Raw genomic sequence first — 72089 nt, 5'->3', positions numbered from 1 at the left:
TGTGTCCCAGTGAGAGTCAGCACATTCAGGAACTGTGTCCCAGTGAGAGTCAGCACCTTCAGGAACTGTGTCCCAGTGAGAGTCAGCACCTTCAGGAACTGTCTCCCAGTGAGAGTCCGCACCTTCAGGAACCGTGTCCCAGTGAGAGTCAGCGCCTTCAGGAACTGTGTCCCAGTGAGAGTCAGCACCTTCAGGAACTGTGACCCAGTGAGAGTCAGCACCTTCAGGAACTGTGTCCCAGTGAGAGTCAGCACATTCAGGAACTGTGTCCCAGTGAGAGTCAGCACATTCAGGAACTGTGTCCCAGTGAGAGTCAGCACCTTCAGGAACTGTGTCCCAGTGAGAGTCAGCACCTTCAGGAACTGTCTCCCAGTGAGAGTCCGCACCTTCAGGAACCGTGTCCCAGTGAGAGTCAGCGCCTTCAGGAACTGTGTCCCAGTGAGAGTCAGCACCTTCAGGAACTGTCCCCCAGTGAGAGTCAGCACCTTCAGGAACTATGTCCCAGTGAGAGTCAGCACCTTCAGGAGCTGTCCCCAAGTGAGAGTCAGCATCTTCAGGAACTGTCCCCAGTGAGAGTCAGCACCTTCAGGAACTGTCCCCCAGTGAGAGTCAGCACCTTCAGGAACTGTCCCCCAGTGAGAGTCAGCACCTTCACGAACTGTCCCCCAGTGGGAGTCAGCACCTTCAGGAACTGTCCCCCAGTGAGAGTCAGCACCTTCAGGAACTATCTCCAGTGAGAGTCAGCACCTTCAGGAACTGTCTCCCAGTGAGAGTCCGCACCTTCAGGAACTGTGTCCCAGTGAGAGTCAGCACCTTCAGGAACTGTGTCCCAGTGAGAGTCAGCACCTTCAGGAACTGTCCCCCAGTGAGAGTCAGCACCTTCAGGAACTGTCTCCAGGGAGAGTCAGCATCTTCAGGAACTGTGACCCAATGAGAGTCAGCACCTTCAGGAACTGTCCCCCAGTGAGAGTCAGCACCTTCAGGAACTGTCCCCCAGTGAGAGTCAGCACCTTCAGGAATTGTGTCCCAGTGGGAGTCAGCATCTTCAGGAACTGTGACCCAGTGAGAGTCAGCACCTTCAGGAACTGTGTCCCAGTGAGAGTCAGCACCTTCAGGAACTGTGTCCCAGTGAGAGTCAGCACTTTCAGGAACTGTGTCCCAGTGAGAGTCAGCACCTTCAGGAACTGTCCCCCCAGTGAGAGTCAGTACCTTCAGGAACTGTGTCCCAGTGAGACTCAGCACCTTCAGGAACTGTCCCCCAGGGAGAGTCAGCACCTTCAGGAACTGTGTCCCAGTGAGACTCAGCACCTTCAGGAACTGTCCCCCAGTGAGAGTCAGCACCTTCAGAAACTGACCCACAGTGAGAGTCAGCACCTTAAGGAACTGTATCCCAGTGAGAGTCAGCGCCTTCAGGAACTGTCCCCCAGTGAGATTCAGCACCTTCAGAAACTGACCCACAGTGAGAGTCAGCACCTTCAGGAACTGTGTCCCAGTGAGAGTCAGCACCTTCAGGAACTGCCCCCAGTGAGAGTCAGCACCTTCAGGAACTGTGTCCCAGTGAGAGCCAGCACCTTCAGGAACTGCCCCCAGTGAGAGTCAGCACATTCAGGAACGGTGTCCCAGTGAGAGTCAGCACCTTCAGGACCTGTCCCCCAGAGAGAGTCAGCACCTTCAGGAACTGTCCCACAGAGAGACTCAGCACCTTCAGGAACTGTCCCACAGAGAGACTCAGCACCTTCGGGAACTGTCTCCCAGTGAGAGTCAGCACCATCAGAAACTGTCCCCCGGTGACAGTCAGCACTTTCAGGAACTGTACCCCAGTGAGAGTCAGCACCTTCAGGAACTGTCCCCCAGTGAGAGTCAGCACATTCAGGAACTGTCCTCAGTGAGAGTCAGCACCTTCAGGAACTGTGTCCCAGTGAGAGTCAGCACATTCAGGAACTGTGTCCCAGTGAGAGTCAGCACCTTCAGGAACTGTCCCCAGTGAGAGTCAGCACCTTCAGGAACTGTCCTCAGTGAGAGTCAGCACCTTCAGGAACTGTGTCCCAGTGAGAGTCTGCACCTTCAGGAACTGTCTCCAGGGAGTGTCAACACCTTCAGGAACTGTCCCCCAGTGAGAGTCAGCACCTTCAGGAACTGTGTCCCAGTGAGAGTCAGCACCTTCAGGAACTGTGTCCCAGTGAGAGTCAGCACCTTCAGGAACTGTCTCCAGGGAGAGTCAGCACCTTCAGGAACTGTGTCCCAGTGAGATTCAGCCCCTTCAGGAACTGTCCCCAAGTGAGAGTCAGCACCTTCAGGAACTGTCCCCAGTGAGAGTCAGCACCTTCAGGAACCGTGTCCCAGTGAGAGTCAGCACCTTCAGGAAATATGTCCCAGTGAGAGTCAGCACCTTCAGGAACTGACCCACAGTGAGAGTCAGCACCTTCAGGAACTGTCCCCAGTGAGAGTCAGCACCTTCAGGAACTGTGTCCCAGTGAGAGTCAGCACCTTCAGGAACTGACCCCCAGTGAGAGTCAGCACCTTCAGGAATTGTGTCCCAGTGAGAGCCAGCACCTTCAGGAAGTGTCCCCCAGTGAGAATCAGCACCTTCAGGAACTGTGTCCCAGTGAGAGTCAGCACCTTCAGGAACTGTGTCCCAGTGAGAGTCAGCACCTTCAGGAGCTGTCCCCCATTGAGAGTCAGCACCTTCAGGAGCTGTCCCCCAGTGAGAGTCAGCACCTTCAGGAACTGTCCCCCAGTGAGAGTCAGCACCTTCAGGAGCTGTCCCCCAGTGAGAGTCAGCACCTTCAGGAGCTGCCCCCCAGTGAGAGTCAGCACCTTCAGGAGCTGTCCCCCAGTGAGAGTCAGCACCTTCAGGAACTGTCCCCCAGTGAGAGTCAGCACCTTCAGGAACTGTGTCCCAGTGAGAGTCAGCACCTTCAGGAACTGTGTCCCAGTGAGAGTCAGCACCTACAGGAACTGTGTCCCAGTGAGAGTCAGCACCTTCAGGAACTGTGTCCCAGTGAGTGTCAGCACCTTCAGGAACTGTCCCCCAGTGAGAGTCAGCGCCTTCAGGAACTGTCCCCCAGTGAGAGTCAGCACCTTCAGGAACTGTCCCCCAGTGTGAGTCAGCACCTTCAGGAACTGTGTCCCAGTGAGAGTCAGCACCTTCAGGAACTGTGTCCCAGTGAGAGTCAGCACCTTCAGGAACTGTCCCCCAGTGAGAGTCAGCACCTTCAGGAACTGTACCCCAGTGAGAGTCAGCGCCTTCAGGAACTGTGTCCCAGTGAGAGTCAGCACCTTCAGGAACTGTCCCCCAGTGAGAGTCAGCACCTTCAGTAACTGTCCCCCAGTGTGAGTCAGCACCTTCAGGAACTGTCCCCCAGTGAGAGTCAGCACCTTCAGGAACTGTGTCCCAGTGAGAGTCAGCACCTTCAGGAACTGTCCCCCAGTGAGAGTCAGCACCTTCAGGAACTGTCCCCCAGTGAGAGTCAGCACCTTCAGGAACTGTGTCCCAGTGAGAGTCAGCACCTTCAGGAACTGTCCCCCAGTGAGAGTCAGCACCTTCAGGAACTGTGTCCCATTGAGGGTCAGCACCAATAACTTGTGTTGAACAATTCCAAAGTTTGGAAGGGAGGAAAAGAATTAAGACAGTGACTGGAGCTTTTCTGAGTTGTTTCTTGCAGTCTTGTTGCAAAGAACTGCTCTCTTGCTGTTCAGTTCAGGTAGAAAGACCTCCATGAGATGCCTGCTCTGATGAAAAATATACCTGATAGTATGGCGTCAGTTAATCCGGACAAGGACACTCAGGACTGTGAAGCGACAGCACGTGTGCAGCTGGCTAACCCACATCCATTTAAAAGTCCACAGTGCCTCTCCTAGATAAAAGATGCCCATCGCAAAGAAGGTGAATTAATCAGCAAACAATTCCTTTTGAAATTAAAGAGGAGGGTGGTTGAAGCACGTTGTGATTCTGCCGCCAAAAAATAGTAACAACAATCAGAAGGTGCATGGGGCCAATGGGGTGCTGTCCTCCCATCTAAAATTAAACAACTGTTCAAATGCAGAAAGCACCGATTGGTTCAGTCAATATTACTAAACAATAATAATCGCTTATTGTCACGAGTAGGCTTCAATGAAGTTACTGTGAAAAGCCCCTAGTCGCCACAGTCCGGCACCTGTTCGGGGAGGCTGGTACGGGAATTGAACTCACGCCGCTGGCCTTGTGCTGCATTGCAAGCCAGCTGTTTAGCCCACTGTGCTAAACCAGCCCCATGAGAGCTGTGATTACAAAGACTGTGATGAGGAGGTAAAAGTTGTCACACAAAGAATGGGGCGCACAAAATCAACCAATCCTGAGAGGATTGAACCCTCACCCCCACTTGTTGCTGAAGGTAGCCATGTGAAGGACAAGAGAGAATGTAAAACTGGAGCGGTTGAAGAGTGTTTATTGGCTAAAAATGGGCCCAATATTTCTCTCCACGTTGACAATACTGCTTCTAGTTTAACTGTAGAAGAAGATCCTCAAAATTTGAATGAACAATCATTGGACAATCAGACAAGACTGGCAGCCGTACACGAGAAACAGGAAGAATATAGACGGAGTTGTAGGGAAACACCAGACAACACTCTGTTAGCTAATCAAGCTGAGGACATAAGAAACTCTGAGCCAATAAAGCCACATCCATCTTGACTAAAGCCACAAAGACTTGCTCAGTTAGAGATTGAAATACAATGCACGTCGGACATGTTGCAGAGCCGTGGGGAAGCGCAGCGGTCCACAGAACACCAAGTAGGATTTGGTCATACTGGAGAAGGGTGGAACAGCCCAGTCCTTCCCACACCATAATTCACTTGTATTTATAGAGAAGTTTTAAACCTGAAATGCAAGATTATTTTGTTATTAATACAACAGTTGAATGTTAAAACACACTCCTGGAATGAATAATGTGATTGTGGGTGCTTTGTCATGGCTCTAAGGACTGACTAGTTACCAATGCAGAGAATGGGAAGGGAACTTGTATACTGAGACTGGATATATGTTTGTGTTTTGTATCTTGCATACCTCATAGTGATACGTTTGTGCCTGAAGTTTCATTCGTTTCCGGGGGAGGTGTGTAAGGGTCCTTTCTGTCTGTTCCTGTTTATTCCTTATTTTCACAGAATTTACAATGCAGAAGGAGGCCATTTGGCCCATCGAATCTGCACCGGCTCTACTTAAGCCCGCACCTCCACCCTATCCCCGTAACCCAGTAACCCCACCTAACCTTTTTGGACACTAAGGGCAATTTAGCATGGCCAAGCCACCTAACCTGCACATCTTTGGACTGCGGGAGGAAACCGGAGCACCCGGAGGAAACCCACGCAGACACGGGGAGAAAGTGCAGACTCCGCACACTCAGTGACCCAAGCCGGGAGTCGAACCTGGGACCCTGGCGCTGTGAAGCAACAGTGCTAACCACTGTGCTACCGTGCTGCCCCATTTCCACTTTCTTTTATTTTTGCTCTTACATTTGTGATCCATGGATGATTAGGGGGGAAATAGGTATTAAGGGAGCGGGTTTAATCACATGTTGTGGTTTACCTGTTACCTGACAGGTTCTACAGAATTTGCACTACATCCGTGTGTAGTTGTGGCGAGGGAAAATGCCTGGTGACTGATGCCTGAGTTTTCCAAATTCCCACATGTTCTGCCGTTGGTATCTGATTCCTATCCACAGTCCTTCCCGACGATATTTGGCCGGTACCACAATCAGATGAACCACCGTCCATTCCTCGTCCCCAGGTCTATGAGGATGTCTCCACATCCTCATCAGAACTCTGCTCTCAACATAACAGCTCTCTGAAACCCCCTCAGCTTCAACCTCTGTGAGAGCTGACTGTGCTAAACTATGTAACCCTGGATCTCTTCCCTGGGCTTTAATTAATGTCGTTATATCAAACACTTCATTGGGATTATCCCCATTCTCAGGGATAGTTTTGGCTACTCTAATATCTGATTGTGGGGTGACTTTAATCTCTGGTAGTGAACTGTGTTTAGCCATTGCCGCACATGATGGAAAAATATTGAGAGATTGTTCCTGTAACTGTGTTGCCTCCTCATGTTGCCTCGGACTCTCGGTAATCATGGGTGAAACTACAACCTTCACTCCTGCCAAATCATTCCCCAAAAGTAAGTCTACTCCGTCCACTGGGAATTTCTTAACCACTCTGACAACTATTGGACCTGACAATAAATCACACTCCAATTATACTTGATACAATGGAACTGGGATATAATCTCCACTTATCCCATTCATTAACACCTTTCTTTCGACTCTCTGGATGAGAACTAAATCCCTCTCCAGTAAGAGAGTTGTGTAGCCCCTGTGTCCCTAAAAATATTTATGGGTGATTGTTGCTAACTTTGGTTGGCTCTTAATTCGTTGCCCGTTGGGTCTTCACTGAATTTGCTCTGATTCTCTGACCTTTGCTCTCGAGTCGCCAGGTATCTTTATGATACCATCACGAGGTTCAAGTTCAAGTGCTGATCAATAACTCAACACACCAATTAGTAAGATTCAAATCAAAACACATTTATTATACACAGTAAATCGCTACTCATGCATAAACTCTACTTTCTGGACTATTCTCTATCACTAAAAGGCCGATACTTAGCTTCAGAATTGGCCCACAAGGTCAGGGGAACAAATGGCCTTTCGTTCGATTCTGAGTCTACAGGGTTCAAAAGCTGGTATGGACTGGTAGCGAGGAGCGCCTATCTCGTAGCGAGCGTTGACTGGAGACTTACTTGGTTGATGCGACAGCTTAGACAGTTCACTCTCAAGGGTTGGTTCGAGCTGCTGAGTGACCCTGCCAAGAAGACCGATTTGAACTTGGGGGCTCTACTTTATAGTCCCCAGGGGCTTCGCGCCGTTCGGGGCGGACCCCGTGCCTGGTTCCAAGTGATTGGACTACGTTCCGATCACTTGGATCGATTTCTCCAATACTGGAGCCGTTCCCTGATCGCTGGGCGGTCCCTGGGTGTCTGTTGTCCTTCCTTTGTCTCGGCTCCTGCTGGCGCCGAGGAGTCTGGCTTGGCTTTATTCACCTGAAATTTTTTGATTGTACCCGGGGATCGCTCATTACTATGCAGGTGGCTGCTGGTTTCAGTGCTGTCTGGGCTTTTGCAAGTTCTAATACACAGGATTTCTGTACTTGCTAGTTTTTGCCTGTGTTGACTGAATTTCCCTGTAGTCTTTGCGGTTCTCCATTTTAAGTCGGGAAGTGGCAAACCCAGGTGGCTACAGTGATCTGGTGACCTGGTGTGAGGAGGGGATCTGGGAGCATTCCCAGCTAATCATTCCCTACCTTGGCTACCTGCCTCCCTTTCAGTCTCCAGTCCCAAATGCTGCTCCCACTGCCCCCACACCCTCAAGGACGACACCACTACTGGGCACACAGAGTGCCAGGCCAGTGAAAATGGCAGAGGCGTTGTCAACAATGCCCTTGACCTTGTTCCCCTACAAGAAGCCACTCCAATCCCTCCACGCCGACACTGCCGCACTACCCTTTTCCTGACCATGGTGATGTTCGCCACCCAGTAATAGTTCATCATGTTCGGCAACGCCAGCCCCCCCACCTCCTTGCCCCTGCTCCAGAATAGCCCTCCTGACCCACGGGGTCTTCCCCGCCCAAACAAACCCAGAGATCAGCGCATTGACCTTTTAGAAGAACGCCTTCAGGACAAAGATCAGGAGGTTCTGAAATACGAACAGGAACCATCATCTTCACTGCCTGCACGCATCCCGCCAACGACAGCGGGAGCAATGCATTCCATCTCTTAAAGTCCCCCTTCATCTGCTCCACCAGCCAAGCCAGGTTCAGCTGCGTCCAGCCCCGTGTCACCTCGATGCCCAGGTATCTAAAACCCGCCCCACCACCTTGAACGGCAGCTCCCCTAACCTCCTCTCCTGCCCTCTTGTCTCAATCGGGAACATCTCGCTCTTTCCCATGTTCAACTTGTACCCGGAGAACTGGCCAAATTTCTCAAAAACCCCCATAATTCTCAACTACCCAATGGGTCCTAAATATATAGCAGCAGATCATCCGCAACAAGTGAGACCCTGTGCTCGTACCACCCCCCCCCCCCACCAACCCCCCACCGCACAATCCCTCTCCAATCCCTTGATGCCCTAAGTGCCATTGCCAGCGGCTCCACCACCAAAATGAAGAGCAACAGGGAGAGTGGGCACCCCTTCCTCGGCCTCTGATGCCGTCTGAAATATCCCAAACTCCCACGGTTTCTCCACAGACTTGCGACCCGTGCGTTGTACCGCAACCCTTCCAGAAACTGCACCATTCCACATCCGTCCCCCCGGACCAGGGGCTCCGACTCGCATGAGCTCCTGTAAAACGCCCCCGAACCACCGCCTTGTCACCTCCCACAACGTGGCGGCCGTGACCTCCCCCGTGTCTGTCAGCTCCATGTATCCCTGAAAGGCGGCCCTCACCCGCTCACACACGTCCTCCTCCGCCAACAGCCCCCACCTCCAGCCTCTGCTGTGGGCACTGCCCCCCCCCCCCCCCATACCCCAGTCCATTCGCAAATCCACCCAGTGCGGCGCGTGTTCAGACACCAGGATCACCAAATACTCTGACCACCGCTGCCAGCAACGCCGTATCCAACACGGAAAAGCCCAACTGGGAGTATACCGGGAGTATACCGGGAGTATACCGGGGAGAAATATGAAAATTCCCCCCCCCCGCCCCCCCCATGTGCTCCATGAACTCGTTCAGTTCCTTTGCCAATGCCAACACCCTCCCCGACCTCGGGCTCGACCAACCCCTCCAGCTTCCCACTCACCATCACAAACCTCCCCCACCCCTGAGTCTGCCACACTATTCCTCACTTCAAGCGCCACCCGCGTATTGACCAGTGCGGCCATCCCCCCTCGTCTCCGTGTCCAGTCCCGAGTGGGACACCTGTCCTACCCACCCTTTCCTCAGCCTCGTCTGGTCTCCGATCTTCAAACACGTCTCCTGGAGGAAGGCCACGACCGCCTTCAGACTCCTCAGGTGCGCGCACACACGTGACCGTTTGACCGGTCCATTTAGCCCCCTCACATTCCATGTGACCAGCCTGGTTAGGGGGCTCCCCTCCCTCCTCCCCTGCCAATCAGCCGTGCCCCCTATTGGGCCACCCCCAGACCGCGTCACGAGACCCTCCCGGCCCACCCCCCCGATGTCCACGGTCATCACTCCTTCCCCAACTGTGCCGCATCAACTACACACTTGTCAGCAACCCTCCCCCCCCCCCCCACTCTTAAACAAAATATCAACCCAATTCCCCCTCACACCTGCCGCTTAACAACCCCCCCCCCCACTTCACTCCTGTTAATTAGCCCACCCAGCTGGCATGGTGGCCCCCACTCAAGGCCTCCAATCTCCCAACCCCCCCCCCCCCCCACAATTCTCCTCACCCCATCCATACCCCTTAAAGCAGCAAAAGCTGTACTCACCCATGAACAGACTGCCCCCCATCAAAACAAAAAGCTCTTCAAAGGGAATTTTAAAAAAACACACACAGACAAACACGTCTGAAGTTCAATGTCCTCACTCTCCTCACAGTCCATTGTCCCTCATGAACTCCACTGCCTCTTCTGGAGTGCCGAAATAGTACTCCCGTTTCTGGAAAGTCACCCAGAGGCGGGCCGGGTACAACACTCCGAACTTCACCCCCTTGCCCCGGTTAAACCCGGCCCTCCTCTTCGCCAGTTCTGCTCCCAGTCCTGGTACGGCCGCAGCTCGTTCCCTGCCCAGGTGCATCTCCGCGCCTTCCTCGCCCACTAGAGAATCTTCTCTTTATTCAGGAAGCTGTGCAAGCGCACCCCCATTGCCCTTGGCGGCTCGCCCGCTTGCGGCCTCCTTATCAGCACCCTGTACGCTCGGTCGACCTCCAGGGGCCGGTTAAATGACCCCCCACCCCCACCCACATCAGCTTCTCCAACATTTTGGCCACGTACGTGCCAGCCGCTGCTTCTTCAATGTCTTCGGGCATCCCCACAATCCTCAGGATTTGCGTTCTGGAGCGATTCTCCAGATCCTCCACCTTCAGCCTCTTCTGGCTCTCCCGCATCACCCCCACCTCGGCCACCAGCAAGGCCAACTGCTCATCGTGCTCCCCCACCGCCTCCTCCACTTTCTGAATCGCCCTGCCCTGGGAGCTCCATTCTCTCAATCCCCGACTTAACCGGCTCCACCATTTTGACCAGGTCCTCCAGGGCCTGCTTCCTCTGCTGGCTGAACTTAGTGTTCAGAAACGCCACCAACTGCTCCGTTGACCACTGGCCGGACAGAACAGGCCCTTTGCCCTCCGCCATCTTAACCAGAGGCGCACCAAGAAGATTGTCCTCTTCCAGCAGCTCCTTTCACTCTCCCCACTCCGTCCCCAGTCACTCTCCCCCACTCCGTCCCCAGTCACTCTCCCCCCACTCCGTCCCCAGTCACTCTCCCCCACTCCGTCCCAGTCACTCTCCCCCACCCAGTCCCCAGTCACTCTCCCCCACTCCGTCCCCAGTCACTCTCCCCCACTCCGTCCCCAGTCACTCTCCCCCACTCCGTCCCCAGTCACTCTCCCCCACCCAGTCCCCAGTCACTCTCCCCCCACTCCGTCCCCAGTCACTCTCCCCCACTCCGTCCCCAGTCACTCTCCCCCACTCCGTCCCCAGTCACTCTCCCCCACTCCGTCCCCAGTCACTCTCCCCCACTCCGTCCCCCAGTCACTCTCCCCCACTCCGTCCCCAGTCACTCTCCCCCCACTCCGTCCCCAGTCACTCTCCCCCACTCCGTCCCCAGTCACTCTCCCCCACTCCGTCCCCAGTCACTCTCCCCCACTCCGTCCCCAGTCACTCTCCCCCACTCCGTCCCCAGTCACTCTCCCCCACTCCGTCCCCAGTCACTCTCCCCCACCCAGTCACCTTTTACCGTCAAATACTTTACCCTTCGGGAGGGGAAAAGACCAAAAAATATTGCCTTGAGCGGGAGCCACCAAATGTGTGGCCGCTCACAGCATGGTCGCCACCGGAAGTGCTGTAAGATTATGTAGTTAATGGGAGGAGCCTGGCAGTCAGGTCTCAAAGATTTTAGGTGGGAGCTGGAAGCAAACTATGAAGACAGTTTCTGAAGACTTTGGCTAGAGATCTGACAGGATCAGCTCTCTTTCTTTAAAGCAGTCTCAGAAGATTTCTCTTTTTCAAAGTGGAGTTTCAAGATGTCTCTGTACAAAGAACAAATAAAAGTACAGCACAGGAACAGGCCCTTCGGCCCTCCAAGCCCGTGCCAACTATGCTGCTCGTCTAAACTAAAATCTTTTTCACTTCCGGGGTCCGTATCCCTCTATTCCCATCCTATTCATGTATTTGTCAAGATGCCCCTTAAATGTCCCTATCGTCCCTGCTTCCACCACCTCCTCCGGCAGCGAGTTCCAGGCACCCACTACCCTCTGTGTAAAAAACTTGCCTCGTACATCTACTCTAAACCTTGCCCCTCTCACCTTAAACCTATGCCCCCTAGTAATTGACCCCTCAACCCTGGGAAAAAGCATAATTTTGTAGACCTCTATCAGGTCGCCCTTCAACCTCCGTCGTTCCAGTGAGAACAAAACTGAGTTTATTCAACCTCTCCTCATAGCTTATGCCCTCCATACCAGGCAACATCCTGGTAAAATCTCTTCTGCACCCTCTCTAAAGCCTCCACATCCTTCTGGTAATGTGGCGACCAGAATTGAACACTATACTCCAAGTGTTGCCTAACTAAGGTTCTATACAGCTGCAACATGACTTGCCAATGATTATACTCAATGCCCCGGCCAATGAAGGTAAGCATGCCGTATGCTTTCTTGACTACCTTCTCCACCTGTGTTGCCCCTTTCAGTGACCTGTGGACCTGTACACCTAGATCTCTCTGACTTTCAATACTCTTGAGGGTTCTACCATTCACTGTATATTTCCTACCTGCATTAGACCTTCCAAAATGCATTACCTCACATTTGTCCGGATTTAAACTCCATCTGCCATCTCTCCGCCAAGTCTCCAGACAATCTAAATCCTGCTGTATCCTCAGACAGTCCTCATCGCTATCCGCAATTCCACCAACCTTTGTGTCGGCTGCAAACTTACTAATCAGACCAGTTACATTTTCCTCCAAATCATTTATACATATTACTAACAACAAAGGTCCCAGCACTGATCCCTGCGGAACACCACTGGTCACAGCCCTCCAATTAGAAAAAGCACCTTTCAATTGCTACCCTCTGTCTTCTATGACCTAGACTGTCCTGTATCCATCTTGCCAACTCACCCCTGATCCTGTGTGACACGGACCGGGGTCAGAGACACGGACCGGGGGTCAGGGAAACGGACCGGGGGTCAGGACAAGGGACTGGGGTCAGAGAGACAGGTACACGGGTCAGAGACACGAGACCGGGGTCAGGGACACGGACCGTGGTCAGGGACACGGACCGAGGTCAGAGACACGGACCGGGGTCAGGGACACGGACCGGGGTCAGGCACACGGGACCAGGGTCAGGGACACGAGACCGGGGTCAGAGACACGAGAGCGGGGTCAGGGACACGAGACCGGGGTCAGGGGCACGAACTGGTGTCAGGGACATGGACCGGGGTCAGGGACACGGATCGGGGTCAGGGACAAGGGACTGGGGTCAGAGAGACAGGAACACGGGTCAGAGACACGAGACCGGGGTCAGGGACACGGACCGTGGTCAGGGACACGGCACCGGGGTCAGGGACACGGACCGAGGTCAGGGACAAGAGACCGGGGTCAGGGACACGGACCGGGGTCAGGGACACGGACCGGGGTCAGGGACACGGGACCGGGGTCAGGGACACGGACCGGAGTCAGGGACACGAGACCGGGGTCAGAGACACGGGACCGGGGTCAGGGACACGGACCGGGGTCAGGGACACGGACCGGGGTCAGGGACACGAGACCGGGGTCAGGGACACGGACCGGGGTCAGGGACACGGACCGGGGTCAGAGAGACAAGACCGGGGGTCAGGACACGGACCGGGGTCAGAGGACACAAGACCGGGGTCAGGAGACACGAGACCGGGGTCAGAGACACGAGACCGGGGTCAGGGACACGGACCGGGGTCAGAGACACCGAGACCCGGGGAGGTCCAGGGACACGGACCGGAGTCAGGGACACGAGACCGGGGTCAGGGACACGAGAGCGGGGTCAGGGACACGAGAGCGGGGTCAGGGACACGAGACCGGGGTCAGGGACACGAGAGCGGGGTCAGGGACACGGACCGGAGTCAGGGACACGAGACCGGGGGTCAGGGAAATGGAACCGGGGGTCAGAGACACGGACCGGGGTCAGGGGACACGGGACCGGGGTCAGAGACACGGACCGGGGGTCAGAGACACGAGACCGGGGTCAGGGACACGGACCGGAGTCAGGGACACGAGACCGGGGTCAGGGACACGAGGAGCGGGCTCAGGGACACGAGAGCGGGGGTCAGGGACACGAGACCGGGTTCAGGGACACGAGAGCGGGGTCAGGGACACGGACCGGAGTCAGGGACACGAGACCGGGGTCAGGGAAATGGGACCGGGGTCAGAGACACGGACCGGGGTCAGGGGACACGGGACCGGGGTCAGAGACACGGACCGGGGTCAGGGACACGGACCGGGGGTCAGGGACACGAGACCGGGGTCAGGGACACGGACCGGGGTCAGGGACACGGACCGGGGTCAGAGAGACAAGACCGGGGGTCAGGGACACGGACTGGGGTCAGGGACACGGACCGGGGACAGGGAGACGGACCGGGGTCAGAGTCACGGTTGAAGCTGAATGGACTCATAAGAACAAAGAACAAAGAAATGTACAGCACAGGAACAGGCCCTTCGGCCTCCAAGCCCGTGCCGACCATGCTGCCCGTCTAAACTACAATCTTGTACACTTCCGGGGGTCCGTATCCCTCTATTCCCATCCTATTCATGTATTTGTCAAGATGCCCCCTTAAATGTCACTATCGTCCCTGCTTCCACCACCTCCTCCGGCAGCGAGTTCCAGGCACCCACTACCCTCTGCGGTAAAAACTTGCCTCGTACATCTACTCTAAACCTTGCCCCCTCTCACCTTAAACCTATGCCCCACAGTAATTGACCCCTCTACCCTGGGGAAAAGCCTCTGGACTATCCACTCTGTCTATGCCCCTCATAATTTTGTATACCTCTATCAGGTCGCCCCTCAACCTCCTTCGTTCCAGTGAGAACAAACCGAGTTTATTCAATCGCTCCTCATAGCTAATGCCCTCCATACCAGGCAACATCCTGCGTAAATCTCTTCTGCACCCTCTCTAAAGCCTCCACATCCTTCTGGTAGTGTGGCGACCAGAATTGAAACACTATACTCCAAGTGTGGCCTAACTAAGGTTCTATACAGCTGCAACATAACTTGCCAATTTTTATACTGAATGCCCCGGCCAATGAAGGCAAGCATGCCGTATGCCTCCTTGACTACTTTCTCCACCTGTGTTGCCCCTTTCAGTGACCTGTGGACCTGTACTCCTAGATCTCTCTGTCAATACTCTTGAGGGTTCTACCATTCACTGTATATTTCCTACCTGCATTAGACCTTCCAAAATGCATTTACCTCACATTTGTCCGGATTAAACTCCATCTGCCATCTCTCCGCCCAAGTCTCCAAACAATCTAAATCCTGCTGTATCCTCTGACAGTCCTCATCGCTATCCGCAATTCCACCAACCTTTGTGTCATCCGCAAATTTACTAATCAGACCAGTTACATTTTCCTCCAAATCATTTATATATACTACAAACAGCAAAGGTCCCAGCATTGATCCCTGCGGAACTCCATTAGTCACAGCCCTCCAATCAGAAAAGCACCCCTTCCATTGCTACTCTCTGACTTCTATGACCTAGCCAGTTCTGTATCCACCTTGCCAGCTCACCCTGATCCCGTGTGACTTCACCTTTTGTACTAGTCTACCATGAGGGACCTTGTCAAAGGCCTTACTGAAGTCATTATAGACAACATCCACTGCCCTACCCTCCATCAATCATCTTTGTGACCTCCTCGAAAAACTCTATCAAGTTAGTGAGACACGACCTCCCCTTCACAAAACCATGCTGCCTCTCGCTAATACGACCACTTGCTTCCAAATGGGTGTCGATCCTGTCTCAAAGAATTTTCTCCAGTAATTTCCCTACCACTGACATAAAGCTCACCGGCCTGTAGTTCCCTGGATTATCCTTGCTACCCTTCTTAAACAGAGGAACAACATTGGCTATTCTCCAGTTCCTCCGGGACATCCCCTGAAGACAGTGAGGATCCAAAGATTTCTGTCAAGGGCCTCAGCAATTTCCTCTCCAGCCTCCTTCAGTATTCTGGGGTAGATCCCATCAGGCCCTGGGGACTTATCTACCTTAATATTTTTCAACATGCCCAACACCTCGTCATTTTGGATCTCAGTGTGACCCAGGCTATCTACACCCCCTTCTCCAGACTCAACATCCATCAATTCCTTCTCTTTGGTGAATACTGATGCAAAGTATTCATTTAGCACCTCGCCCATTTCCTCTGGCTCCACACATAGATTCCCTTGCCTATCCTTCAGTGGGCCAACCCTTTCCTGGCTACCCTCTTGCTTTTTATGTACGTGTAAATAGCCTTGGGATTTTCCTTAACCCAATGACTCAATGCCAATGACTTTTCGTTACCCCTTTTAGCTCTCCTGACACATAGTGAAGGTTTCCCCAGCAATGGGATTGAATTATCCAGTGAGGGGGGAGGAGTGGGTCTCTGCTATTTTAAACCTTAATAAGGACAATGATGAGGTCATGAAAACTGGGCTGGCTAAAGTGAATTAAGGGTTAGGTCAATAGAGATGTAATGGCAAATATTTAACGAGCTATTTCAGAAACCACAGAATAGATACATTCCAACTAATAAGAAAATGTCTAAGGGATGGACACACTATCCGTGGTTGACCAGAAATGTGAAAGATAGTGTCAAACTTAAAGAAAAAGCTGATAATTGTGCAAAGGCAGGTGGTAGCTCGGAAGATTGGACAGAATATAAGGAGCAGAAAATGATGACTAAAAGATTAATAAGGAAGGAAAAATTAGAGTACGAAATAAAGCTAGCCAGAAATATAAAAACAGCAAGGGCTGGTCAGACGGGCAGATCAGTGCCAAATGGAATTTAACCCTGAAAAGTGTGCGGTGTTACATTCTCGGAGGACTAACAAGGCAAGGGAATACCCAATGAACGATAGGATGCTGGGAAGCACAGGGGACAGAGGGACCTTGGAGGGCGGGTCCATAGATCCCTGAAGGCAGCAGGACAGGTAGATAAGGTGGTAAAAAGGTATTTGGGATACTTGCCTTTATTAGCCGAGGCATAGAATATAAGACAGGGAGGTGATGCTGGAGTGTATAAAACCCTGGTTAGGCCCCAGCTAGAGTACTGGGTGCAGTTCTGGCCACCTCACTATAGGAAGGAAGTGATTGCACTGGAGAGAGTGCAGAGGAGATTCACCAAGATGTTTCTGGGCTGGAGCGTTTCAGCTATGGAGAGAGACTGGTTAGTTTGGGGTCATTTGCCTTGGAGCAGAGAAGGCTGAGGGGGGGAATCTAATTGAGGTGTATAAGATTGTGAGGGACATAGAATCATAGAGTTCCTACAGTGCAGAAGAAGGCCATTTGACCCATCGAGTCTGCACCGACCCTCCAAAAGAGCACCCTACTTAGGCCCACTCCCCTGGCCTTCCCTGTAACCCCACCTAACCTGCACATCTTTGGACTGTGGGGGGAAAGCGGAGCACCCGGAGGAAACCCACGGGGAGAACGTGCAGACTCCGCACAGTTACCCGAGGTTGGAATTGAACCCGGGACCCTCTCACTGTGAGGCAACAGTGCTAACTAGTAGAGGGGTCAATAACCAGGGGGTATAGATTCAAGATAATGAGTAGGAGAATTCCAGGGGATTTGAAGAAAGACGTTTCGCCCAGAGTGGGGGGGGGGGGGGGGGGGGGGGGGGGGGGGGGGGGAGTCTGGAACCCGCTGCCTGAAAGGGGGGTAGAGGCAGGAACCCTCGACATTTAAGAACTGTAAGAAGTCTTACAACAGGTTAAAGTCCAACAGGTTTGTTTCAAACACTAGCTTCCTCAGGAAGGAGCAGTGCTCCGAAAGCTAGTGATTTGAAACAAACCTGTTGGACTTTAACCTGGTGTTGTAAGACTTCTTACTGTGCTCACCCCAGTCCAACGCCGGCATCTCCACATCACAACATTTAAGAAGTATTTAGGTGAGCGATTGAAACGCTGCAGCAGACACGGCTACGGACCAAGTGTTGAAAACTGGGACTAGAATGGATAGGTGTTTGATGGTCAGGGCAGACGCGATGGACCGAAGGACCTCTTTCTGTGATGTAAAACTCTGAGTTCAGGAATCGAGTTACAATCACCAGGGAAATGGTCCTGAGGAATTGAAGAAGCTCCAGGTTGACAAATCCGTGGGTTCTGGTGGACGTCATTCTTGGATCTGAAAAGAAGTGGTCACTGAGATATTGATGCTCTGTCCATGGTGTGCTGGCTCTGGTTGGCAGCACTGGACTGTGTCTCTGGGCACTGGGGGGGGGGCAGTGGTCCCAGTTTGGTGGCTCTGGGCAGAAGCTCAGGGCACTTGGTTCCGGTTGTGAGCACTGGATTGTGTCTCTGGGAACTAAGCACTGGATTGTGTCTCTGGGCACTAAGCACTGGATTGTGTCTCTGGGCACTAAGCACTGGATTGTGTCTCTGGGCACTAAGCACTGGATTGTGTCTCAGGGCACTAAGCACTGGATTGTGTCTCTGGGCACTAAGCACTGGATTGTGTCTCTGGGCACTAAGCACTGGATTGTGTCCCTGGGCACTAAGCACTGGATTGTGTCTCTGGGCACTAAGCACTGGATTGTGTCCCTGGGCACTAAGCACTGGATTGTGTCACTGGGCACTAAGCACTGGATTGTGTCTCTGGCCACTAAGCACTGGATTGTGTCTCCGGGCACTAAGCACTGGATTGTGTCCCTGGGCACTAAGCACTGGATTGTGTCTCTGGGCACTAAGCACTGGATTGTGTCTCTGGGCACTAAGCACTGGGTTGTGTCTCTGGATACTAAGCACTGGATTGTGTCTCTGGGCACTAAGCACTGGATTGTGTCCCTGGGCACTAAGCACTGGATTGTGTCTCTGGGCACTAAGCACTGGATTGTGTCTCTGGGCACTAAGCACTGGATTGTGTCTCTGGGCACGAAGCACTGGATTGTGTCTCTGGGCACTAAGCACTTGGTTGTGTCTCTGGGCACGAAGCACTGGATTGTGTCTCTGGGCACTAAGCACTGGATTGTGTCTCTGGGCACTAAGCACTGGATTGTGTCTCTGGGCACTAAGCACTGGATTGTGTCTCTGGGCACTAAGCACTGGATTGTGTCCCTGGGCACTAAGCACTGGATTGTGTCCCTCGGCACTAAGCACTTGATTGTGTCTCTGGGCACTAAGCACTGGATTGTGTCTCTGGGCACTAAGCACTGGGTTGTGTCTCTGGGCACTAAGCACTGGATTGTGTCTCTGGGCACTAAGCACTGGATTGTGTCCCTGGGCACTAAGCACTGGATTGTGTCCCTGGGCACTAAGCACTGGATTGTGTCCCTGGGCACTAAGCACTGGATTGTGTCCCTGGTCACTAAGAACTGGATTGTGTCTCTGGGCACTAAGCACTGGATTGTGTCTCTGGGCACTAAGCACTGGATTGTGTCTCTGGGCACGAAGCACTGGATTGTGTCTCTGGGCACTAAGCACTGGATTGTGTCTCTGGGCACTAAGCACTGGATTGTGTCTCTGGGCACTAAGCACTGGATTGTGTCTCTGGGCACTAAGCATTGGATTGTGTCTCTGGGCACTAAGCACTGGATTGTGTCCCTGGGCACTAAGCACTGGATTGAGTCTCTGGGCACTAAGCACTGGATTGTGTCTCTGGGCACTAAGCACTGGATTGTGTCTCTGGGCACTAAGCACTGGATTGTGTCCCTGGGCACTAAGCACTGGATTGTGTCCCTGGGCACTAAGCACTGGATTGTGTCTCTGGGCACTAAGCACTGGGTTGTGTCTCTGGGCACTAAGCACTGGATTGTGTCTCTGGGCACGAAGCACTGGATTGTGTCTCTGGGCACTAAGCACTTGGTTGTGTCTCTGGGCACTAAGCACTGGATTGTGTCTCTGGGCACTAAGCACTGGATTGTGTCTCTGGGCACTAAGCACTGGATTGTGTCTCTGGGCACTAAGCACAGGATTGTGTCCCTGGGCACTAAGCACAGGATTGTGTCCCTGGGCACTAAGCACTGGATTGTGTCTCTGGGCACTAAGCACTGGATTGTGTCTCTGGGCACTAAGCACTGGATTGTGTCCCTGGGCACTAAGCACTGGATTGTGTCCCTGGGCACTAAGCACTGGATTGTGTCTTTGGGCACTAAGCACTGGATTGTGTCTCTAGGCACTAAGCACTGGATTGTGTCTCTGGGCACTAAGCACTGGATTGTGTCCCTGGGCACTAAGCACTGGATTGTGTCTCTGGGCACTAAGCACTGGATTGTGTCTCTGGGCACTAAGCACTGGATTGTGTCCCTGGGCACTAAGCACTGGATTGTGTCTCTGGGCACTAAGCACTGGATTGTGTCTCTGGGCACTAAGCACTGGATTGTGTCTCTGGGCACTAAGCACTGTATTGTGTCTCTGGGCACTAAGCACTGTATTGTGTCTCTGGGCACTAAGCACTGGATTGTGTCCCTGGGCACTAAGCACTGGATTGTGTCTCTGGGCACTAAGCACTGGATTGTGTCTCTGGGCACTAAGCACTGGATTGTGTCTCTGGTCACTAAGAACTGGATTGTGTCACTGGGCACTAAGCACTGGATTGTGTCCCTGGGCACTAAGCACTGGATTGTGTCTCTGGGCACTAAGCACTGGATTGTGTCTCTGGGCACTAAGCACTGGATTGTGTCTCTGGGCACTAAGCACTGGATTATGTCTCAGGGCACTAAGCACTGGATTGTGTCCCTGGGCACTAAGCACTGGATTGTGTCTCTGGGCACTAAGCACTGGATTGTGTCTCCGGGCACTAAGCACTGGGTTGTGTCCCTGGGCACTAAGCACTGGATTGTGTCTCTGGGCACTAAGCACTGGATTGTGTCTCTGGGCACTAAGCACTGGGTTGTGTCTCTGGATACTAAGCACTGGATTGTGTCTCTGGGCACTAAGCACTGGATTGTGTCCCTGGGCACTAAGCACTGGATTGTGTCTCTGGGCACTAAGCACTGGATTGTGTCTCTGGGCACTAAGCACTGGATTGTGTCTCTGGGCACGAAGCACTGGATTGTGTCTCTGGGCACTAAGCACTTGGTTGTGTCTCTGGGCACGAAGCACTGGATTGTGTCTCTGGGCACTAAGCACTGGATTGTGTCTCTGGGCACTAAGCACTGGATTGTGTCTCTGGGCACTAAGCACTGGATTGTGTCTCTGGGCACTAAGCACTGGATTTTGTCTCTGGGCACTAAGCACTAGATTGTGTCTCTGGGCACTAAGCACTGAATTGTGTCTCTGGGCCTAAGCACTGGATTGTGTCTCTGGGCACTAAGAACTGGATTATGTCTCTGGGCACTAAGCACTGGATTGTGTCTCTGGGCACTAAACACTGGATGGCGGCTCTGGGCACTAAACACTGGATGGCGGCTCTGGGCAGTAAGCACTGGATTGTGTCCCTGGGCACTAAGCACTGGATTGTGTCTCTGGGCACTAAGCACTGGATTGTGTCTCTGGGCACTAAGCACTGGATTGTGTCTCTGGGCACTAAGCACTGGATTGTGTCTCTGGGCACTAAGCACTAGTTGTTTCTCTGGGCACTAAGCACTGGATTGCGTCTATGAGCACTAAGCAGTGGATTGTGTCTCTGCGCACGAAGCACTGGATTGTGTCTCTGGGCACTAAGCACTGGATTGTGTCTCTGGGCACTAAGCACTGGATTGTGTCTCTGGGCACGAAGCACTGGATTGTGTCTCTGGGCACTAAGCACTGGATTGTGTCTCTGGGCACTAAGCACTGGATTGTGTCTCTGGGCACTAAGCACTGGATTGTGTCTCTGGGCACGAAGCACTGGATTGTGTCTCTGGGCACTAAGCACTGGATTGTGTCTCTGGTCACTAAGAACTGGATTGTGTCACTGGGCACTAAGCACTGGATTGTGTCTCTGGGCACTAAGCACTGGATTGTGTCTCTGGGCACTAAGCACTGGATTGTGTCTCTGGTCACTAAGAACTGGATTGTGTCACTGGGCACTAAGCACTGGATTGTGTCTCTGGGCACTAAGCACTGGATTGTGTCTCTGGTCACTAAGAACTGGATTGTGTGACTGTGCACTAAGCACTGGATTGTGTCCCTGGGCACTAAGCACTGGATTGTGTCTCTCGGCACTAAGCACTGGATTGTGTCTCTGGGCACTAAGCACTGGATTGTGTCACTGGGCACTAAGCACTGGATTGTGTCTCTGGGCACTAAGCACTGGATGGCGGCTCTGGGCACTGAGTGCCTCTTCTGGGCACTGGATGCCAGCTCTGGGTGCTGGATGCAAGCTCTGGGCCCTGGCTCTGGGTGGCGACTCTGGACGCTGGGTACCAGCTCAGGACACTGGGTGCTGGCTCTAGACGCTGAGTGACAGCTCTAGGTGCGAGCTGGGGCACTGGCTGTGGGTGCTGGGTACAGGCTCTGGGTGCTGTGTACAGGCTCTGGGTGCTGGGTACGGGCTCTGGGTGCTGGGTACAGGCTCTGGGTGCTGGGTACAGGCTCTAGGTGCTGGGTACAGGCTCTAGGTGCTGAGCACTGGCTCTAGGTGCTGGGTACAGGCTCTGGGTGCTGGGTACAGGCTCTAGGTGCTGGGCACTGGCTCTGGGTGCTGGGTACAGGTTCTGGGTGCTGGGGACTGGCTCTAGGTGCTGGGTACAGGCTCTGGGTGCTGGGTACAGGCTCTGGGTGCTGGGTACAGGCTCTGGGTGCTGGGTACAGGCTCTAGGTGCTGGGTACAGGCTCTGGGTGCTGGGTACAGGCACTGGGTGCTGGGTACAGGCTCTGGGTGCTGGGTACAGGCTCTGGATGCTGGGTACTGGCTCTGGGTGCTGGGTACAGGCTCTGGGTGCTGGGTACAGGCTCTGGGTGCTGGGTACAGGCTCTGGGTGCTGGGTACTGGCTCTGGGTGCTGGGTACAGGCTCCGGGTGCTGGGTACAGGCTCTGGGTGCTGGGTACTGGCTCTGGGTGCTGGGTACAGGCTCTGGGTGCTGGGTACAGGCTCTGGGTGCTGGGTACAGGCTCTGGGTGCTGGGTACAGGCTCTAGGTGCTGGGTACAGGCTCTGGGTGCTGGGTACTGGCTCTGGGTGCTGGGTACAGGCTCAGGGCACTGTGTTGTTGGTGTAAAGTTTCTGCTGAGACAGTGAACTTTGGACTAAGAGTGACTCTAATAGATGTATCCTCCAAAGACAATGGTCCAAGTGAGGACCATTGCTCCACGGACTGCAGGAGCCGTTATTCTAAGCTGTCAAGACAACTGCAAGAGGAAGGGTGGCCTCTAAATCCACATCTCTGACAACTCATGACCTTATGACTGCCGACTCATAACCTTATGACCTTATATAATCATGCGCGCAACATATTGATTTGGCGAATGTAACATACTGTGTAAAGAATTGATAACTATATATGGAATGAACTGCGATACTAAGAGAATTGATTGGCTGTATGTAAATGAGAATGTGAACTGATCCTGCTTTTCAAAGAGTATATTGACCCAGTTTAAGCCACAGCTGAGTGAGAAAGTGTGCCGGCAAATCTGAGGGGTCCAGAACTTTCTCTCGTAGCTCAATAAATTGCTTCCTTTGCTCACGTTAAGGTCTACTTGTGAATATTTTGTGCAACAATTGGCGTAGTCGGCAGGATTCCGCAGAGCTGGGCGCTGCTCAAGCCTGTGAACCAGGCAAGTAGTCAAACTGTTGACCGGCAAAAATTAGAGTCACACGGTGAGATGGATGATCGGCGAAGCGGTATCCAATGAATCAGGTATCGAGACTATGTGAGTAAGGGACTCAGTTTAATTCTTTGTGTTTTACGTTATTAAATGTATTGTGATAATCGGCGGATCGAGGACCCGTACTGAGCCTGAATTAAGTGGGTAATTGTGCCCCACGTAAAGGCCAGAGTTAGTTGGGAATCCGAGACGCCCAGACCATCGAGTGTTAATTGGCACGGGATCTATTCATGTACCGAGACATAGTGACAAGCCAGGCCACCACTCCAAGTGAGTGGGCGATTGGTAAAGCCTCTGAGCACGGTCGCCTCGGGGAACCGGAGACGCGGTTGATAGACGACACTGTTAACAACTCATGGAAAAGAGAGGTCAAAAACCGCTCTGATGGGGTCCCTCAGGATCCCTAAGTCTGGCTTCGGACAAGAACGAAAGAAAATGATCAAAGATGGGTGGGATCCCGACGCAGCCCCCGTAGCACAAAGAAAATGGTGGGATAAACAGCAGTTATGAACGCGCTGTTGGAAAATTTGGATTGAAGCCGGTATCGCAGTACAGTCCTGCAGTGTGTAGATGGCCTGCTGATCGCCTCAGAGGATGAGCCCGGTCATGCTGCAGTGTTGACTGCGGTCCTCTAAGCCTTAGAACTGGGAGGACTTAAGGTAAACCCCAAAAAGGCCCAGATAAGATATAAGACCGTCATTTATCTCGGGCAACAAATATCCCAGGGAAGCCAAACCATGCCCCAGGACAGACGCGCGGCAATACAGGAGATGCCTCGCCCGACCTCGGTCCGTGGAATTCGCAAGGTCTTGGGACTGTTTCATTACAGTCGGAATTTCATACCTCACTTTGCGGCCATGGCTGAACCAATCCAAAGACTGGTACGGGGGCGGGGCGGGGGGCGGGGGAGAATCCTGGCACCCAGCCCATAGAATGAGGACCGGAACAGGAAGAAGCATACGGGAAGCTAAAACAAGCATTAACCTCAGCCCCCGGCCTCGGCCTACCAGACCCAAGGAGGCTATTCCACATACATTGCGGAAACGAAGGCGTGTTTGATGCAATGGTGGTAACACAAGCCCACGGGGACAGGCGAAGGCCGATAGCATACTATTCGACAAAACAGTCACAGCAGCTGGTTATCCCGTTGTGTAGCAGTTTTAGATTGTGCAGCCTGGGCCTGGGCCCAGCCTGGGCCTGGGCCCAGCCTGGGCCTGGGCCCAGCCTGGGCCGTCAGTAATGACCGGGGATATCATCTTAGACACCAAACATACGATCGTAGAAATGTTAAACAACAGCAAGCTCAGATCAGTCTCAAACCTACGCCGGGCATGTTGGGAAACAGTTTCAATCCCTAAAGACAGGTCGGTGGTGATCATAAGAGACACCAGGGAAAACCCCGCAGAAAGGATCATTTCCGCAGGAGAACCCTATATATACTCTGAAATAGATGAGGAAGTGGCAGCCACACTGGTAGAAGAAGACCCTCTAGAGACCCCAGATCTCACCTTATATGTAGATGGATTGAGAAATTATATCAACGGCGCGCCACATACTGGGCGGGCGTCGTAGATGAAGAATTGAGGACTGAACTCTCGGGAAGGTTGGACGGCTGACTGTCAGCACAGGTGGCTGAGTTGGTAGCTTTAACCAAGGCTCTAACCTTTGCCGTAGACAAAACGGTGAATATATATACGGATAGTCGGTACGCCTTCAGGGTCGTGCACGTTAACATGACGGCGTGGGACGGGAGGGAATTTGTTACCTCTGGGGGGATAGGATAAAACATCAACAGCGTATAGAAGCCTTATTGGAAGCCTTGAGGTTACTAAGACGGGTTGCAGTAATAAAGATTAAAGCCCACCAGGAGATAGAAACACCCCAACGAAGAGGTCACGAGGCAGCAGACAGCTCAAGCCGTCCTGGACCACGACATTCATGTTGTGAGCGCCCAAGTAGAGGAAATCAATATTGAACGGGCTTACACAACAACACATCTGGAGGAGACAAAGAGGAATGGGATAAAAAAGGGGGAAAGCCGGATGAGAAAGGGATTTGGAGGAAAGATGAGAAATAATTGACCCTGCTTACATCAGGCAGACCCTTCTTGAAGCACTTCATGGTTTGGTGCATGAAAGGAAGGGAGGCTATGACACACCGAATTGGTACAGAATGGTGGTGGCCAGGCCTGGGACGTGATATAGCCAAACACTGCCAAAGATGCATCACGTGTGCACAACATAATGCCGCACGCCCCATCAAAATCCGAATGGCACACCAGCCCAGACCGAGGGGCCCTTGGGAAAACCTTCAAATTGACTTTACCAGACCACTACCCCAAAGCCAGGGGAAGTGATATTGTCTAGTCATCATCGACCAATTTACCCGATGGGTAGAAGGATTTCCAATGCGCGACTGTACAGCAAAGACTGTGGCACGCATATTGGCGGAAGAAATCATCCCTCACTGGGGGGGGGGGGTGCCCTTATAGGTAGACTCAGATCAAGGGACACACTTTACGGGAACAATAACAAAGAGAATATGTGAATGGATGGGAATAAAACAAAAATTCCAGACACCATATCACACACAAAGCTCAGGAATGGTTGAACGAATGAATAGGCCCCTCAAAACTGCCCTAGCAAAGGCCCTGGGGGAGAAACATCTGCAGTGGGCAGACGCTCTACCTACTGTTCTGATCAACATAGAACATACAGTGCAGAAGTAGGCCATTCGGCCCATCGAGTCTGCACCGACCCACTTAAGCCCTCACTTCCACCCTATCCCCGTAACCCAGTAACCCCTCCTAACCTTTTTTGGTCACTAAGGTCAATTTATCATGGCCAATCCACCTAACCTGCACATATTTGGTCTGTGGGAGGAAACCAGAGCACCCGGAGGAAACCCACGCAGGCACGGGGAGAATGTGCAGACTCCGCACAGACAGTGACCCAAGTTGGGAATCGAACCTGGGACCCTAGCACTGTGAAGCCACAGTGCTACCACTGTGCTAGCGTGCTGCCCACTAAAGCTAGGAGCAGGCCCAAACCGGACGACCGGGCTGTCAGATTGGATGCGCAAATATATATTTGAACTCAGTAACCAATTGTAGGAAATGGGCCACCAAACAGGAACTAGACAAGAAACAAAGGATAAAAACCTAGATTTGACAGCATTACCCGATAGTTCCCCCACTGGCTCAAAGGTAACAGGACAGGACAGGACAGCACCAAGTCCTCATCAGGGGAGACACTTGTGCATGCATAGACATTCGGGGAAAGTGACTTGTGCATGCATAGACATTCGTGGAACGTGACTTGTGCATGCATAGACATTCGGGGAAAGTGACTTGTGCATGCATAGACATTCGGGGAACGTGACTTGTGCATGCATAGACATTCGTGGAACGTGACTTGTGCATGCATAGACATTCGGGGAACATGACTTGTGCATGCATAGACATTCGGGGAACATGACTTGTGCATGCATAGACATTCGGGGAATGGGACTTGTGCATGCATAGACATTCGGGGAATGGGACTTGTGCATGCATAGTCATTCGGGGAACGTGACTTGTGCATGCATAGACATTCGGGGAATGGGACTTGTCCATGCATAGACATTCGGGGAACGTGACTTGTGCATGCATAGACATTCGGGGAATGTGACTTGTGCATGCATAGACATTCGGGGAATGGGACTTGTGCATGCATAGACATTCGGGGAACGTGACTTGTGCATGCATAGACAATCGTGGAACGTGACTTGTGCATGTATAGACATTCGGGGAATGGGTCTTGTGCATGCATAGACATTCGGGGAACGTGACTTGTGCATGCATAGAGATTCGGGGAATGGGTCTTGTGCATGCATAGACATTCGGGGAATGGGACTTGTGCATGCATAGACACTCGGGGAACGTGACTTGTGCATGCATAGACATTCGGGGAATGGGACTTGTGCATGCATAGACATTCGGGGAACGTGACTTGTGCATGCATAGACATTCGGGAAACGTGACTTGTGCATGCATAGACATTCGGGGAATGGGACTTGTGCATGCATAGACAATCGGGGAACGTGACATGTGCATGCATAGACATTCGGGGAATGGGACTTGTGCATGCATAGACACTCGGGGAACGTGACTTGTGCATGCATAGACATTCGGGGAATGGGACTTGTGCATGCATAGACAATCGGGGAACGTGACATGTGCATGCATAGACATTCGGGGAATGGGACTTGTGCATGCATAGACATTCGGGGAACGTGACTTGTGCATGCATAGACATTCGGGGAATGGGACTTGTGCATGCATAGACACTCGGGGAACGTGACTTGTGCATGCATAGACATTCGGGGAATGGGACTTGTGCATGCATAGACATTCGGGGAACGTGACTTGTGCATGCATAGACATTCGGGAAACGTGACTTGTGCATGCATAGACATTCGGGGAATGGGACTTGTGCATGCATAGACATTCGGGAAACGTGACTTGTGCATGCATAGACATTCGGGGAACGTGACTTGTGCATGCATAGACATTCGTGGAACGTGACTTGTGCATGCATAGACATTCGGGGAACATGACTTGTGCATGCATAGACATTCGGGGAACATGACTTGTGCATGCATAGACATTCGGGGAATGGGACTTGTGCATGCATAGACATTCGGGGAATGGGACTTGTGCATGCATAGTCATTCGGGGAACGTGACTTGTGCATGCATAGACATTCGGGGAATGGGACTTGTGCATGCATAGACATTCGGGGAATGTGACTTGTGCATGCATAGACATTCGGGGAATGGGACTTGTGCATGCATAGACATTCGGGGAATGGGTATTGTGCATGCATAGACATTTGTTGAATGGGACTTGTGCATGCATAGACATTCGGGGAACATGACTTGTGCATGCATAGAGATTCGGGGAATGGGTATTGTGTATGCATAGACATTCGTTGAATGGGACTTGTGCATGCATAGACATTCGGGGAACGTGACTTGTGCATGCATAGACATTCGGGGAATGACACTTGTGCATGCATAGACATTCGGGGAATGGAACTTGTGCATGCATAGACATTCGGGGAGCGGGACTTGTGCATGCATAGTCATTCAGGGAACGTGACTTGTGCATGCATAGACATTCGGGGAACGTGACTTGTGCATGCATAGACATTCGGGGAATGGGACTTGTGCATGCATAGACATTCGGGGAACATGACTTCTGCATGCATAGACCATCGGGGAACGTGACTTGTGCATGCATAGACATTCGGGGAATGGGTCTTGTGCATGCATAGACATTTGGGGAATGACACTTGTGCATGCATAGACATTCGGGGAATGGGACTTGTGCATGCATAGACATTTGGGGAACGTGACTTGTGCATGCATAGACATTCGGGGAACGTGACTTGTGCATGCAAAGACGTTCGGAGAACGTGACTTGTGCATGCATAGACATTCGGGGAATGGGACTTGTGCATGCATAGACATTCGGGGAACGTGACTTGTGCATGCATAGCCATTCGGGGAATGGGTCTTGTGCATGCATAGACATTCGGGGAATGGGACTTGTGCATGCATAGACATTCGGGGAACGTGACTTGTGCATGCATAGACATTCGGGGAACGTGACTTGTGCATGCATAGACATTTGGGGAACGTTACTTGTGCATGCATAGACATTCGGGGAATGACACTTGTGCATGCATAGACATTCGGGGAATGGGACTTGTGCACGCATAGACATTTGGGGAACGTGACTTGTGCATGCATAGACATTCGGGGAACGTGACTTGTGCATGCAAAGTCATTCGGGGAACGTGACTTGTGCATGCATAGCCATTCGGGGAATGGGTCTTGTGCATGCATAGACATTCGGGGAATGGGACTTGTGCATGCATAGACATTCGGGGAATGGGACTTTTGCATGCATAGACATTCGGAGAACGTGACTTGTGCATGCATAGACATTCGGGGAACGTGACTTGTGCATGCATATACATTTGGGGAACGTTACTTGTGCATGCATAGACATTCGGGGAATGACACTTGTGCATGCATAGACATTCGGGGAATGGGACTTGTGCATGCATAGACATTTGGGGAACGTGACTTGTGCATGCATAGACATTCGGGGAACGTGACTTGTGCATGCAAAGTCATTCGGGGAACGTGACTTGTGCATGCATAGCCATTCGGGGAATGGGTCTTGTGCATGCATAGACATTCGGGGAATGGGACTTGTGCATGCATAGACATTCGGGGAATGGGACTTGTGCATGCATAGAGATTCGGGGAACGTGACTTGTGCATGCATAGACATTCGGGGAATGTGACTTGTGCATGCATAGACATTTGGGGAACGTGACATGTGCATGCAGAGACATTCGGGGAATGGGACTTGTGCATGAATAGACATTTGGGGAATGTGATTTGTGCATGCATAGACATTCGGGGAATGGGACTTGCGCATGCATAGACATTCGGGGAATGACACTTGTGCATGCACGGACATTCGGGGAACGTGACTTGTGCATGCATAGACATTCGGGGAACGTGACTTGTGCATGCATAGACATTTGGGGAACGTGACTTGTGCATGCAGAGACATTCGGTGAATGGGACTTGTGCATGCATAGACATTTGGGGAACGTGATTTGTGCATGCATAGACATTCGGGGAATGGGTCTTGTGCATGCATAGACATTCGGGGAATGGGACTTGTGCATGCATAGAAATTCGGGGAACGTGACTTGTGCATGCATAGACATTCGGGGAATGGGACTTGTGCATGCATAGACATTCGGGGAATGGGACTTGTGCATGCATAAACATTCGGGGAACGTGACTTGTGCATGCATAGACATTCGGGGAACGTGACTTGTGCATGCATAGACATTCGGGGACTGACACTTGTGCATGCATAGACATTCGGGGAACATGACTTGTGCATGCATAGACATTTGGGGAACGTGACTTGTGCATGCATAGACATTCGGGGAATGGGTCTTGTGCATGCATAGACATTCGGGGAACGTGACTTGTGCATGCATAGTGATTCGGGGAATGGGTCTTGTGCATGCATAGACATTCGGGGAATGGGACTTGTGCATGCATAGACATTCGGGGAACGTGACTTGTGCATGCATAGACATTCGGGGAATGGGACTTGTGCATGCATAGACATTCGGGGAATGGGACTTGTGCATGCATAGACATTCGGGGAACGTGACTTGTGCATGCATAGACTTGTGGGGAACGTGACCTGTGCATGCATAGACATTCGGGCAATGGGACTTGTGCATGCATAGACATTCGGGGAACGTGACTTGTGCATGCAAAGACGTTCGGGGAACGTGACTTGTGCATGCATAGACATTCGGGGAATGGGACTTGTGCATGCATAGAGATTCGGGGAATGGGTCTTGTGCATGCATAGACATTCGGGGAATGGGACTTGTGCATGCATAGACATTCGGGGAACGTGACTTGTGCATGCATAGACATTCGGGGAATGGGACTTGTGCATGCATAGACATTCGAGGAACGTGATTTGTGCATGCATAGCCATTCGGGGAATGGGTCTTGTGCATGCATAGACATTCGGGGAATGGGACTTGTGCATGCATAGACATTCGGGGAACGTGACTTGTGCATGCATAGACATTCGGGGAACGTGACTTGTGCATGCATAGACATTTGGGGAACGTTACTTGTGCATGCATAGACATTCGGGGAATGACACTTGTGCATGCATAGACATTCGGGGAATGGGACTTGTGCATGCATAGACATTTGGGGAACGTGATTTGTGCATGCATAGACATTCGGGGAATGGGACTTGTGCATGCATAGACATTCGGGGAATGACACTTGTGCATGCACGGACATTCGGGGAACGTGACTTGTGCATGCATAGACATTCGGGGAACGTGACTTGTGCATGCATAGACATTTGGGGAACGTGACTTGTGCATGCAGAGACATTCGGGGAATGGGACTTGTGCATGCATAGACATTTGGGGAACGTGATTTGTGCATGCATAGACATTCGGGGAACGTGACTTGTGCATGCATATACATTAGGGGACTGACACTTGTGCATGCATAGACATTCGGGGAACATGACTTGTTCATGCATAGACATTTGGGGAACGTGACTTGTGCATGCATAGACATTCGGGGAATGGGTCTTGTGCATGCATAGACATTCGGGGAACGTGACTTGTGCATGCATACAGATTCGGGGAATGGGTCTTGTGCATGCATAGACATTCGGGGAATGGGACTTGTGCATGCATAGACATTCGGGGAACGTGACTTGTGCATGCATAGACTTGTGGGGAACGTGACCTGTGCATGCATAGACATTCGGGCAATGGGACTTGTGCATGCATAGACATTCGGGGAACGTGACTTGTGCATGCAAAGATGTTCGGGGAACGTGACTTGTGCATGCATAGACATTCGGGGAATGGGACTTGTGCATGCATAGACATTCAGGGAACGTGACTTGTGCATGCATAGCCATTCGGGGAATGGGTCTTGTGCATGCATAGACATTCGGGGAATGGGACTTGTGCATGCATAGACATTCGGGGAACGTGACTTGTGCATGCATAGACATTCGGGGAACGTGACTTGTGCATGCATAGACATTTGGGGAACGTTACTTGTGCATGCATAGACATTCGGGGAATGACACTTGTGCATGCATAGACATTCGGGGAATGGGACTTGTGCATGCATAGACATTCGGGGAATGGGACTTGTGCATGCATAGACATTCGGGGAATGGGACTTGTGCATGCATAGAGATTCGGGGAACGTGACTTGTGCATGCATAGACATTCGGGGAACGTGACTTGTGCATGCATAGACATTTGGGGAACGTGACTTGTGCATGCAGAGACATTCGGGGAATGGGACTTGTGCATGCATAGACATTTGGGGAACGTGATTTGTGCATGCATAGACATTCGGGGAATGGGACTTGTGCATGCGTAGACATTCGGGGAACGTGACTTTTGCATGCATAGATATTCGGGGAATGGGACTTGTGCATGCATAGACATTTGGGGAACGTGATTTGTGCATGCATAGACATTCGGGGAATGGGACTTGTGCATGCGTAGACACTCGGGGAACGTGACTTGTGCATGCATAGACATTCGGGGAATGGGACTTGTGCATGCATAGACATTCGGGGAATGGGACTTGTGCATGCATAGACATTCGGGGAACGTGCCTTGTGCATGCATAGACATTCGGGAAACGTGACTTGTGAATGCATAGACATTCGGGGAACGGGACTTGTGCATGCATAGACCTTCGGGGAACGTGACTTGTGCATGCATAGACATTCGGGGAACGTGACTTGTGCATGCATAGACATTCGGGGAATGGGTCTTGTGCATGCATAGACATTCGGGGAATGTGACTGGTGCATGCATAGACATTCGGGGAATGGGACTTGTGCATGCGTAGGCATTCGGGGAATGGGACTTGTGCATGCATAGACATTCGGGGAATGGGACTTGTGCATGCATAGGCATTCGGGGAATGGGACTTGTGCATGCAAAGAGATTCGGGGAATGGGTATTGTGCATGCATAGCCATTTGTTGAATGGGACTTGTGCATGCATAGACATTCGGGGAACATGAGTTGTGCATGCATAGAGATTCGGGGAATGGGTATTGTGTATGCATAGACATTCGTTGAATGGGACTTGTGCATGCATAGACATTCGGGGAACGTGACTTGTGCATGCATAGACATTCGGGGAATGGGACTTGCGCATGCATATTCATTCGGGGAATGGGACTTGTGCATGCAAAGACATTAGGGGAACGTGACTTGTGCATGCATAGCCATTCGGGGAATGGGTCTTGTGCATGCATAGACATTCGGGGAATGGGACTTGTGCATGCATAGACATTCGGGGAACGTGACTTGTGCATGCATAGACTTTCGGGGAACGTGACTTGTGCATGCATAGACATTTGGGGAACGTTACTTGTGCATGCATAGACATTCGGGGAATGGGACTTGTGCATGCATAGACATTCGGGGAATGACACTTGTGCATGCATAGACATTCGGGGAATGGGACTTGTGCATGCATAGACATTTGGGGAACGTGACTTGTGCATGCATAGACATTCGGGGAATGACACTTGTGCATGCATAGACATTCGGGGAATGGGACTTGTGCATGCATAGACATTCGGTGAGCGGGACCTGTGCATGCATAGTCATTCAGGGAACGTGACTTGTGCATGCATAGACATTCGGGGAACGTGACTTGTGCATGCATAGACATTCGGGGAATGGGACTTGTGCATGCATAGACATTCGGGGAACATGACTTCTGCATGCATAGACCATCGGGGAACGTGACTTGTGCATGCATAGACATTCGGGGAATGGGTCTTGTGCATGCATAGACATTCGGGGAATGGGACTTGTGCATGCATAGACATTCGGGGAATGGGAATTGTGCATGCATAGACATTCGGGGAACGTGACTTGTGCATGCATAGACATTTGGGGAACGTGACTTGTGCATGCAGAGACATTCGGGGAATGGGACTTGTGCATGCATAGACATTCGGGGAACATGACTTGTGCATGCATAGACATTTGGGGAACGTGACTTGTGCATGCATAGACATTCGGGGAATGGGTCTTGTGCATGCATAGACATTCGGGGAACGTGACTTGTGCATGCATAGAGATTCGGGGAATGGGTCTTGTGCATGCATAGACATTCGGGGAATGGGACTTGTGCATGCATAGACATTCGGGGAACGTGACTTGTGCATGCATAGACATTCGGGGAATGGGACTTGTGCATGCATAGACATTCGGGGAATGGGACTTGTGCATGCATAGACATTCGGGGAACGTGACTTGTGCATGCATAGACTTGTGGGGAACGTGACCTGTGCATGCATAGACATTCGGGCAATGGGACTTGTGCATGCATAGACATTCGGGGAACGTGACTTGTGCATGCAAAGACGTTCGGGGAACGTGACTTGTGCATGCATAGACATTCGGGGAATGGGACTTGTGCATGCATAGAGATTCGGGGAATGGGTCTTGTGCATGCATAGACATTCGGGGAATGGGACTTGTGCATGCATAGACATTCGGGGAACGTGACTTGTGCATGCATAGACATTCGGGGAATGGGACTTGTGCATGCATAGACATTCGAGGAACGTGATTTGTGCATGCATAGCCATTCGGGGAATGGGTCTTGTGCATGCATAGACATTCGGGGAATGGGACTTGTGCATGCATAGACATTCGGGGAACGTGACTTGTGCATGCATAGACATTCGGGGAACGTGACTTGTGCATGCATAGACATTTGGGGAACGTTACTTGTGCATGCATAGACATTCGGGGAATGACACTTGTGCATGCATAGACATTCGGGGAATGGGACTTGTGCATGCATAGACATTTGGGGAACGTGATTTGTGCATGCATAGACATTCGGGGAATGGGACTTGTGCATGCATAGACATTCGGGGAATGACACTTGTGCATGCACGGACATTCGGGGAACGTGACTTGTGCATGCATAGACATTCGGGGAACGTGACTTGTGCATGCATAGACATTTGGGGAACGTGACTTGTGCATGCAGAGACATTCGGGGAATGGGACTTGTGCATGCATAGACATTTGGGGAACGTGATTTGTGCATGCATAGACATTCGGGGAACGTGTCTTGTGCATGCATATACATTAGGGGACTAACACTTGTGCATGCATAGACATTCTTGGAACATGACTTGTTCATGCATAGACATTTGGGGAACGTGACTTGTGCATGCATAGACATTCGGGGAATGGGTCTTGTGCATGCATAGACATTCGGGGAACGTGACTTGTGCATGCATAGAGATTCGGGGAATGGGTCTTGTGCATGCATAGACATTCGGGGAATGGGACTTGTGCATGCATAGACATTCGGGGAACGTGACTTGTGCATGCATAGACTTGTGGGGAACGTGACCTGTGCATGCATAGACATTCGGGCAATGGGACTTGTGCATGCATAGACATTCGGGGAACGTGACTTGTGCATGCAAAGATGTTCGGGGAACGTGACTTGTGCATGCATAGACATTCGGGGAATGGGACTTGTGCATGCATAGACGTTCGGGGAACGTGACTTGTGCATGCATAGCCATTCGGGGAATGGGTCTTGTGCATGCATAGACATTCGGGGAATGGGACTTGTGCATGCATAGACATTCGGGGAACGTGACTTGTGCATGCATAGACATTCGGGGAACGTGACTTGTGCATGCATAGACATTTGGGGAACGTTACTTGTGCATGCATAGACATTCGGGGAATGACACTTGTGCATGCATAGACATTCGGGGAATGGGACTTGTGCATGCATAGACATTCGGGGAATGGGACTTGTGCATGCATAGACATTCGGGGACTGGGACTTGTGCATGCATAGAGATTCGGGGAACGTGACTTGTGCATGCATAGACATTCGGGGAACGTGACTTGTGCATGCATAGACATTTGGGGAACGTGACTTGTGCATGCAGAGACATTCGGGGAATGGGACTTGTGAATGCATAGACATTTGGGGAACGTGATTTGTGCATGCATAGACATTCGGGGAATGGGACTTGTGCATGCATAGACATTCGGGGAACGTGACTTGTGCATGCATAGACATTCGGGGAATGGGACTTGTGCATGCATAGACATTTGGGGAACGTGATTTGTGCATGCATAGACATTCGGGGAATGGGACTTGTGCATGCATAGACACTCGGGGAACGTGACTTGTGCATGCATAGACATTCGGGGAATGGGACTTGTGCATGCATAGACATTCGGGGAATGGGACTTGTGCATGCATAGACATTTGGGGAACGTGCCTTGTGCATGCATAGACATTCGGGAAACGTGACTTGTGAATGCATAGACATTCGGGGAACGGGATATGTGCATGCATAGACCTTCGGGGAACGTGACTTGTGCATGCATAGACATTCGGGGAATGGGTCTTGTGCATGCATAGACATTCGGGGAATGTGACTGGTGCATGCATAGACATTCGGGGAATGGGACTTGTGCATGCGTAGGCATTCGGGGAATGGGACTTGTGCATGCATAGACATTCGGGGAATGGGACTTGTGCATGCATAGGCATTCGGGGAATGGGACTTGTGCATGCATAGAGATTCGGGGAATGGGTATTGTGCATGCATAGCCATTTGTTGAATGGGACTTGTGCATGCATAGACATTCGGGGAACATGACTTGTGCATGCATAGAGATTCGGGGAATGGGTATTGTGTATGCATAGACATTCGTTGAATGGGACTTGTGCATGCATAGACATTCGGGGAACGTGACTTGTGCATGCATAGACATTCGGGGAATGGGACTTGCGCATGCATATTCATTCGGGGAATGGGACTTGTGCATGCAAAGACATTAGGGGAACGTGACTTGTGCATGCATAGCCATTCGGGGAATGGGTCTTGTGCATGCATAGACATTCGGGGAATGGGACTTGTGCATGCATAGACATTCGGGGAACGTGACTTGTGCATGCATAGACTTTCGGGGAACGTGACTTGTGCATGCATAGACATTTGGGGAACGTTACTTGTGCATGCATAGACATTCGGGGAATGGGACTTGTGCATGCATAGACATTCGGGGAATGACACTTGTGCATGCATAGACATTCGGGGAATGGGACTTGTGCATGCATAGACATTTGGGGAACGTGACTTGTGCATGCATAGACATTCGGGGAATGACACTTGTGCATGCATAGACATTCGGGGAACGTGACTTGTGCATGCATAGACATTCGGGGAATGGGTCTTGTGCATGCATAGACATTCGGGGAATGGGACTTGTGCATGCATAGACATTCGGGGAATGGGAATTGTGCATGCATAGACATTCGGGGAACGTGACTTGTGCATGCATAGACATTTGGGGAACGTGACTTGTGCATGCAGAGACATTCGGGGAATGGGACTTGTGCATGCATAGACATTTGGGGAACGTGATTTGTGCATGCATAGACATTCGGGGAATGGGACTTGTGCATGCATAGACATTCGGGGAATGACACTTGTGCATGCATATAAATTCGGGGAATGGGACTTGTGCATGCATAGACATTTGGGGAACGTGACTTGTGCATGCATAGACATTCGGAGAATGACACTTGTGCATGCATAGACATTCGGGGAATGGGACTTGTGCATGCATAGAAATTCGGGAACGTGACTTCTGCATGCACAGACATTCGGGGAATGGGACTTGTGCATGCATAGACATTCGGGGAATGGGTCTTGTGCATGCATAGACATTCGGGGAATGTGACTTGTGCATGCATAGACATTCGGGGAATGGGACTTGTGCATGCGTAGGCATTCGGGGAATGGGACTTGTGCATGCATAGACATTCGGGGAATGGGACTTGTGCATGCATAGGCATTCGGGGAATGGGACTTGTGCATGCATAGAGATTCGGGGAATGGGTATTGTGCATGCATAGCCATTTGTTGAATGGGACTTGTGCATGCATAGACATTCGGGGAACATAACTTGTGCATGCATAGAGATTCGGGGAATGGGTATTGTGTATGCATAGACATTCGTTGAATGGGACTTGTGCATGCATAGACATTCGGGGAACGTGACTTGTGCATGCTTAGACATTCGGGGAATGGGACTTGCGCATGCATATACATTCGGGGAATGGGACTTGTGCATGCAAAGACATTAGGGGAACGTGACTTGTGCATGCATAGCCATTCGGGGAATGGGTCTTGTGCATGCATAGACATTCGGGGAATGGGACTTGTGCATGCATAGACATTCGGGGAACGTGACTTGTGCATGCATAGACTTTCGGGGAACGTGACTTGTGCATGCATAGACATTTGGGGAACGTTACTTGTGCATGCATAGACATTCGGGGAATGGGACTTGTGCATGCATAGACATTCGGGGAATGACACTTGTGCATGCATAGACATTCGGGGAATGGGACTTGTGCATGCATAGACATTTGGGGAACGTGACTTGTGCATGCATAGACATTCGGGGAATGACACTTGTGCATGCATAGACATTCGGGGAATGGGACTTGTGCATGCATAGACATTCGGGGAGCGGGACTTGTGCATGCATAGTCATTCAGGGAACGTGACTTGTGCATGCATAGACATTCGGGGAACGTGACTTGTGCATGCATAGACATTCGGGGAATGGGACTTGTGCATGCATAGACATTCGGGGAACATGACTTCTGCATGCATAGACCATCGGGGAACGTGTCTTGTGCATGCATAGACATTCGGGGAACGTGACTTGTGCATGCATAGACATTCGGGGAACGTGACTTGTGCATGCATAGACATTCGGGGAATGGGTCTTGTGCATGCATAGACATTTGGGGAATGACACTTGTGCTGGCATAGACATTCGGGGAGCGGGACTTGTGCATGCATAGACATTCAGGGAACGTGACTTGTGCATGCATAGACATTCGGGGAACGTGACTTGTGCATGCATAGACATTCGGGGAATGGGTCTTGTGCATGCATAGACATTTGGGGAATGACACTTGTGCTGGCATAGACATTCGGGGAGCGGGACTTGTGCATGCATAGTCATTCAGGGAACGTGACTTGTGCATGCATAGACATTCGGGGAATGGGACTTGTGCATGCATAGACATTCGGGGAACGTGACTTGTGCATGCATAGACATTCGGGGAATGGGACTTGTGCATGCATAGACCATCGGGGAACGTGACTTGTGCATGCATAGACATTCGGGGAATGGGACTTGTGCATGCATAGACATTCGGGGAACGTGACTTGTGCATGCATAGACATTCAGGGAACGTGACTTGTGCATGCAGAGACATTCGGGGAATGGGACTTGTGCATGCATAGACATTTGGGGAACGTGATTTGTGCATGCGTAGACATTCGGGGAATGGGACTTGTGCATGCATAGACATTCGGGGAATGACACTTGTGCATTCATATACATTCGGGGAATGGGACTTGTGCATGCATAGACATTTGGGGAACGTGACTTGTGCATGCATAGACATTCGGAGAATGACACTTGTGCATGCATAGACATTCGGGGAATGGGACTTGCGCATGCATAGAAATTCGGGGAACGTGACTTCTGCATGCACAGACATTCGGGGAATGGGACTTGTGCATGCATTGACCTTCGGGGAATGGTACTTGTGCACACATAGACATTCGGGGAATGGGACTTGTGCATGCACAGACATTCGGGGAATGACAATTGTGCATGCATAGACATTCGGGGAACGTGACTTGTGCATGCATAGAGATTCGGGGAATGGGTCTTGTGCATGCATAGACATTCGGGGAATGGGACTTGTGCATGCATAGACATTCGGGGAATGGGGCTTGTGCATGCATAGACATTCGGGGAATGGGACTTGTGCATGCATATACATTCGGGGAATGACACTTGTGCATGCATAGACATTCGGGGAACGTGACTTGTGCGTGTATAGACATTTGGGGGACGTGACTTGTGCATGCATAGACATTCGGGAAATGGGACTTGTGCATGCATAGACATTCGGGGAATGACACTTGTGCATGCATAGACATTCGTTGAATGGGACTTGTACATGCATAGACATTTGGGGAACGTGACTTGTGCATGCATAGACCTTCGGGGAATGGGACTTGTGCATGCATAGACAATTGGGGAATCACACTTGTGCATGCATAGACATTCGGGGAACATGACTTGTGCATGCATAGACATTTGGGGAACGTGACTTGTGCATGCATAGACATTCGGGGAATGGGTCTTGTGCATGCATAGACAGTCGGGGAACGTGACTTGTGCATGCATAGAGATTCGGGGAATGGGTCTTGTGCATGCATAGACATTCGGGGAATGGGACTTGTGCATGCATAGAAATTCGGGGAACGTGACTTGTGCATGCATAGACATTCGGGGAATGGGACGTGTGCATGCATAGACATTCGGGGAATGGGACTTGTGCATGCATAGACATTCGGGGAACGTGACTTGTGCATGCATAGACATTCGGGGAACGTGACTTGTGCATGCATAGACATTCGGGGACTGACACTTGTGCATGCATAGACATTCGGGGAACATGACTTGTGCATGCATAGACATTTGGGGAACGTGACTTGTGCATGCATAGACATTCGGGGAATGGGTCTTGTGCATGCATAGACATTCGGGGAACATGACTTGTGCATGCATAGAGATTCGGGGAATGGGTCTTGTGCATGCATAGACATTCGGGGAATGGGACTTGTGCATGCATAGACATTCGGGGAACGTGACTTGTGCATGCATAGACATTCGGGGAATGGGACTTGTGCATGCATAGACATTCGGGGAATGGGACTTGTGCATGCATAGACATTCGGGGAACGTGACTTGTGCATGCATAGACTTGTGGGGAACGTGACCTGTGCATGCATAGACATTCGGGCAATGGGACTTGTGCATGCATAGACATTCGGGGAACATGACTTGTGCATGCAAAGACGTTCGGGGAACGTGACTTGTGCATGCATAAACATTCGGGGAATGGGACTTGTGCATGCATAGACATTCGGGGAACGTGACTTGTGCATGCATAGCCATTCGGGGAATGGGTCTTGTGCATGCATAGACATTCGGGGAATGGGACTTGTGCATGCATAGACATTCGGGGAACGTGACTTGTGCATGCATAGACATTCGGGGAACGTGACTTGTGCATGCATAGACATTTGGGGAATGACACTTGTGCATGCATATAAATTCGGGGAATGGGACTTGTGCATGCATAGACATTTGGGGAACGTGACTTGTGCATGCATAGACATTCGGAGAATGACACTTGTGCATGCATAGACATTCGGGGAATGGGACTTGTGCATGCATAGAAATTCGGGAACGTGACTTCTGCATGCACAGACATTCGGGGAATGACACTTGTGCATGCATAGACATTCGGGGAATGGGACTTGTGCATGCATAGACATTCGGGGAATGGGAATTGTGCATGCATAGACATTCGGGGAACGTGACTTGTGCATGCATAGACATTTGGGGAACGTGACTTGTGCATGCAGAGACATTCGGGGAATGGGACTTGTGCATGCATAGACATTTGGGGAACGTGATTTGTGCATGCATAGACATTCGGGGAATGGGACTTGTGCATGCATAGACCTTCGGGGAATGACACTTGTGCATTCATATACATTCGGGGAATGGGACTTGTGCATGCATAGACATTTGGGGAACGTGACTTGTGCATGCATAGACATTCGGAGAATGACACTTGTGCATGCATAGACATTCGGGGAATGGGACTTGCGCATGCATAGAAATTCGGGGAACGTGACTTCTGCATGCACAGACATTCGGGGAATGGGACTTGTGCATGCATTGACCTTCGGGGAATGGTACTTGTGCACACATAGACATTCGGGGAATGGGACTTGTGCATGCACAGACATTCGGGGAATGACAATTGTGCATGCATAGACATTCGGGGAACGTGACTTGTGCATGCATAGAGATTCGGGGAATGGGTCTTGTGCATGCATAGACATTCGGGGAATGGGACTTGTGCATGCATAGACATTCGGGGAATGGGACTTGTGCATGCATAGACATTCGGGGAATGGGACTTGTGCATGCAGATACATTCGGGGAATGACACTTGTGCATGCATAGACATTCGGGGAACGTGACTTGTGCGTGTATAGACATTTGGGGGACGTGACTTGTGCATGCATAGACATTCGGGAAATGGGACTTGTGCATGCATAGACATTCGGGGAATGACACTTGTGCATGCATAGCCATTCGTTGAATGGGACTTGTACATGCATAGACATTTGGGGAACGTGACTTGTGCATGCATAGACCTTCGGGGAATGGGACTTGTGCATGCATAGACAATTGGGGAATCACACTTGTGCATGCATAGACATTCGGGGAACATGACTTGTGCATGCATAGACATTTGGGGAACGTGACTTGTGCATGCATAGACATTCGGGGAATGGGTCTTGTGCATGCATAGACAATCGGGGAACGTGACTTGTGCATGCATAGAGATTCGGGGAATGGGTCTTGTGCATGCATAGACATTCGGGGAATGGGACTTGTGCATGCATAGAAATTCGGGGAACGTGACTTGTGCATGCATAGACATTCGGGGAATGGGACGTGTGCATGCATAGACATTCGGGGAATGGGTCTTGTGCATGCATAGACATTCGGGGAACGTGACTTGTGCATGCATAGACATTCGGGGAACGTGACTTGTGCATGCATAGACATTCGGGGACTGACACTTGTGCATGCATAGACATTCGGGGAACATGACTTGTGCATGCATAGACATTTGGGGAACGTGACTTGTGCATGCATAGACATTCGGGGAATGGGTCTTGTGCATGCATAGACATTCGGGGAACATGACTTGTGCATGCATAGAGATTCGGGGAATGGGTCTTGTGCATGCATAGACATTCGGGGAATGGGACTTGTGCATGCATAGACATTCGGGGAACGTGACTTGTGCATGCATAGACATTCGGGGAATGGGACTTGTGCATGCATAGACATTCGGGGAATGGGACTTGTGCATGCATAGACATTCGGGGAACGTGACTTGTGCATGCATAGACTTGTGGGGAACGTGACCTGTGCATGCATAGACATTCGGGCAATGGGACTTGTGCATGCATAGACATTCGGGGAACATGACTTGTGCATGCAAAGACGTTCGGGGAACGTGACTTGTGCATGCATAAACATTCGGGGAATGGGACTTGTGCATGCATAGACATTCGGGGAACGTGACTTGTGCATGCATAGCCATTCGGGGAATGGGTCTTGTGCATGCATAGACATTCGGGGAATGGGACTTGTGCATGCATAGACATTCGGGGAACGTGACTTGTGCATGCATAGACATTCGGGGAACGTGACTTGTGCATGCATAGACATTTGGGGAACGTTACTTGTGCATGCATAGACATTCGGGGAATGACACTTGTGCATGCATAGACATTCGGGGAATGGGACTTGTGCATGCATAGACATTTGGGGAACGTGACTTGTGCATGCATAGACATTCGGGGAATGGGACTTGTGCATGCATAGACATTCGGGGAATGACACTTGTGCATGCATATACATTCGGGGAATGGGACTTGTGCATGCATTGACATTTGGGGAACGTGACTTGTGCATGCATAGACATTCGGAGAATGACACTTGTGCATGCATAAACATTCGGGGAATGGGACTTGTGCATGCACAGACATTCGGGGAATGACAATTGTGCATGCATAGACATTCTGGGAACGTGACTTGTGCATGCATAGACATTAGGGGAATGGGTCTTGTGCATGCATAGACATTTGGGGAACGTGACTTGTGCATGCATAGACATTCGGGGAATGGGACTTGTGCATGCATAGACATTCGGGGAGCGGGACTTGTGCATGCATAGTCATTCAGGGAACGTGACTTGTGCATGCATAGACATTCGGGGAACGTGACTTGTGCATGCATAGACATTCGGGGAATGGGACTTGTGCATGCATAGACATTCGGGGAACATGACTTCTGCATGCATAGACCATCGGGGAACGTGACTTGTGCATGCATAGACATTCGGGGAATGGGTCTTGTGCATGCATAGACATTTGGGGAATGACACTTGTGCATGCATAGACATTCGGGGAATGGGACTTGTGCATGCATAGACATTCGGGGAATGGGAATTGTGCATGCATAGACATTCGGGGAACGTGACTTGTGCATGCATAGACATTTGGGGAACGTGACTTGTGCATGCAGAGACATTCGGGGAATGGGACTTGTGCATGCATAGACATTTGGGGAACGTGATTTGTGCATGCATAGACATTCGGGGAATGGGACTTGTGCATGCATAGACATTCGGGGAATGACACTTGTGCATGCATATACATTCGGGGAATGGGACTTGTGCATGCATAGACATTTGGGGAACGTGACTTGTGCATGCATAGACATTCGGAGAATGACACTTGTGCATGCATAGACATTCGGGGAATGGGACTTGTGCATGCATAGAAATTCGGGGAACGTGACTTCTGCATGCACAGACATTCGGGGAATGGGACTTGTGCATGCATTGACCTTCGGGGAATGGTACTTGTGCACACATAGACATTCGGGGAATGGGACTTGTGCATGCACAGACATTCGGGGAATGACAATTGTGCATGCATAGACATTCGAGGAACGTGACTTGTGCATGCATAGACATTCGGGGAATGGGTCTTGTGCATGCATAGACATTCGGGGAATGGGACTTGTGCATGCATAGACATTCGGGGAATGGGACTTGTGCATGCATAGACATTCGGGGAATGGGACTTGTGCATGCATATACATTCGGGGAATGACACTTGTGCATGCATAGACATTCGGGGAACGTGACTTGTGCGTGTATAGACATTTGGGGGACGTGACTTGTGCATGCATAGACATTCGGGAAATGGGACTTGTGCATGCATAGACATTCGGGGAATGACACTTGTGCATGCATAGCCATTCGTTGAATGGGACTTGTGCATGCATAGACATTTGGGGAACGTGACTTGTGCATGCATAGACATTCGGGGAATGGGACTTGTGCATGCATAGACAATTGGGGAATCACACTTGTGCATGCATAGACATTCGGGGAACATGACTTGTGCATGCATAGACATTTGGGGAACGTGACTTGTGCATGCATAGACATTCGGGGAATGGGTCTTGTGCATCCATAGACAGTCGGGGAACGTGACTTGTGCATGCATAGAGATTCGGGGAATGGGTCTTGTGCATGCATAGACATTCGGGGAATGGGACTTGTGCATGCATAGAAATTCGGGGAACGTGACTTGTGCATGCATAGACATTCGGGGAATGGGACTTGTGCATGCATAGACATTCGGGGAATGGGACTTGTGCATGCATAGACATTCGGGGAACGTGACTTGTGCATGCATAGACATTCGGGGAACGTGACTTGTGCATGCATAGACATTCGGGGACTGACACTTGTGCATGCATAGACATTCGGGGAACATGACTTGTGCATGCATAGACATTTGGGGAACGTGACTTGTGCATGCATAGACATTCGGGGAATGGGTCTTGTGCATGCATAGACATTCGGGGAACATGACTTGTGCATGCATAGAGATTCGGGGAATGGGTCTTGTGCATGCATAGACATTTGGGGAATGGGACTTGTGCATGCATAGACATTCGGGGAACGTGACTTGTGCATGCATAGACATTCGGGGAATGGGACTTGTGCATGCATAGACATTCGGGGAATGGGACTTGTGCATGCATAGACATTCGGGGAACGTGACTTGTGCATGCATAGACTTGTGGGGAACGTGACCTGTGCATGCATAGACATTCGGGCAATGGGACTTGTGCATGCATAGACATTCGGGGAACGTGACTTGTGCATGCAAAGACGTTCGGGGAACGTGACTTGTGCATGCATAGACATTCGGGGAATGGGACTTGTGCATGCATAGACATTCGGGGAACGTGACTTGTGCATGCATAGCCATTCGGGGAATGGGTCTTGTGCATGCATAGACATTCGGGGAATGGGACTTGTGCATGCATAGACTTTCGGGGAATGACACTTGTGCATGCATAGACATTCGGGGAATGGGACTTGTGCATGCATAGACATTTGGGGAACGTGACTTGTGCATGCATAGACATTTGGGGAATGACACTTGTGCATGCATAGACATTCGGGGAATGGGACTTGTGCATGCATAGACATTCGGGGAACGGGACTTGTGCATGCATAGACATTCAGGGAACGTGACTTGTGCATGCATAGACATTCGGGGAACGTGACTTGTGCATGCATAGACATTCGGGGAATGGGACTTGTGCATGCATAGACATTCGGGGAACATGACTTCTGCATGCATAGACCATCGGGGAACGTGACTTGTGCATGCATAGACATTCGGGGAATGGGTCTTGTGCATGCATAGACATTCGGGGAACGTGACTTGTGCATGCATAGACATTTGGGGAATGACACTTGTGCATGCATAGACATTCTGGGAACGTGACTTGTGCATGCATAGACATTAGGGGAATGGGTCTTGTGCATGCATAGACATTTGGGGAACGTGACTTGTGCATGCATAGACATTCGGGGAATGACACTTGTGCATGCATAGACATTCGGGGAATGGGACTTGTGCATGCATAGACATTCGGGGAGCGGGACTTGTGCATGCATAGTCATTCAGGGAACGTGACTTGTGCATGCATAGACATTCGGGGAACGTGACTTGTGCATGCATAGACATTCGGGGAATGGGACTTGTGCATGCATAGACATTCGGGGAACATGACTTCTGCATGCATAGACCATCGGGGAACGTGACTTGTGCATGCATAGACATTCGGGGAATGGGTCTTGTGCATGCATAGACATTTGGGGAATGACACTTGTGCATGCATAGACATTCGGGGAATGGGACTTGTGCATGCATAGACATTCGGGGAATGGGAATTGTGCATGCATAGACATTCGGGGAACGTGACTTGTGCATGCATAGACATTTGGGGAACGTGACTTGTGCATGCAGAGACATTCGGGGAATGGGACTTGTGCATGCATAGACATTTGGGGAACGTGATTTGTGCATGCATAGACATTCGGGGAATGGGACTTGTGCATGCATAGACATTCGGGGAATGACACTTGTGCATGCATATACATTCGGGGAATGGGACTTGTGCATGCATAGACATTTGGGGAACGTGACTTGTGCATGCATAGACATTCGGAGAATGACACTTGTGCATGCATAGACATTCGGGGAATGGGACTTGTGCATGCATAGAAATTCGGGGAACGTGACTTCTGCATGCACAGACATTCGGGGAATGGGACTTGTGCATGCATTGACCTTCGGGGAATGGTACTTGTGCACACATAGACATTCGGGGAATGGGACTTGTGCATGCACAGACATTCGGGGAATGACAATTGTGCATGCATAGACATTCGAGGAACGTGACTTGTGCATGCATAGACATTCGGGGAATGGGTATTGTGCATGCATAGACATTCGGGCAATGGGACTTGTGCATGCATAGACATTCGGGGAATGGGACTTGTGCATGCATAGACATTCGGGGAATGGGACTTGTGCATGCATATACATTCGGGGAATGACACTTGTGCATGCATAGACATTCGGGGAACGTGACTTGTGCGTGTATAGACATTTGGGGGACGTGACTTGTGCATGCATAGACATTCGGGAAATGGGACTTGTGCATGCATAGACATTCGGGGAATGACACTTGTGCATGCATAGCCATTCGTTGAATGGGACTTGTGCATGCATAGACATTTGGGGAACGTGACTTGTGCATGCATAGACATTCGGGGAATGGGACTTGTGCATGCATAGACAATTGGGGAATCACACTTGTGCATGCATAGACATTCGGGGAACATGACTTGTGCATGCATAGACATTTGGGGAACGTGACTTGTGCATGCATAGACATTCGGGGAATGGGTCTTGTGCATCCATAGACAGTCGGGGAACGTGACTTGTGCATGCATAGAGATTCGGGGAATGGGTCTTGTGCATGCATAGACATTCGGGGAATGGGACTTGTGCATGCATAGAAATTCGGGGAACGTGACTTGTGCATGCATAGACATTCGGGGAATGGGACTTGTGCATGCATAGACATTCGGGGAATGGGACTTGTGCATGCATAGACATTCGGGGAACGTGACTTGTGCATGCATAGACATTCGGGGAACGTGACTTGTGCATGCATAGACATTCGGGGACTGACACTTGTGCATGCATAGACATTCGGGGAACATGACTTGTGCATGCATAGACATTTGGGGAACGTGACTTGTGCATGCATAGACATTCGGGGAATGGGTCTTGTGCATGCATAGACATTCGGGGAACATGACTTGTGCATGCATAGAGATTCGGGGAATGGGTCTTGTGCATGCATAGACATTTGGGGAATGGGACTTGTGCATGCATAGACATTCGGGGAACGTGACTTGTGCATGCATAGACATTCGGGGAATGGGACTTGTGCATGCATAGACATTCGGGGAATGGGACTTGTGCATGCATAGACATTCGGGGAACGTGACTTGTGCATGCATAGACTTGTGGGGAACGTGACCTGTGCATGCATAGACATTCGGGCAATGGGACTTGTGCATGCATAGACATTCGGGGAACGTGACTTGTGCATGCAAAGACGTTCGGGGAACGTGACTTGTGCATGCATAGACATTCGGGGAATGGGACTTGTGCATGCATAGACATTCGGGGAACGTGACTTGTGCATGCATAGCCATTCGGGGAATGGGTCTTGTGCATGCATAGACATTCGGGGAATGGGACTTGTGCATGCATAGACTTTCGGGGAATGACACTTGTGCATGCATAGACATTCGGGGAATGGGACTTGTGCATGCATAGACATTTGGGGAACGTGACTTGTGCATGCATAGACATTTGGGGAATGACACTTGTGCATGCATAGACATTCGGGGAATGGGACTTGTGCATGCATAGACATTCGGGGAACGGGACTTGTGCATGCATAGACATTCAGGGAACGTGACTTGTGCATGCATAGACATTCGGGGAACGTGACTTGTGCATGCATAGACATTCGGGGAATGGGACTTGTGCATGCATAGACATTCGGGGAACATGACTTCTGCATGCATAGACCATCGGGGAACGTGACTTGTGCATGCATAGACATTCGGGGAATGGGTCTTGTGCATGCATAGACATTCGGGGAACGTGACTTGTGCATGCATAGAGATTCGGGGAATGGGACTTGTGCATGCATAGACATTCGGGGAACATGACTTCTGCATGCATAGACCATCGGGGAACGTGACTTGTGCATGCATAGACATTCGGGGAATGACACTTGTGCTGGCATAGACATTCGGGGAATGGGACTTGTGCATGCATAGACATTCGGGGAATGGGAATTGTGCATGCATAGACATTCGGGGAACGTGACTTGTGCATGCATAGACATTTGGGGAACGTGACTTGTGCATGCAGAGACATTCGGGGAATGGGACTTGTGCATGCATAGACATTTGGGGAACGTGATTTGTGCATGCATAGACATTTGGGGAACGTGACTTGTGCATGCAGAGACATTCGGGGAATGGGACTTGTGCATGCATAGACATTCGGGGAATGACACTTGTGCATGCATATACATTCGGGGAATGGGACTTGTGCATGCATAGACATTTGGGGAACGTGACTTGTGCATGCATAGACATTCGGAGCATGACACTTGTGCATGCATAGACATTCGGGGAATGGGACTTGTGCATGCATAGAAATTCGGGGAACGTGACTTGTGCATGCACAGACATTCGGGGAATGGGACTTGTGCATGCATTGACCTTCGGGGAATGGGACTTGTGCACACATAGACATTCGGGGAATGGGACTTGTGCATGCACAGACATTCGGGGAATGACAATTGTGCATGCATAGACATTCGGGGAACGTGACTTGTGCATGCATAGACATTCGTGGAATGGGTCTTGTGCATGCATAGACATTCGGGGAATGGGACTTGTGCATGCATAGACATTCGGGGAATGGGACTTGTGCATGCATAGACATTCGGGGAATGGGACTTGTGCATGCATATACATTCGGGGAATGACACTTGTGCATGCATAGACATTCGGGGAACGTGACTTGTGCGTGTATAGACATTTGGGGGACGTGACTCGTGCATGCATAGACATTCGGGAAATGGGACTTGTGCATGCATAGACATTCAGGGAATGACACATGTGCATGCATAGCCATTCGTTGAATGGGACTTGTGCATGCATAGACATTTGGGGAACGTGACTTGTGCATGCATAGACATTCGGGAATGACACTTTTGCATGCATAGACATTCGGGGTATGGGACTTGTGCATGCATAGGCATTCGGGGAACGTGACATGTGCATGCACAGACATTCGGGGAATGGGACTTGTGCATGCATAGACATTCGGGGAATGGGACTTGTGAATGCACAGGCATTCGGGGAATGACACTTGTGCATGCATAGACATTCGGGGAATGGGACTTGTGCATGCACAGACATTCGGGGAATGATGCTTGTGCATGCATAGACATTCGGTGAATGGGACTTGTGCATGCATAGACATTCGGGGAACGTGACTTGTGAATGCATAGACATTCGGGGAATGGGACTTGTGCATGCATAGACATTCGGGGAACGTGACTTCTGCATGCATAGACAATTGGGGAATCACACTTGTGCATGCATAGACATTCGGGTAACATGACTTGTGCATGCATAGACATTTGGGGAACGTGGCTTGTGCATGCATAGACATTCGGGGAATGGGTCTTGTGCATGCATAGACATTCGGGGAATGACACTTGTGCATGCATAGACATTCGGGGAATGGGACTTGTCCATGCACAGACATTCGGGGAATGACGCTTGTGCATGCATAGACATTCGGTGAATGGAACTTGTGCATGCATAGACACTCGGGGAACGTGACTTGTGCATGCATAGACCATCGGGGAACGTGACTTGTGCATGCATAGACATTCGGGGAATGGGACTTGTGCATGCATAGACAATTGGGGAATCACACTTGTGCATGCATAGACATTCGGGTAACATGACTTGTGCATGCATAGACATTTGGGGAACGTGGCTTGTGCATGCATAGACATTCGGGGAATGGGTCTTGTGCATGCATAGACATTCGGGGAACGTGACTTGTGCATGCATAGAGATTCGGGGAATGGGTCTTGTGCATGCATAGACATTCGGGGAATGGGACTTGTGCATGCATAGAAATTCGGGGAACGTGACTTGTGCATGCATAGACATTCGGGGAATGGGACTTGTGCATGCATAGACATTCGGGGAATGGGACTTGTGCATGCATAGACATTCGGGGAACGTGACTTGTGCATGCATAGACATTCGGGGAACGTGACTTGTGCATGCATAGACATTCGGGGACTGACACTTGTGCATGCATAGACATTCGGGGAACATGACTTGTGCATGCATAGACATTTGGGGAACGTGACTTGTGCATGCATAGACATTCGGGGAATGGGTCTTGTGCATGCATAGACATTCGGGGAATAGGACTTGTGCATGCATAGACATTCGGGGAATGGGACTTGTGCATGCATAGACGTTCGGGGAATGGGACTTGTGCATGCATATACATTCGGGGAATGACACTTGTGCATGCATAGACATTCGGGGAACGTGACTTGTGCATGCATAGACATTCGGGAAATGGGACTTGTGCATGCATAGACATTCAGGGAATGACACATGTGCATGCATAGCCATTCGTTGAATGGGACTTGTGCATGCATAGACATTTGGGGAACGTGACTTGTGCATGCATAGACATTCGGGAATGACACTTTTGCATGCATAGACATTCGGGGTATGGGACTTGTGCATGCATAGGCATTCGGGGAACGTGACATGTGCATGCACAGACATTCGGGGAATGGGACTTGTGCATGCATAGACATTCGGGGAATGGGACTTGTGAATGCACAGGCATTCGGGGAATGACACTTGTGCATGCATAGACATTCGGGGAATGGGACTTGTGCATGCACAGACATTCGGGGAATGACGCTTGTGCATGCATAGACATTCGGTGAATGGGACTTGTGCATGCATAGACATTCGGGGAACGTGACTTGTGCATGCATAGACATTCGGGGAATGGGACTTGTGCATGCATAGACATTCGGGTAACATGACTTGTGCATGCATAGACATTTGGGGAACGTGGCTTGTGCATGCATAGACATTCGGGGAATGGGTCTTGTGCATGCATAGACATTCGGGGAACGTGACTTGTGCATGCATAGAGATTCGGGGAATGGGTCTTGTGCATGCATAGACATTCGGGGAATGGGACTTGTGCATGCATAGAAATTTGGGGAACGTGACTTGTGCATACATAGACATTCGGGGAATGGGACTTGTGCATGCATAGACATTCGGGCAATGGGACTTGTGCATGCATAGACATTCGGGGAACGTGACTTGTGCATGCATAGACATTCGGGGAACGTGACTTGTGCATGCATAGACATTCGGGGACTGACACTTGTGCATGCATAGACATTCGGGGAACATGACTTGTGCATGCATAGACATTTGGGGAACGTGACTTGTGCATGCATAGACATTCGGGGAATGGGTCTTGTGCATGCATAGACATTCGGGGAACGTGACTTGTGCATGCATAGAGATTCGGGGAATGGGTCTTGTGCATGCATAGACATTCGGGGAATGGGACTTGTGCATGCATAGACATTCGGGGAACGTGACTTGTGCATGCATAGACATTCGGGGAATGGGACTTGTGCATGCATAGACATTCGGGGAATGGGACTTGTGCATGCATAGACATTCGGGGAACGTGACTTGTGCATGCATAGACTTGTGGGGAACGTGACTTGTGCATGCATAGACATTCGGGCAATGGGACTTGTGCATGCATAGACATTCGGGGAACGTGACTTGTGCATGCAAAGACGTTCGGGGAACGTGACTTGTGCATGCATAGACATTCGGGGAATGGGACTTGTGCATGCATAGACATTCGGGGAACGTGACTTCTGCATGCATAGACATTCGGGGAATGGGACTTGTGCATGCATAGACATTCGGGGAATGGGACTTGTGCATGCATAGACATTCGGGGAATGGGACTTGTGCATGCATAGACATTCGGGGAACGTGACTTGTGCATGCATAGACATTCGGGGAATGACACTTGAGCATGCATAGACATTCGGGGAATGACACTTGTGCATGCATAGACAGTCAGGGAACGTGACTTGTGCATGCATAGACATTTGGGGAACGTGACATGTGCATGCATAGATATTCGTGGAATGGGACTTGTGCATGCATAGACATTTGGGGAACGTGACTTGTGCATGCAAAGACATTCGGGGAACGTGACTTGTGCATGCACAGACATTCGGGGAATGGGACTTGTGCATGCATAGACATTCGGGGAATGGGACTTGTGCATGCATAGACATTCGGGGAATGGGACTTGTGCATGCACAGACATTCGGGGAATGGGACTTGTGCATGCACAGACATTTGGGGAATGTGATTTGTGCGTGCATAGACATTCGGGGAATGGGACTTGTGCATGCATAGACATTTGGGGAATGGGACTTGTGCATGCATAGACAATTGGGGAATCACACTTGTGCATGCATAGACATTCGGGTAACATGACTTGTGCATGCATAGACATTTGGGGAACGTGGCTTGTGCATGCATAGACATTCGGGGAATGGGTCTTGTGCATGCATAGACATTCGGGGAACGTGACTTGTGCATGCATAGAGATTCGGGGAATGGGTCTTGTGCATGCATAGACATTCGGGGAATGGGACTTGTGCATGCATAGAAATTCGGGGAACGTGACTTGTGCATGCATAGACATTCGGGGAATGGGACTTGTGCATGCATAGACATTCGGGGAATGGGACTTGTGCATGCATAGACATTCGGGGAATGGGACTTGTGCATGCACAGACATTCGGGGAATGGGACTTGTGCATGCACAGACATTTGGGGAATGTGATTTGTGCGTGCATAGACATTCGGGGAATGGGACTTGTGCATGCATAGACATTTGGGGAATGGGACTTGTGCATGCATAGACAATTGGGGAATCACACTTGTGCATGCATAGACATTCGGGTAACATGACTTGTGCATGCATAGACATTTGGGGAACGTGGCTTGTGCATGCATAGACATTCGGGGAATGGGTCTTGTGCATGCATAGACATTCGGGGAACGTGACTTGTGCATGCATAGAGATTCGGGGAATGGGTCTTGTGCATGCATAGACATTCGGGGAATGGGACTTGTGCATGCATAGAAATTCGGGGAACGTGACTTGTGCATGCATAGACATTCGGGGAATTGTACTTGTGCATGCATAGACATTCGGGGAATGGGACTTGTGCATGCATAGACATTCGGGGAACGTGACTTGTGCATGCATAGACATTCAGGGAACGTGACTTGTGCATGCATAGACATTCGGGGACTGACACTTGTGCATGCATAGACATTCGGGGAACATGACTTGTGCATGCATAGACATTTGGGGAACGTGACTTGTGCATGCATAGACATTCGGGGAATGGGTCTTGTGCATGCATAGACATTCGGGGAATAGGACTTGTGCATGCATAGACATTCGGGGAATGGGACTTGTGCATGCATAGACGTTCGGGGAATGGGACTTGTGCATGCATATACATTCGGGGAATGACACTTGTGCATGCATAGACATTCGGGGAACGTGACTTGTGCATGCATAGACATTCGGGAAATGGGACTTGTGCATGCATAGACATTCAGGGAATGACACATGTGCATGCATAGCCATTCGTTGAATGGGACTTGTGCATGCATAGACATTTGGGGAACGTGACTTGTGCATGCATAGACATTCGGGAATGACACTTTTGCATGCATAGACATTCGGGGTATGGGACTTGTGCATGCATAGGCATTCGGGGAACGTGACATGTGCATGCACAGACATTCGGGGAATGGGACTTGTGCATGCATAGACATTCGGGGAATGGGACTTGTGAATGCACAGGCATTCGGGGAATGACACTTCTGCATGCATAGACATTCGGGGAATGGGACTTGTGCATGCACAGACATTCGGGGAATGACGCTTGTGCATGCATAGACATTCGGTGAATGGGACTTGTGCATGCATAGACATTCGGGGAACGTGACTTGTGCATGCATAGACATTCGGGGAATGGGACTTGTGCATGCATAGACATTCGGGTAACATGACTTGTGCATGCATAGACATTTGGGGAACGTGGCTTGTGCATGCATAGACATTCGGGGAATGGGTCTTGTGCATGCATAGACATTCGGGGAACGTGACTTGTGCATGCATAGAGATTCGGGGAATGGGTCTTGTGCATGCATAGACATTCGGGGAATGGGACTTGTGCATGCATAGAAATTTGGGGAACGTGACTTGTGCATACATAGACATTCGGGGAATGGGACTTGTGCATGCATAGACATTCGGGCAATGGGACTTGTGCATGCATAGACATTCGGGGAACGTGACTTGTGCATGCATAGACATTCGGGGAACGTGACTTGTGCATGCATAGACATTCGGGGACTGACACTTGTGCATGCATAGACATTCGGGGAACATGACTTGTGCATGCATAGACATTTGGGGAACGTGACTTGTGCATGCATAGACATTCGGGGAATGGGTCTTGTGCATGCATAGACATTCGGGGAACGTGACTTGTGCATGCATAGAGATTCGGGGAATGGGTCTTGTGCATGCATAGACATTCGGGGAATGGGACTTGTGCATGCATAGACATTCGGGGAACGTGACTTGTGCATGCATAGACATTCGGGGAATGGGACTTGTGCATGCATAGACATTCGGGGAATGGGACTTGTGCATGCATAGACATTCGGGGAACGTGACTTGTGCATGCATAGACTTGTGGGGAACGTGACTTGTGCATGCATAGACATTCGGGCAATGGGACTTGTGCATGCATAGACATTCGGGGAATGACACTTGTGCATGCATAGACATTCGGGGAACGTGACTTGTGCATGCATAGACATTCGGGAAATGGGACTTGTGCATGCATAGACATTCAGGGAATGACACATGTGCATGCATAGCCATTCGTTGAATGGGACTTGTGCATGCATAGACATTTGGGGAACGTGACTTGTGCATGCATAGACATTCGGAAATGACACTTTTGCATGCATAGACATTCGGGGTATGGGACTTGTGCATGCATAGGCATTCGGGGAACGTGACATGTGCATGCACAGACATTCGGGGAATGGGACTTGTGCATGCATAGACATTCGGGGAATGGGACTTGTGAATGCACAGGCATTCGGGGAATGACACTTCTGCATGCATAGACATTCGGGGAATGGGACTTGTGCATGCACAGACATTCGGGGAATGACGCTTGTGCATGCATAGACATTCGGTGAATGGGACTTGTGCATGCATAGACATTCGGGGAACGTGACTTGTGCATGCATAGACATTCGGGGAATGGGACTTGTGCATGCATAGACATTCGGGTAACATGACTTGTGCATGCATAGACATTTGGGGAACGTGGCTTGTGCATGCATAGACATTCGGGGAATGGGTCTTGTGCATGCATAGACATTCGGGGAACGTGACTTGTGCATGCATAGAGATTCGGGGAATGGGTCTTGTGCATGCATAGACATTCGGGGAATGGGACTTGTGCATGCATAGAAATTTGGGGAACGTGACTTGTGCATACATAGACATTCGGGGAATGGGACTTGTGCATGCATAGACATTCGGGCAATGGGACTTGTGCATGCATAGACATTCGGGGAACGTGACTTGTGCATGCATAGACATTCGGGGAACGTGACTTGTGCATGCATAGACATTCGGGGACTGACACTTGTGCATGCATAGACATTCGGGGAACATGACTTGTGCATGCATAGACATTTGGGGAACGTGACTTGTGCATGCATAGACATTCGGGGAATGGGTCTTGTGCATGCATAGACATTCGGGGAACGTGACTTGTGCATGCATAGAGATTCGGGGAATGGGTCTTGTGCATGCATAGACATTCGGGGAATGGGACTTGTGCATGCATAGACATTCGGGGAACGTGACTTGTGCATGCATAAACATTCGGGGAATGGGACTTGTGCATGCATAGACATTCGGGGAATGGGACTTGTGCATGCATAGGCATTCGGGGAACGTGACTTGTGCATGCATAGACTTGTGGGGAACGTGACTTGTGCATGCATAGACATTCGGGCAATGGGACTTGTGCATGCATAGACATTCGGGGAACGTGACTTGTGCATGCAAAGACGTTCGGGGAACGTGACTTGTGCATGCATAGACATTCGGGGAATGGGACTTGTGCATGCATAGACATTCGGGGAACGTGACTTCTGCATGCATAGACATTCGGGGAATGGGACTTGTGCATGCATAGACATTCGGGGAATGGGACTTGTGCATGCATAGACATTCGGGGAATGGGACTTGTGCATGCATAGACATTCGGGGAACGTGACTTGTGCATGCATAGACATTCAGGGAATGACACATGTGCATGCATAGCCATTCGTTGAATGGGACTTGTGCATGCATAGACATTTGGGGAACGTGACTTGTGCATGCATAGACATTCGGGAATGACACTTTTGCATGCATAGACATTCGGGGTATGGGACTTGTGCATGCATAGGCATTCGGGGAACGTGACATGTGCATGCACAGACATTCGGGGAATGGGACTTGTGCATGCATAGACATTCGGGGAATGGGACTTGTGAATGCACAGGCATTCGGGGAATGACACTTGTGCATGCATAGACATTCGGGGAATGGGACTTGTGCATGCACAGACATTCGGGGAATGACGCTTGTGCATGCATAGACATTCGGTGAATGGGACTTGTGCATGCATAGACATTCGGGGAACGTGACTTGTGCATGCATAGACATTCGGGGAATGGGACTTGTGCATGCATAGACATTCGGGTAACATGACTTGTGCATGCATAGACATTTGGGGAACGTGGCTTGTGCATGCATAGACATTCGGGGAATGGGTCTTGTGCATGCATAGACATTCGGGGAACGTGACTTGTGCATGCATAGAGATTCGGGGAATGGGTCTTGTGCATGCATAGACATTCGGGGAATGGGACTTGTGCATGCATAGAAATTTGGGGAACGTGACTTGTGCATACATAGACATTCGGGGAATGGGACTTGTGCATGCATAGACATTCGGGCAATGGGACTTGTGCATGCATAGACATTCGGGGAACGTGACTTGTGCATGCATAGACATTCGGGGAACGTGACTTGTGCATGCATAGACATTCGGGGACTGACACTTGTGCATGCATAGACATTCGGGGAACATGACTTGTGCATGCATAGACATTTGGGGAACGTGACTTGTGCATGCATAGACATTCGGGGAATGGGTCTTGTGCATGCATAGACATTCGGGGAACGTGACTTGTGCATGCATAGAGATTCGGGGAATGGGTCTTGTGCATGCATAGACATTCGGGGAATGGGACTTGTGCATGCATAGACATTCGGGGAACGTGACTTGTGCATGCATAGACATTCGGGGAATGGGACTTGTGCATGCATAGACATTCGGGGAATGGGACTTGTGCATGCATAGACATTCGGGGAACGTGACTTGTGCATGCATAGACTTGTGGGGAACGTGACTTGTGCATGCATAGACATTCGGGCAATGGGACTTGTGCATGCATAGACATTCGGGGAACGTGACTTGTGCATGCAAAGACGTTCGGGGAACGTGACTTGTGCATGCATAGACATTCGGGGAATGGGACTTGTGCATGCATAGACATTCGGGGAACGTGACTTCTGCATGCATAGACATTCGGGGAATGGGACTTGTGCATGCATAGACATTCGGGGAATGGGACTTGTGCATGCATAGACATTCGGGGAATGGGACTTGTGCATGCATAGACATTCGGGGAACGTGACTTGTGCATGCATAGACATTCGGGGAATGACACTTGAGCATGCATAGACATTCGGGGAATGACACTTGTGCATGCATAGACAGTCAGGGAACGTGACTTGTGCATGCATAGACATTTGGGGAACGTGACATGTGCATGCATAGACATTCGTGGAATGGGACTTGTGCATGCATAGACATTTGGGGAACGTGACTTGTGCATGCAAAGACATTCGGGGAACGTGACTTGTGCATGCACAGACATTCGGGGAATGGGACTTGTGCATGCATAGACATTCGGGGAATGGGACTTGTGCATGCATAGACATTCGGGGAATGGGACTTGTGCATGCACAGACATTCGGGGAATGGGACTTGTGCATGCACAGACATTTGGGGAATGTGATTTGTGCGTGCATAGACATTCGGGGAATGGGACTTGTGCATGCATAGACATTTGGGGAATGGGACTTGTGCATGCATAGACATTTGGGGAATGGGACTTGTGCATGCATAGACATTTGGGGAACGTGACTTGTGCATGCACAGACATTCGGGGAATGACACTTGTGCATGATTAGACATTTGGGGAATGGGACTTGTGCATACATAGACATTCGGGGAATGGGACTTGTGCATGCATAGACATTTGGGGAATGACACTTGTGCATGATTAGACATTCGGGGAATGGGACTTGTGCATACATAGACATTCGGGGAACGTGACTTGTGCATGCACAGACATTCGGGGAATGACACTTGTGCATGCATAGACATTCAGGGAATGGGACTTGTGCATGCATAGACATTTGGGGAACGTGACATGTGCATGCATAGACATTCGGGGAATGGGACTTGTGCATGCATAGACATTCGGGGAACGTGACTTGTGCATGCATAGACATTCGGGGAATGACACTTGTGCATGCATAGACATTCGGGGAATGGGACTTGTGCATGCATAGACATTCGGGGAACGTGACTTGTGCATGCATAGACATTCGGGGAATGGGACTTGTGCATGCATAGACATTCGGGGAACGTGACTTCTGCATGCAAAGACCATCGGGGAACGTGACTTGTGCATGCATAGACATTCGGGGAATGGGATGTGTGCATGCATAGACATTCGGGGAACGTGACTTGTGCATGCATAGACATTTGGGGAATGACACTTGTGCTGGCATAGACATTCGGGGAATGACACTTGTGCATGCATAGACATTCGGGGAATGGGACTTGTGCATGCATTGACCTTTGGGGAATGGGACTTGTGCACGCATAGACATTCGGGGAATGGGACTTGTGCATGCACAGACATTCGGGGAATGACACTTGTGCATGCATAGAGATTCGGGGAATGGGACTTGTGCATGCACAGACATACGGGGAATGACACTTGTGCATGCATAGACATTCAGGGAACGTGACTTGTGCATGCATAGACATGCGGGGAATCGGTCTTGTGCATGCATAGACATTCGGGGAATGGGACTTGTGCATGCATAGACATTCGGGGAATGGGACTTGTGCATGCATAGACATTCGGGGAATGGGACTTGTGCATGCATAGACAATTGGGGAATCACACTTGTGCATGCATAGACATTCGGGTAACATGACTTGTGCATGCATAGACATTTGGGGAACGTGGCTTGTGCATGCATAGACATTCGGGGAATGGGTCTTGTGCATGCATAGACATTCGGGGAACGTGACTTGTGCATGCATCGAGATTCGGGGAATGGGTCTTGTGCATGCATAGACATTCGGGGAATGGGACTTGTGCATGCATAGAAATTCGGGGAACGTGACTTGTGCATGCATAGACATTCGGGGAATGGGACTTGTGCATGCATAGACATTCGGGGAATGGGACTTGTGCATGCATAGACATTCGGGGAACGTGACTTGTGCATGCATAGACATTCGGGGAACGTGACTTGTGCATGCATAGACATTCGGGGACTGACACTTGTGCATGCATAGACATTCGGGGAACATGACTTGTGCATGCATAGACATTTGGGGAACGTGACTTGTGCATGCATAGACATTCGGGGAATGGGTCTTGTGCATGCATAGACATTCGGGGAACGTGACTTGTGCATGCATAGAGATTCGGGGAATGGGTCTTGTGCATGCATAGACATTCGGGGAATGGGACTTGTGCATGCATAGACATTCGGGGAACGTGACTTGTGCATGCATAGACATTCGGGGAATGGGACTTGTGCATGCATAGACATTCGGGGAATGGGACTTGTGCATGCATAGACATTCGGGGAACGTGACTTGTGCATGCATAGACTTGTGGGGAACGTGACTTGTGCATGCATAGACATTCGGGGAATGGGACTTGTGCATGCATAGACATTCGGGGAACGTGACTTGTGCATGCATAGACATTTGGGGAACGTGACTTGTGCATGCAGAGACATTCAGGGAATGGGACTTGTGCATGCATAGACATTTGGGGAACGTGATTTGTGCATGCATAGACATTCGGGGAATGGGACTTGTGCATGCATAGACATTCGGTGAATGACACTTGTGCATGCATAGACATTCCGGGAATGTGACTTTTGCATGCATAGACATTTGGGGAACGTGACTTGTGCATGCATAGACATTCGGAGAATGACACTTGTGCATGCATAGACATTCGGGGAATGGGACTTGTGCATGCACAGACATTCGGGGAATGGGACTTGTGCATGCATTGACCTTTGGGGAATGGGACTTGTGCACGCATAGACATTCGGGGAATGACACTTGTGCATGCATAGAGATTCGGGGAATGGGACTTGTGCATGCACAGACATACGGGGAATGACACTTGTGCATGCATAGACATTCAGGGAACGTGACTTGTGCATGCATAGACATTCGGGGAATCGGTCTTGTGCATGCATAGACATTCGGGGAATGGGACTTGTGCATGCATAGACATTCGGGGAATGGGACTTGTGCATGCATAGACATTCGGGGAACGTGACTTGTGCATGCATAGACATTCGGGGAATGACACTTGTGCATGCATAGACATTCGGGGAACGTGACTTGTGCATGTATAGTCATTTGGGGAACGTGACTTGTGCATGCATAGACATTCGGGGAATGGGACTTGTGCATGCAGTGACATTCGGGGAATGACACTTGTGCATGCATAGACATTCGGGGAGTGGGACTTGTGCATGCATAGATATTCGGGGAACGTGACTTGTGCATGCATAGACATTCGGGGAATGGGACTTGTGCATGCATAGACATTCGGGGAACATGACTTCTGCATGCATAGACCATAGGGGAATGGGACTTGTGCATGCATAGACATTTGGGGAACGTGATTTGTGCATGCATAGACATTCGGGGAATGGGACTTGTGCATGCATAGACATTCGGGGAATGACACTTGTGCATGCATATACATTCGGCAATTGGGACTTGTGCATGCATAGACATTTGGGGAACGTGACTTGTGCATGCATAGACATTCGGAGAATGACACTTGTGCATGCATAGACATTCGGGGAATGGGACTTGTGCATGCATAGACATTCGGGGAATGGGACTTGCGCATGCATTGACCTTCGGGGAATGGGACTTGTGCATGCACAGACATTCGGGGAATGGGACTTGTGCATGCATTGCTCTTCGGGGAATGGGACTTGTGCATGCATAGACATTCGAGGAATGGGACTTGTGCATGCACAGACATTCGGGGAATGACACTTGTGCATGCATAGACATTCGGGGAACGTGACTTGTGCATGCATAGACATTCGTGGAATGGGTCTTGTGCATGCATAGACATTCGGGGAATGGGACTTGTGCATGCATAGACATTCGGGGAACGTGACTTGTGCATGCATAGACATTCGGGGAATGACACTTGTGCATGCATAGACATTCGGGGAACGTGACTTGTGCGTGTATAGACATTTGGGGGACGTGACTTGTGCATGCATAGACATTCGGGAAATGGGACTTGTGCATGCATAGACATTCGGGGAATGACACTTGTGCATGCATATACATTCGGCGAATGGGACTTGTGCATGCATAGACATTTGGGGAACGTGACTTGTGCATGCATAGACATTCGGGGAATGACACTTGTGCATTCATAGACATTCGGGGAATGGGACTTGTGCATGCATAGGCATTCGGGGAACGTGACATGTGCATGTACAGACATTCGGGGAATAGGACTTGTGCATGCATAGACATTCGGGGAACGTGACTTCTGCATGCATAGACCATCGGGGAACGTGACTTGTGCATGCATAGACATTCGGGGAATGGGACTTGTGCATGCATAGACAATTGGGGAATCACACTTGTGCATGCATAGACATTCGGGTAACATGACTTGTGCATGCATAGACATTTGGGGAACGTGGCTTGTGCATGCATAGACATTCGGGGAATGGGTCTTGTGCATGCATAGACATTCGGGGAACGTGACTTGTGCATGCATAGAGATTCGGGGAATGGGTCTTGTGCATGCATAGACATTCGGGGAATGGGACTTGTGCATGCATAGAAATTCGGGGAACGTGACTTGTGCATGCATAGACATTCGGGGAATGGGACTTGTGCATGCATAGACATTCGGGGAATGGGACTTGTGCATGCATAGACATTCGGGGAACGTGACTTGTGCATGCATAGACATTCGGGGAACGTGACTTGTGCATGCATAGGCATTCGGGGACTGACACTTGTGCATGCATAGACATTCGGGGAACATGACTTGTGCATGCATAGACATTTGGGGAACGTGACTTGTGCATGCATAGACATTCGGGGAATGGGTCTTGTGCATGCATAGACATTCGGGGAACGTGACTTGTGCATGCATAGAGATTCGGGGAATGGGTCTTGTGCATGCATAGACATTCGGGGAATGGGACTTGTGCATGCATAGACATTCGGGGAACGTGACTTGTGCATGCATAGACATTCGGGGAATGGGACTTGTGCATGCATAGACATTCGGGGAATGGGACTTGTGCATGCATAGACATTCGGGGAACGTGACTTGTGCATGCATAGACTTGTGGGGAACGTGACTTGTGCATGCATAGACATTCGGGCAATGGGACTTGTGCATGCATAGACATTCGGGGAACGTGACTTGTGCATGCAAAGACGTTCGGGGAACGTGACTTGTGCATGCATAGACATTCGGGGAATGGGACTTGTGCATGCATAGACATTCGGGGAACGTGACTTCTGCATGCATAGACATTCGGGGAATGGGACTTTTGCATGCATAGACATTCGGGGAATGGGACTTGTGCATGCATAGACATTCGGGGAACGTGACTTGTGCATGCATAGACATTCGGGGAATGACACTTGTGCATGCATAGACATTCGGGGAATGACACTTGTGCATGCATAGACATTCGTAGAATGGGACTTGTGCATGCATAGACATTTGGGGAACGTGACTTGTGCATGCATAGACATTCGGGGAACGTGACTTGTGCATGCACAGACATTCGGGGAATGGGACTTGTGCATGCATAGACATTCGGGGAATGGGACTTGTGCATGCATAGACATTCGGGGAATGGGACTTGTGCATGCACAGACATTCGTGGAATGGGACTTGTGCATGCACAGACATTTGGGGAATGTGATTTGTGCGTGCATAGACATTCGGGGAATGGGACTTGTGCATGCATAGACATTTGGGGAATGGGACTTGTGCATGCATAGACATTTGGGGAACGTGACTTGTGCATGCATAGACATTTGGGGAACGTGACTTGTGCATGCATAGACATTCGGGGAATGACACTTGTGCATGATTAGACATTTGGGGAATGGGACTTGTGCATACATAGACATTCGGGGAATGGGACTTGTGCATGCATAGACATTTGGGGAACGTGACTTGTGCATGCATAGACATTCGGGGAATGACACTTGTGCATGATTAGACATTCGGGGAATGGGACTTGTGCATACATAGACATTCGGGGAACGTGACTTGTGCATGCACAGACATTCGGGGAATGACACTTGTGCATGCATAGACATTCAGGGAATGGGACTTGTGCATGCATAGACATTTGGGGAACGTGACTTGTGCATGCATAGACATTCGGGGAATGGGACTTGTGCATGCATAGACATTCGGGGAACGTGACTTGTGCATGCATAGACATTCGGGGAATGACACTTGTGCATGCATAGACATTCGGGGAATGGGACTTGTGCATGCATAGACATTCGGGGAATGGGACTTGTGCATGCATAGACATTCGGGGAACGTGACTTGTGCATGCATAGAGATTCGGGGAACGTGACTTGTGCATGCATAGACATTCGGGGACTGACACTTGTGCATGCATAGACATTCGGGGAACATGACTTGTGCATGCATAGACATTTGGGGAACGTGACTTGTGCATGCATAGACATTCGGGGAATGGGTCTTGTGCATGCATAGACATTCGGGGAACGTGACTTGTGCATGCATAGAGATTCGGGGAATGGGTCTTGTGCATGCATAGACATTCGGGGAATGGGACTTGTGCATGCATAGACATTCGGGGAACGTGACTTGTTCATGCATAGACATTCGGGGAATGGGACTTGTGCATGCATAGACATTCGGGGAATGGGACTTGTGCATGCATAGACATTCGGGGAACGTGACTTGTGCATGCATAGACTTGTGGGGAACGTGACTTGTGCATGCATAGACATTCGGGCAATGGGACTTGTGCATGCATAGACATTCGGGGAACGTGACTTGTGCATGCAAAGACGTTCGGGGAACGTGACTTGTGCATGCATAGACATTCGGGGAATGGGACTTGTGCATGCATAGACATTCGGGGAACGTGACTTCTGCATGCATAGACATTCGGGGAATGGGACTTGTGCATGCATAGACATTCGGGGAATGGGACTTGTGCATGCATAGACATTCGGGGAACGTGACTTGTGCATGCATAGACATTCGGGGAATGACACTTGTGCATGCATAGACATTCGGGGAATGACACTTGTGCATGCATAGACATTCGTGGAATGGGACTTGTGCATGCATAGACATTTGGGGAACGTGACTTGTGCATGCATAGACATTCGGGGAACGTGACTTGTGCATGCACAGACATTCGGGGAATGGGACTTGTGCATGCATAGACATTCGGGGAATGGGACTTGTGCATGCATAGACATTCGGGGAATGGGACTTGTGCATGCACAGACATTCGGGGAATGGGACTTGTGCATGCACAGACATTTGGGGAATGTGATTTGTGCGTGCATAGACATTCGGGGAATGGGACTTGTGCATGCATAGACATTTGGGGAATGGGACTTGTGCATGCATAGACATTTGGGGAACGTGACTTGTGCATGCATAGACATTTGGGGAACGTGACTTGTGCATGCATAGACATTCGGGGAATGACACTTGTGCATGATTAGACATTTGGAGAATGGGACTAGTGCATACATAGACATTCGGAGAATGGGACTTGTGCATGCATAGACATTTGGGGAACGTGATTTGTGCATGCATAGACATTCGGGGAATGACACTTGTGCATGATTAGACATTCGGGGAATGGGACTTGTGCATACATAGACATTCGGGGAACGTGACTTGTGCATGCACAGACATTCGGGGAATGACACTTGTGCATGCATAGACATTCAGGGAATGGGACTTGTGCATGCATAGACATTTGGGGAACGTGACTTGTGCATGCATAGACATTCGGGGAATGGGACTTGTGCATGCATAGACATTCGGGGAACGTGACTTGTGCATGCATAGACATTCGGGGAATGACACTTGTGCATGCATAGACATTCGGGGAATGGGACTTGTGCATGCATAGACATTCGGGGAACGTGACTTGTGCATGCATAGACATTCGGGGAATGGGACTTGTGCATGCATAGACATTCGGGGAACGTGACTTCTGCATGCAAAGACCATCGGGGAACGTGACTTGTGCATGCATAGACATTCAGGCAATGGGACTTGTGCATGCATAGACATTCGGGGAACGTGACTTGTGCATGCAAAGACGTTCGGGGAACGTGACTTGTGCATGCATAGACATTCGGGGAATGGGACTTGTGCATGCATAGACATTCGGGGAACGTGACTTCTGCATGCATAGACATTCGGTGAATGGGACTTGTGCATGCATAGACATTCGGGGAACGTGACTTGTGCATGCACAGACATTCGGGGAATGGGACTTGTGCATGCATAGACATTCGGGGAATGGGACTTGTGCATGCATAGACATTCGGGGAATGGGACTTGTGCATGCACAGACATTCGGGGAATGGGACTTGTGCATGCACAGACATTTGGGGAATGTGATTTGTGCGTGCATAGACATTCGGGGAATGGGACTTGTGCATGCATAGACATTCGGGGAATGGGACTTGTGCATGCATAGACATTCGGGGAATGGGACTTGTGCATGCATAGACATTCGGGGAACGTGACTTGTGCATGCATAGACATTCGGGGAATGACACTTGTGCATGCATAGACATTCGGGGAATGACACTTGTGCATGCATAGACATTTGTGGAATGGGACTTGTGCATGCATAGACATTTGGGGAACGTGACTTGTGCATGCATAGACATTCGGGGAACGTGACTTGTGCATGCACAGACATTCGGGGAATGGGACTTGTGCATGCATAGACATTCGGGGAATGGGACTTGTGCATGCATAGACATTCGGGGAATGGGACTTGTGCATGCACAGACATTCGGGGAATGGGACTTGTGCATGCACAGACATTTGGGGAATGTGATTTGTGCGTGCATAGACATTCGGGGAATGGGACTTGTGCATGCATAGACATTTGGGGAATGGGACTTGTGCATGCATAGACATTTGGGGAACGTGACTTGTGCATGCATAGACATTTGGGGAACGTGACTTGTGCATGCATAGACATTCGGGGAATGACACTTGTGCATGATTAGACATTTGGGGAATGGGACTAGTGCATACATAGACATTCGGGGAATGGGACTTGTGCATGCATAGACATTTGGGGAACGTGACTTGTGCATGCATAGACATTCGGGGAATGACACTTGTGCATGATTAGACATTCGGGGAATGGGACTTGTGCATACATAGACATTCGGGGAACGTGACTTGTGCATGCACAGACATTCGGGGAATGACACTTGTGCATGCATAGACATTCAGGGAATGGGACTTGTGCATGCATAGACATTTGGGGAACGTGACTTGTGCATGCATAGACATTCGGGGAATGGGACTTGTGCATGCATAGACATTCGGGGAACGTGACTTGTGCATGCATAGACATTCGGGGAATGACACTTGTGCATGCATAGACATTCGGGGAATGGGACTTGTGCATGCATAGACATTCGGGGAACGTGACTTGTGCATGCATAGACATTCGGGGAATGGGACTTGTGCATGCATAGACATTCGGGGAACGTGACTTCTGCATGCAAAGACCATCGGGGAAGGTGACTTGTGCATGCATAGACATTCGGGGAATTGGACTTGTGCATGCATAGACATTCGGGGAACGTGACTTGTGCATGCATAGACATTCGGGGAATGACACTTGTGCATGCATAGACATTCGGGGAATGACACTTGTGCATGCATAGACATTCGTGGAATGGGACTTGTGCATGCATAGACATTTGGGGAACGTGACTTGTGCATGCATAGACATTCGGGGAACGTGACTTGTGCATGCACAGACATTCGGGGAATGGGACTTGTGCATGCATAGACATTCGGGGAATGGGACTTGTGCATGCATAGACATTCGGGGAATGGGACTTGTGCATGCACAGACATTCGGGGAATGGGACTTGTGCATGCACAGACATTTGGGGAATGTGATTTGTGCGTGCATAGACATTCGGGGAATGGGACTTGTGCATGCATAGACATTTGGGGAATGGGACTTGTGCATGCATAGACATTTGGGGAACGTGACTTGTGCATGCATAGACATTTGGGGAACGTGACTTGTGCATGCATAGACATTCGGGGAATGACACTTGTGCATGATTAGACATTTGGGGAATGGGACTAGTGCATACATAGACATTCGGGGAATGGGACTTGTGCATGCATAGACATTTGGGGAACGTGACTTGTGCATGCATAGACATTCGGGGAATGACACTTGTGCATGATTAGACATTCGGGGAATGGGACTTGTGCATACATAGACATTCGGGGAACGTGACTTGTGCATGCACAGACATTCGGGGAATGACACTTGTGCATGCATAGACATTCAGGGAATGGGACTTGTGCATGCATAGACATTTGGGGAACGTGACTTGTGCATGCATAGACATTCGGGGAATGGGACTTGTGCATGCATAGACATTCGGGGAACGTGACTTGTGCATGCATAGACATTCGGGGAATGACACTTGTGCATGCATAGACATTCGGGGAATGGGACTTGTGCATGCATAGACATTCGGGGAACGTGACTTGTGCATGCATAGACATTCGGGGAATGGGACTTGTGCATGCATAGACATTCGGGGAACGTGACTTCTGCATGCAAAGACCATCGGGGAACGTGACTTGTGCATGCATAGACATTCGGGCAATGGGACTTGTGCATGCATAGACATTCGGGGAACGTGACTTGTGCATGCAAAGACGTTCGGGGAACGTGACTTGTGCATGCATAGACATTCGGGGAATGGGACTTGTGCATGCATAGACATTCGGGGAACGTGACTTCTACATGCATAGACATTCGGGGAATGGGACTTGTGCATGCATAGACATTCGGGGAATGGGACTTGTGCATGCATAGACATTCGGGGAACGTGACTTGTGCATGCATAGACATTCGGGGAATGACACTTGTGCATGCATAGACATTCGGGGAATGACACTTGTGCATGCATAGACATTCGTGGAATGGGACTTGTGCATGCATAGACATTTGGGGAACGTGACTTGTGCATGCATAGACATTCGGGGAACGTGACTTGTGCATGCACAGACATTCGGGGAATGGGACTTGTGCATGCATAGACATTCGGGGAATGGGACTTGTGCATGCATAGACATTCGGGGAATGGGACTTGTGCATGCACAGACATTCGGGGAATGGGACTTGTGCATGCACAGACATTTGGGGAATGTGATTTGTGCGTGCATAGACATTCGGGGAATGGGACTTGTGCATGCATAGACATTTGGGGAATGGGACTTGTGCATGCATAGACATTTGGGGAACGTGACTTGTGCATGCATAGACATTTGGGGAACGTGACTTGTGCATGCATAGACATTCGGGGAATGACACTTGTGCATGATTAGACATTTGGTGAATGGGACTAGTGCATACATAGACATTCGGGGAATGGGACTTGTGCATGCATAGACATTTGGGGAACGTGACTTGTGCATGCATAGACATTCGGGGAATGACACTTGTGCATGATTAGACATTCGGGGAATGGGACTTGTGCATACATAGACATTCGGGGAACGTGACTTGTGCATGCACAGACATTCGGGGAATGACACTTGTGCATGCATAGACATTCAGGGAATGGGACTTGTGCATGCATAGACATTTGGGGAACGTGACTTGTGCATGCATAGACATTCGGGGAATGGGACTTGTGCATGCATAGACATTCGGGGAACGTGACTTGTGCATGCATAGACATTCGGGGAATGACACTTGTGCATGCATAGACATTCGGGGAATGGGACTTGTGCATGCATAGACATTCGGGGAACGTGACTTGTGCATGCATAGACATTCGGGGAATGGGACTTGTGCATGCATAGACATTCGGGGAACGTGACTTCTGCATGCAAAGACCATCGGGGAACGTGACTTGTGCATGCATAGACATTCGGGGAATGGGACTTGTGCATGCATAGCCATTCGGGGAATGGGTCTTGTGCATGCATAGACATTCGGGGAATGGGACTTGTGCATGCATAGACATTCGGGGAATGGGAATTGTGCATGCATAGACATTCGGGGAACGTGACTTGTGCATGCATAGACATTTGGGGAACGTGACTTGTGCATGCAGAGACATTCAGGGAATGGGACTTGTGCATGCATAGACATTTGGGGAACGTGATTTGTGCATGCATAGACATTCGGGGAATGGGACTTGTGCATGCATAGGCATTCGGTGAATGACACTTGTGCATGCATAGACATTCGGGGAATGTGACTTTTGCATGCATAGACATTTGGGGAACGTGACTTGTGCATGCATAGACATTCGGAGAATGACACTTGTGCATGCATAGACATTCGGGGAATGGGACTTGTGCATGCATAGAAATTCGGGGAACGTGACTTGTGCATGCACAGACATTCGGGGAATGGGACTTGTGCATGCATTGACCTTTGGGGAATGGGACTTGTGCACGCATAGACATTCGGGGAATGGGACTTGTGCATGCACAGACATTCGGGGAATGACACTTGTGAATGCATAGAGATTCGGGGAATGGGACTTGTGCATGCACAGACATACGGGGAATGACACTTGTGCATGCATAGACATTCAGGGAACGTGACTTGTGCATGCATAGACATTCGGGGAATCGGTCTTGTGCATGCATAGACATTCGGGGAATGGGACTTGTGCATGCATAGACATTCGGGGAATGGGACTTGTGCATGCATAGACATTCGGGGAACGTGACTTGTGCATGCATAGACATTCGGGGAATGACACTTGTGCATGCATAGACATTCGGGGAACGTGACTTGTGCGTGTATAGTCATTTGGGGAACGTGACTTGTGCATGCATAGACATTCAGGGAATGGGACTTGTGCATGCAGTGACATTCGGGGAATGACACTTGTGCATGCATAGACATTCGGGGAGTGGGACTTGTGCATGCATAGACATTCGGGGAACGTGACTTGTGCATGCATAGACATTCGGGGAATGGGACTTGTGCATGCATAGACATTCGGGGAACATGACTTCTACGTGCATAGACCATCGGGGAATGGGACTTGTGCATGCATAGACATTTGGGGAATGTGATTTGTGCATGCATATACATTCGGGGAATGGGACTTGTG

This window comes from Scyliorhinus torazame, chromosome 12, assembly GCF_047496885.1.
Source record: "Scyliorhinus torazame isolate Kashiwa2021f chromosome 12, sScyTor2.1, whole genome shotgun sequence".
In the NCBI taxonomy this organism is placed as follows: domain Eukaryota; kingdom Metazoa; phylum Chordata; class Chondrichthyes; order Carcharhiniformes; family Scyliorhinidae; genus Scyliorhinus; species Scyliorhinus torazame.
The sequence above is the reverse complement of the archived record's forward strand: the minus strand, read 5'-3'. Positions refer to the sequence as shown.